Below are 70441 nucleotides of genomic sequence, written 5' to 3' on the forward strand. Positions count from 1 at the left end.
GCCTCGGCCTGCCAAAGTGCTGGGATTACAAGCGTGAGCCACTGTGCCTGGCTGTTGTTATTCTTTATATTCTATGGATGAGTTAAGTGGTGGTTTTAAACATGTCCACAATTCTATGATATTTGTACCATTAAGTGGTGGAAAGTATGTCCTCTGTTCTTGGATCTTTGCAACATTATCAATAGATGGATCAGAATGACTCTTAATGCTAGATCAGAAAATGTTGCACAGATGCTTGCTATTCTTTTTGAAATACTCGCTCAGGAAGCCTTTGAAGTGTAGCTACCCTGAGACTGCCATGTTGGAGAGACCTTGTGGAGAGAGAGAGAATTATTAATATCTGACTGTAACTACCTGAGAGACCCCACACCAGAACCTCCCAGCCAACCCTTTCCTGAATTCCTAACCCACAAAAATTATGAGAGATAAGAAACGGTTCTTGTTTTAAGCTTAAAGTTCTGAGGTGATTTTTCTATACAGAAGTTGATTACTGGAGCATGATCTTGATGGGATATGGAGCATGCTACCCCAAAATGTGGCACCTTGGCCTACTGAGTATTTTAAGCTGAAAGAAACTGAGAAAACTATAGAAACAGGGAGGTCACTCTCTTACGTCCTCTCACCTTTCTCCCTTGAAGCAGGCCGTAAAAGAATTCTGACCTACCTCCTCTGAAAATAGGTCATAAGATCTTCATTCCAGAGAGGTCCTCCCCAACCCTGGAGGCCAAGAAGAATGTGAGCAAGCAGGCCTTGATAAGTCTTCCCCTCCCTCAGTTTATTACCATTAGATTATACCCTTTTGTCTTCTAATCATACTTCTGCATGACTGTACATAAAAGTAGTTTGTCTTTAGTATTTGGATTTTCATTTCCGAAGTCTCCTGTTTTATGTAAAACTTACCATAAATAAATTTGTATGCTTTCTCTTGTTAATCTGTCTTGTTATAGGGGCCTCAGCCATGAAACTCACAATGGGTGAGAAAAAGATACTACTTTTCCTCCCCTACAATTTGTGCCCAGATTTTTCTGACTGCAGAGATCTCCTTCAATAACTATTTATTTATTTATTTATTTATTTATTTATTTATTTATTATTTTTATGTTTTGTGGCAGGGCCTTGCTTGTAGCCTAGGCTGGAGTACGGTGACATAATCACAGCACTGGAGCCTCAACCTCCTGGGCTGGAGTGGTCCTCCCACCTCAACTTCCTGAGTAGTTGGGACTACAGTCATGCGACACCATACCCAGCTGATTTTTGTATTTTTTATAGACACAGGGTTTCGTCATGTTGCCCAGACTGGTCTCAAACTCCTGGGCTCGAGCCATCTGCCCACCTCAGCCTCCCAAAGTACTGGAATTACAGGTGTGAGCCACCATGCCTGGCCAATAACTCCCTATTTCATAAAAAATAAAATGCAGACTCCTCTGCATGGCATTCAAGTCTTGACAATTTGGCCCCAGACTACTTTTTAACCCAAAACCCAGCCATGCCAGCCTGTGATTTCATTGTGAAACGATGGAGGGGAACAAAAAAGCATGAGCTTTGAAGAGAGTGTGGCATTGTAGAGGAGAAAAAGTAGTATATTTTCCTCACCCATTGTTTCATGGATGGCACCCTTATAACAAAAGACAGATTAACAAGAATACAGCATAACACATTTATTTAATTTTTAAAATCAAAGTTTTGCATGACACTGAAACCTTCAGAAATTACACAAATACCCAGGGGAAAACTGCTGTTTTTTTATGCTTAGGTTTGATGAAGAATGGGCTGTAAACCAAAAATAAAATTTGAAGCCTTTCAGCCATCTGAATGGGCACCTCCTCTTGGCCAAGGGCATTCTAAAGTTAACCTGAAAAACTAGTTCAGGTCATGATGGGAGGGAGGAGTCAGACTTGTTACCATTAAAGTCGAAAAGATCTTAAGACTGATAGAACAGACTCTTTAAATCTGGTAAGAAACATTTACAATCTACTCTCTCTGAAGCCTGATACCCGGAGGCTTCATCTGTATGATAACAGCTTGGTCTCCACAACCCCTTATGGTAACCTAGACATTCCTTTCTAATGATTCCAGGTTTTTAGGAAATAACTCAACCAATTGCCAATCAGAAAATCTGAATCCGTCTATCTGGCCCTTCATAATAAAAAAAAAAAAAAAAAAAAGAAAGTCTTCAGCTATTCAAATAGTTGTTGTCCTATAGGTATTGTGTCACTTTTCTCTCCTGCTCTCAACATTTTCTCTTTATCTTTTGCTTTCAGCAGTTTGACTTTGACTTTGATATGCCTAAGTATAGGTTTCTCTGGATCAATCCTATATGGGATTTGCTGACCTTGAATTTGTAAATTCAAGCCTTTCAGAAAATTTGGGAAGTTTTCTATAATTATTTCTTCATATTTTTCCCACTTCATTCTCTTTCCTCTGCTTCTTCACTTCAAGTATCCATATGTTGATGAAAAGAGTCGAACTCTGTAAAATATTTGAAGAGATTTATTCTGAGTCAAATATGAGTGACCATGGCCCATGACACAGCCCTCAGGAAGTCCTGAGAACATGTGTCTAAGGTGGTGGGGAGTAGCTTGGTTTTATACATTTTAGAGAGGCATGAGACATCAATCACATACATTTAAGAAATACATTGGTTTGGTCCAGAAAGGCGGAACCACTCAAAGCGGGGTCGGGCGGCTTTCAGGCCATCGGTGAATGTAAACGTTTTCTGGTTGACAGTTGGTTGAGTTTGTCTAAAGACCTAGGATAGATAGAAAGTGAATGTTCAGGTTAAAATACAGATTGTGGAGACCAAAGTTCTTTTGAAGTCTTATAGCAGCTGCCCTTAGAGACAATAGGTGACAAATGTTTCCTATTCAGATCTTAGTGAATCTGTTTAAGATTGGGAGGTTCTAGAAGAAAAAGATTTAGCTATGTTAATAGAGATGCTTTACAGTACAAAATTTCCCCCACAAAGAAAAGCTTTGAGGGGCCATTTCAAAGTATGGCAAAGTAACATGTTTTGGGGTAAAATATTTTGATTTTCTTCTTTGTCTTGTTATGACACGGTCAGGCTGGAAAGTAAATCATGATATATAGGGTTAAATAAAACCCATCTCATGAGAATTTACCATTTGTAGGGCATGACTCCCTGACTCCCCAGACCGCTTAGATAGGAATTTAGGCAAGATAAAAAAATTAGTCCATACTTAATGCTAGATCTTTTGAAATTATCCCACAGGCCTCTGAGGCTCTGTTCATTCTTTTCTAGTCATTTTTTCTTCTTCTTACTCAGGTTATAAATTTCTACCAACATATCAATTTCACTGACTGTTTCCTCTGTTATCTTCATTCTGCTATTAATGTCATGCAGTGATTTTTTTAAATTTTATATATGTTTTAGTGTTAAAGAGAAGCTTTAGCTCTAAAATTGTTTTTCTGCTGAGATTTTCTACCTTTGCCTTCATTATAAACATATTTTCCATTACCTCACTAGATAGAGTTTGACACTGCTCGAAAGTCCTTGTCTGGTAATGCCATTATCTGGCTCATCTGAGGGTTGGTATCTATTGGGTGTCTCTTCTCTTGAGATTAGGTCACATTTTCCTGTTGAATAATTTTGGATTGTACTTAGACATTGTGAATATTATGTTGTAGAGACTCTTGATTCTGTTAAACTGGTCTGAAGAGTTTTGCTGTTTTTATTTTAGCAGGCTGTTAACTTAGATTGAAACTGCAAACTTTCCTGCCTTTCCTAAGATGACAACTCCAATCTTAGCTCAGTTCTGGAAGTTTTAGCTGCAAGCTGCTTTCATGTTTCCTCAAGTACGTACGGTAGAGTAGTCAGCCAGAAACTTGAACTAAGTTTATATAAAGAATTTGGGATTCCCCCATGCTAATTTTTTCCTTTCTGGGCTTCCTGCTCCCTCTTGAATGGTAACTGTTGCCCCAGGCTCCTTCCCTTTTTTTGAGATCGAGTCTGGCTCTGTCGCCCAGGCTGGAGTGCAGTGGTGCCATGTCGGCTCACTGCAACCTCCACCTCCCGGGTTCAAGAGATTCCTCACAGCAGCTTCCCAAGTAGCTGGGATTACAGGCATGTGCCACCGGGGGTTTCGCTGTTTTGGCCATGCTAGTCTTGAACTCCGGCCTCAAGGGGGCCACACGCCTTAGCCTCCCAAAGTGCTGGGATTACAGGTGTGAACCACGGCACCCAGCCAAAAGCTGGGTAATGGTAATTTCAAGATGGTGATATCTGCTCTGCTTTCATTAAAACCTTTCCTCACATTTTCCTTTTTGTGTCTATCTCTCTCCACCACCATCCACACACACACACGCACACACACACACACACACCTACCCACACATCCCACCAAATAGTCTATTTGCCACCTCTCTAGATCACAAAGTCCCTGTTAGAATCCAACTCTAGGTGGCACCAAGATCAACAGAGTTACCATTTGCTCCTGTTTTCCCAAACCTTATTGTGAAAGCACTACAAGGAAGTATGTCAGGGCTGCACGTGAAGCCATTTGACTTTTTCCTCATTAAAAAAATTCGGCCGGGGGCAGTGGCTTATGCCTGTGATCCTAGCACTTTGGGAGGCCGAGGTGGGCGGATCACGAGGTCAGGAGATCGAGACCACGGTGAAAACCCATCTCTACTGAAAATACAAAAAATTAACTGGGCGTGGTGGCGGGCGCCTGTAGTCCCAGCTACTCGGGAGGGTGAGGCAGGAGAATGGCATGAACCCAGCAGGCAGATGTAGCAGTGAGCCGAGATCGCGGCCCTGCACTCCAGCCTAGATGACAGAGCGACACTCCATCTCAAAAAAAAAAAAAATTCAAGAACTACAATGTTCATAAAGTGCACATAACATAAATGTTGTTTATATTTAATTTTTCTGAGACAGGGTCTCACTTTGTTGCCCAGACTGGTCTTAAACTCCTGGACTCAAGTGATCCTCTTGCCTCAGCCTCCCAAAGTGTTGCGATTACAGGCATGAGCCACTGCACCTGGCCAAATATTCAGTTTAATAATTATAAAGCAGATACACATGTAATATCATTACGAATGGTCGCTGTTAGTATTCCAGAAGCCCCCAGTGTGCCCCTTTCCAATCACAACCATCTCTCTAACCCTTACAGGTAATCAATATCCTGACCTTTGTAATACTTTTTTTGCTTGTAAACTGTAGTTCTGGCTGGGCAGAGCGGCTCACACTTGTAATCCCAGCAGTTTGTGAGGCTGAGGCAGGAGGATTGCTTGAGCCCAGGAGTTCGAGACCAGTCTAAGCAACACAGCAGGACCTCCTCTTTACAAAGATTTAAAAGTTAGCTGGGCATGTTAGCCTGCACCTTGAAGTCTCAGCTACTGGAGAGGCTGAGATGCAAGAATCGCTTGAGCATGGGAGGTCCAGGCTGCAGTGATCCGTGCTTGTACCACTCCAGACCCTGTCTCAAAAATAAATAAAATAAAATGTAGTTTTACCTATTGTGTATTAGTCATAAACAACATACTTTAGTCTTGCCTCCTGGAACATTGTATAAATGAAATCATATTATGCATATTATTTTCTGTATCACTTCTTTCACTCAATAATCTGTTTTTACATTTAAGATGTTGTATGTTGCTGAGGTTGGTGCATTTCAAGGCCTGTGTTGTGCTTCCAATAAGGAGGTCACGATCTACATTTGGCTACTGATAGTGGCTAATTTGACGGAGGAACTGAATCTTCAATTTCATTCATTTTAATTACTTTTAAATTTAAAAGCTGATACTCAATGCAGTTATTAGAAAATGTACGTTTGTGGCCGGGCACGGTGGCTCACACCTGTAATCCCAGCACTTTGGGAGGCCGAGGTGGGTGGACCAGCCTGGCCAACATGGTGAAACTCTATTAAAAATACACAAATTAGCCTGGCATGGTGGCAGGCACCTGTAATCCCAGCTACTTGGGAGGCTGAGGCAGGAGAATCGCTTAAACCTGGGAGGTGGAGGATGCAGTGAGCTGACATTGCACCACTGCACTCCAGCCTGGGCAACAAGAGGGAAACTCCGTCTCAAAAAAAAAAAAAAAAAAAGTATATTTGCAACAACTTGGGTATGTGATGGCTGCTTTTTCAACTGCAACTTTTATGAAATCTAAACATAGATTAAGTTTTTTTTTGTTTGTTTGTTTTTGAGACAAAGTCTGGCTCTGTTGCCCAGGCTGGAGAGCAGTAGCATGACCACAGTGCACTGCAGTCTCAACCTCCCAGGCTCAAGTGATCCTCCCACCTAAGCCTCCTGATTAGCTGGGACTATAAGCACACACCTTCGTGTCCAGCCAATATTTTTAATTTTTTGTAAAGATGAGGTCTCACTGTGTTGCCAGGCTGGTCTTGAACTCCTGGGCTCAAGCAATCCTCCTGCCTAGGGCTCCCAAAATGCTGGGATCACAGGGATGAGTTACCTCCGGCCACATTAAGTATTATTATTATTTATTTTACTATTCTCCCTAGACTGCTCAGCAGAACAAATTAAGTGTTTTTGATAAAAATTTAGCAACCACATTTAGACTTCAAAGAGTTAGTATGGAAAAAAGAATGTAAACTCCCCAATTAATTTTTATACTAATTACATGCAGAAATGATACCACTTTGGATACATTGAAGACTTAGTATGAAAATAGAATATCTCATTAATAACACATATAATAATTACATGTTGAAATGATAATATATTGGATATATGGGTGAAATAAAATATATTAACATGTTTCACCTGTTTCTTTTTTAGTTTTATTTTTTAAGTGACTACCAGAAAAGTTAAGATTATGTATGTGGCTTGCATTGTGTTTCTAATGAGTACTGCTGCTTTAAAGTATTCCATTGTACAATGATTCTGCAATGTATTAATTCACCTACTGTGGATGGATACTGAGATTTTTCTAGTTTTTAATTATTACAAACAATGCTGCTTTGAACATTCTTATACTTGTATCCTGACAACACTTTTGCTTGAGTTTCTCTAGGATATAAGGGTACAAAATTGTTTTCTAAGAAGTTGTGCTATTTCAAGCTGGCCGACTGAGAACATGCTATGTCTCTACCCATCTGATCTCTACCAAATCCCTAAAAATTGTGGAACAGAAATCACTTAAAAACCCACAACCGTAGCTCAAAATGTGGAAGCAGCTCTACAAATTCTCCCCTGTCAGAAATGCCCTGGAATTACCTACAAGTTCTTGGTTGGGACAGGGCATTAGGAGAAGCCAGAGGCACATCAATCCAATATCCTTCTTCCTTGGGCCAGGCAGCAAAAGGTGTCCTCCTCCAGGCAGGAGCAATTGGTGTTAGAAAGGAGGCAGGGTCCTGAAATCCCGGATGAAGGGTGCACACCCCCTTACTAGCCATCTCCCACAACTTCCTTATTCTCAGAAGACTCCGTCCGGAACACAAGCCCCAGAATCCCACCCCTCCTCTAGAGCTGGAAAACAGAACGGTCCGGTTCTAGCTTTTTTTTTTTTTTTTCTTATCAATAAGATATCAGACTCAGGATAGGGTAAAACTCTTTTAAAGTGGTCTTTTTAGATTACTATGATTGTCATGCGTTTTATTTTAAATGGAGAACTCATGTATGACCTGTCTACATAAGTTGAACTAATGATGTGACACACAAACTGTTGTGAAAAATGCCAGTTACTTTGAATGTAAGCATTTTTCCCAAAATCATTTGTCTAAACTAATTCCTTTAATAAATCAATAAGAAAATGATGAAACAATTCAACAGGAACATGAACAAAGGAAATAAAACTCAGAGAAGAAACATAAATGTTCAATAAATATATAAAGATATTTAATTAAATTCATGAGTAATCAGAAAAATGGATATATAGATGGCATCCCTTTTATTCACCCATAACATCAACAAAAAGTTGGAGAATACCCAGTGGTAAAAAGGTGTGGGGAAATGAATGCTGTCATATTCTGTTGAGGACAGAGGAAGTTGGCACAACATTTTTAAGGGCAATTAAAATTTCATATCTACATAGTCTGCAGTGCAACAATTCCATTTCTAGAGATCCATTCTTTTTTCTCTTTTAGATGGAGTCTCGCTCTGTTGCCAGGCTGGAGTGCAGTGATGCAATCTCATTCACTGCAACCTCTGCCTCCTGGGTTCAAGGGATCCTCCTGCCTCAGCCTCCCGAGTAGCTGGGACGATAGGTGTGCACCACCATGCCCGGCTAATTTTTTTGTATTTTTAGTAGAGATGGGGTTTCACCATGTTGGCCAGGATGGTCCCAATCTCTTGACCTCGTGATCTGCCCGCCTTGGCCTCCCAAAGTGCTGGGATTAAAAAAGAAAAGAAGAAGAAGAAGAAAAAGAATATAACCATGTATTACTTGTATAATAAAAAATAAATTTAAATTGCCTCTTATTTTAAAGACAGTGTACCAAATTTAATTTAAAAATAACCATAGGATTGCAATCAACAGAGGTTGATTTGGGGTATGGAGGGCAAATATCTTTTCTCAGAGGTACCAATCTCAAAATTCTGGACCAAAAAGGACCTTACAATGCAGATAGTTTTTTGTCATATTTCGAGAGAATATACTCGCAGTTTCTCAGTCCAACTGTATGTTTCCACACATTTGCATCAATGTAAGAAATATAGTTTCCTTGCAAATGTCTGCGAAGAAACACAATTTATATCCTTAAATAGGTAGGAAAAGAAAAAAACAGGATAAGTAAAAGAATCATGGCAACCTTGTGGGAAATATTTAGATATAGAAAATAACATCTGCTTTCTAATTTCCAGCAGTATAAGTTTCCCAGTTTGCACAATTTTTTTAAAGAAGCAATGTAAACGTTTTAATACAAACAATCCCACAGCATTTATTGCCATCTTGTAATAACATAAAGGTAATCAAAACAATATGAATAAATGTTCATATTGGACGAAGGACATCTAAAAACAAACTGTATCCTTCTCCACAATTTCTCACTTCATTGATCATTTTCAGTTGGAGACACTTTATAGCAGAGTAATATTATCTCCTTTTAGCATGATCCGACCCAGTTGTTTTCTTGACTTTGTTTTAGAATGAATCTCTTCTGCATCATCTAATACAAGGTTCATATACTCATTAAAACCAATGATACAGCCTTCTATCCACATATTCACTTGCTCATAGAGCCACGCCTGAATCCACAATCTATTTTGTAAGTATCTGAAGATGAGGTTGATGGGCTGCACTACAACCTTCTGCATTTTCTGGCCCTGGTCACGGTATGCCATGTTGGAATTTCAAAGAGCACACCTGCACACTGCTTCTGAGAGCAACTTCCCCCAGTTTGCACAATTAATCAAGAAATAATGTGGGGCCACTGGCACAAATGACGAGGCATCTCCCCGAAGCTTAACTTCCTATCTATCCAATCTCTTGGACAGATAATGGCAGTTAATTACTTTGAATGTAAGTATTTTATCCAAAATCATTTATGTGTCTAAACAAACCCCTTCTACAAATCAAGACAAAAACGATAGATAACGCAACAGAAAAATAGGCATAAACTTATTATTATAAACAAACAAGAAGAAAGAAACCCTATGCCAGGTAACACCAAAGCTTGGACTCAGTGCTCTCTGTGAAAACATCCTAGGATTTTTCTTTCCACTCCTATCACAACCGATCTGACTTAACCCCTTCTCACTTTACACCTAGGTTTTGCTAGACCTTTCTATTTTGTTGCCCTGAATTAAGCTTTCCCTTGTAAAGCACTCTACATATGGATTCTGAAATAATCTTCTGCCTGTCTACACTTGAACATAAAGCAAAAAATAAAATAAAATAATCCTCCTGGCCAGGTGCGGTTGCTCACGCCTGTAATCCCAGCACTTTGAGAGGCTGAGGTGGGCAGATTATGAGGTCAGGAGTTTGAGACCAGCCTGGCCAATATGGTGAAACACCATCTCTACTAAAAATACAAAAATTAGCCAGTCGTGGTGCCAAGTGCCTGTAGTCCCAGCTACTCGGGAGGCTGAGGCAGGAGAATCGCTTGAACCTGGGAGGCAGAGGTTGCAGTGAGCCGAGATCACACCATTGCACTCCAGCCTGGGCGACAGAGTGAGACTTTGTCTCAAAAAAAAAAAAAAAAAAAAAAAAAAATCAAAAAATCTCCTGATTTAATAATTTAATCTCTCTGGCTTGGAAACTTTCAATGACTTTCCATATCTCACTGTGTGGCCTTCAAATTCCTATGTCTGATAATAGAGGTTCTACATAATCATATTTTCATTGCTCCCTCAAAAAATTATTTGCAGCCAGATTGGACTACTAAATTCTGATCATACCTGTAGCCATGTCTTTGTCATCTCGTAATGCATTGGAGGTTGACCTGCAACCTCCTTAGGTGGCTCTGGAAGCTGAGCTGGGACCATCTGCTGGCTTGAAGGTTCAACCTCCTCGGGGGGCTCTGGAGCCTGAACTGTGGCCTCCTGTTGGGCTGGAGAAGGTTCTGCCTCCATTTGGGGCACTGGGGTCTGAGCTAGAAACTCCTGCTGAGTTAGAGATGGTTCCACCTCTTCAGGGAACTCTGGTTGTAAAGATGGGGACACCTGCTGAGTCAGAGAGAGTTCTACCAACATAGGGTCCTCTGAAGATTGAGCAGGGCCTGCCTGCTGGACTGGAGAGGATTCTACCTCTTTAGGTGGCTTTAAAATCTGAGTTTGGGCCAGTTGTAGGACTGGAGATGGCTCGACCTTCTCAGGTGGCTCTGATGGCTGAGCTGGTATCTCCAGCTGTGGTGGAAGACTGACCTCTTCAGTGGACTTCAGAAAATGACCTGAGACTTCCTGCTGGGTTTCAGATGGTTCAACGTCTTTAAGGGGGCCTGATGGCTCAGGTGGGGACTCAGGCTGAACTGGAGAAGATTCTACCTCTTTAGGTGGATCTGGGATCTGAGTTGTGGCTGCTTGCTGGGTTGGAGATTTAATCTTTACAGGAGAATCCAGAAGAGGGATCAGGCGGGGTTAGAGAGTCACCCTGCTCAGTGGGAATAGGAGGGCTGTCCTGCTGGACTGGAGAAGGTTCAGCCTCCATAGTGACTGCTGTAGGTATGGTAAGCTCCATATTCACTTTTTTTTTTTTTTTTGAGACAGAGTCTCGCTCTGTCGCCCAGGCTGGAGTGTAGTGGCGCCATCTCGGTTCACTGCAAGCTCTGCCTCCTGCGTTCATGCCATTCTCCTGCCTCAGCCTCCTGAATAGCTGGGACTACAGGTGCCTGTGACAACGACTGGCTAATTTTTTGTATTTTTAGTAGAGACGGGGTTTCACCGTGTTAGCCAGGTTGATCTCGATCTCCTGACCTCGTGATCCACCCGCCTCGGCCTCTCAAATTTCTGGGATTACAGGCGTGAGCGGCCACGCCGGGGCCATATTCACATATTTAACTGTGGTATTAGGCAAAGCTGAACTACTTCTGAATATGGAAGAGAGATCTAGAGGTGAAAATACCGTCTTACAATTAAATGAACTTACAACGTCTGAGGAGAGCTGAGTTGGAGACGGAGTTGTGGGGTCTTGATAGACTTGGCAGAAGTTCATCATTTCCAGGGGTATTTAGCTGCTGAATGATAATCTGTTGCTGGTCTTTCAAATGTTTAAACTGCTCAGGGGATATTAAAGACTGAGCTGGGACCCTGTGTTGAGTTAAAATTTCAACCTGATAGGTGAACTCTGGAGTCATGGTAACCATGTGATCCACAGGCTTAACAATGACATGGTGAAATGTTGGAGGCTGAACTTGATCATGACTTATAGGAGAAACTGTTACCCCATGACGCTCTGGAGGTTGAGCTACAACTTCATTAGGGAGCTCTGAAGGCTGAGCTGGGGCGTCTTTCTGGGTTGGAGAAGACTCGACCTACTCAGGGGTCTGTGGATGCTCACCTGCAGCCTCCTACTGTGTTGGAGAGGGGTTCTCATATTTAGTGGGTTCTGGAGATTCAACCGAAGTCTCCTGTTGAACTGGTAAAGAGCCAGCCTCTTCTAATGACTCTGTAGGCAGAGGCATGCCCCCATGCTGGGTGTTGGAATGTTCTACATCATTAACTGGCCCTGAGAGCTGAGCTGTAGCCTCCTGATGGATTGGAGAAGTTCTCACCTCCACAGTAGGCTCTGTTGCTATGGTGAGCTTCGTAACTGGAGGCTTAACAGTGATACTGGGCAAATCTCAGTGTTGAACTTGATGGTGACCGGGAGGTGGAACTGTTACTTGATGATGTTCTGGAGGCTGAGCTGGGGTCTCCTGCAGGCTGGAGAGGATTCAACTTCCCCAGAAGACTCAGAAGGCAGACCTGGCTGCTCCTGCTCAATGTTCATCCTTCACAGGAGGACCTGGAGGCTCAGTTGTGGCCTCCTGTTGGGTTGCAGAAGGTTACATCTGCTCTGGATGCTGGTTTGGGGCCTCCTGCTGGACTGGAGAAGAGTCAGTGTCCTTGGTAGGCTTGGAAGTTATGCTAATCTCTACATCTGCAGGTTTAACTGTAATGTTTGACAAGTTATAATGAGCTTGATACACAACCTAAGTTTGAACTGTCACCTCATGATTCAGTGGAGTTTGAGCTGCACTCTCTATAGAAGACTCTGGAGGCAGAGCTGGGGTCTCCTCCTGGGTCTGAGAAAATTCCACCTCCCCAGAAAACTCAGAAGGCTGAGCTGGCTGCTTCTGCTCTCTGGAGGAAGGTTCAGCCTCCACAGGAGGACCTGGAGGCTCAGCTGGAGTCCCTTGCTCAGGGCAAAATATTTCATCTCCTCAGGGCACTCTGGTGTCTGAGCTGGGGCCTCTAATTGGGTTGAGGAAGAGTCCACCTCCCCGGGATTCTCTGGAGGCTGAGCTGCAGCCTAGTCTACAAAATTTCGACCATACCTGTAACCATGCCTTTGCCCAGACTGTACTCCCATTTGTTTTCTATTTAACAAATTAGGCCGGGCATGGTGGCTCATGCCTGTAGTCCCAGCACTTTGGGAGGCCGAGTTGGGCGGATCACAAGGTCAGGAGATCAAGACCACGGTGAAACCCCGTCTCTACTAAAAGTACAAAAAATTAGCTGGGCGCAGTGGTGGGTGCCTGTAATCCCAGCTACTCGGGAGGCTGAGGCAGGAGAATGGCGTGAACCCAGGAGGCGGAGCTTGTGGTGAGCCGAGATGGCACCACTGCACTCCAGCCTAGGTGACAGAGCGAGACTCCGTCTCAAAAACAAAACAAAACAAAACAAAAAAACAAATTATAGCTACACTTTAAGCCCCAAGTAAGTTTCAGCTTATTGATGTAGCTTTCCCTGATCTCCACACCTCAAGGATGACAGATTCCGGTGAATTCTAGCACTGATGGTCTGCATTATCTTGTATTACTTCATTATATAATACCTCCTTTTTATGCCTATTCTCTTTCTTCCTTCCTATCATTTTCATGTTCTGAAGACAGTATCATACTTGGGCCAGGGCTGGACACAAAACAACTGCTACATATAGAAAGTCAGGGACGAAGATGAGTTCTGGACATAACTAAAGGACTGAGTAATCATGTTAGCAGCCAACACTCCCACATATGGTAGGCACCGATGTAAGTAATACATGTATTCACTCAAATCTCACAACAATCCTATGAAATGGTAACTAGCATAATCCCCAGTTTAAAGATGAGGAAATTGAGTCACAGAGAATAACTCGTTCAGGGTAACCAAGCTAACAAATGACGGACCTGGGTTCAAACCCAGTAACCTGGCTCCAGAATCCATTCTTAACCACCTAGAGCACTATCACTGACATGGAGAGAGAGACAGAGTTCTGTAAAGAGGGTGAAGTGCAAATAGGAGGACAGCAGCAGTTAAGCAATGATGTGATGAGGATAAAGAAAAATGGAGGCCGGGCACAGTGGCTCAAGCCTGTAATCCCAGCACTTTGGGAGGCCGAGACGGGTGGATCACAAGGTCAGGAGATCGAGACCATCCTGGCTAACACGGTGAAACCCCGTCTCTACGAAAAAAATACAAAAAACTAGCCGGGCAAGGTGGCGGGCGCCTGTAGTCCCAGCTACTCGGGAGGCTGAGGCAGGAGAATGGCATGAACCCGGGAGGCAGAGCTTGCAGTGAGCTGAGATCACGCCACTGCACTCCAGCCTGGGCGACAGAGTGAGACTCCATCTCAAAAAGAAAAATGGATAAGAAAAGGATTAGAGCAATCACAAGTAAAAGACCAGAGAAGGGGCCTAACAGTAAAGGAGAATGAGGAGAAGGAAGAGATGACAGGCAAAAGCAAAAGCAGAAAGTCAGTTGTCCATGTGGTTTGGTGAGATTAAAGAAGGCCCAGGAAGGCCTCCAGGAAAAAGCTGCCATGTCAGGCAGGACACAGAGAACAATTGAGGAAAGGTGATTCTTACAAGATGGTGAAGGTGCCATTGTAGGTGCTGGGTTTTGGCATGGGCACTTGGTGGAACCTCTGCTTTGGGCTGAGATCAATACATGACAGATGAGATCAATACATCTCATCTCTGCAGGTACAGAGCTTACATATGTTGGTGCTTGTGGAGGCCTTCTGCTGCTCTTGTGGAGTTAAAGCCTTATTTTTGAGTGTAACTTTCAGACCGCACCAGTGAATTCTGAGTAGGTTCTAGTTCAGAAGGTGAACGTGTGACTTCAGTCAGGTTTCAATGCTAAGTCTGAACTTGGTCTTGTCATGGAGCTGTAGTCTTGTCCAGGCCTGTAGAATGCTCAGTCTTTGTAGTGGGTTCTGGAGTTAGGGCGAGCCCCAGGTCCGAAAGCTGAGTTGAGGTCTTCTCCATGGTTGGAGAAGTTTTAACCTCTGTAGTAGGTTCTGTAGTTATGGTAAGCTCCAGGTCCAAAGGTTGAACTGTGAATTGAGTCAGGTTTTGATGCTGAGCCTGGTTCTTGTCTGGAGGTGGAAGTGTCACCTCAGGGTGCTTTGGAGGAGGAGCTGTAGTCCTCAGAGCTGTAGAAGGGCAGAGCTTGATCCTGGCTTGGTGTTGGAATGGGTATCTGATAACAATACACAGGTGGTTGAGCTACAGACTCCTTAGGTAGCTCTGGAGGCCGAGTTGGGGTCTTCTGCATGGTTGGAGAAGGTTCAACCTCCATAGAGTTAAGGTAAGTTCCAGACCCAAAGGTTGAACTGTGACTTGACTCAGGTTTGAATGTAAAGTCTGAACCTGGTGTGGATGTGGAAGTGTCACCTCAGGGTGCTTCAGAGGAACTACAGTCTTCTTCAGGGGTATAGAATGTTCAACCTCTGTAGTGGGTTCTGGAGTTATGCTAAGTCCACCAGGTCCAGAGGTTGAACTGTAACGATGGGTGACATTGGATGCTGAGCTTGATCCTGACCCGGTGTTGGAACTGTCACCTCTTGATATACTGGAGGTTGGGGTACAACTTCCTTAGGAGGCTGAGTTGGGGTCTCCTGCATGGTTGGAGAAAGTTCAATTTTTGTAGTGGATTCTGGAGTGATGATAAACCCCAGGTCAAAAGGTTGAAGTGTGACACTGGCCAGTGTTGAATGCTGAGCTTGATCCTGACCTTGTGTTGGAACTGTCACTGCTTAATGAGATGGAAGTTGAGCTCCAACCTCTGTAGGTGGTTCTGGAAGTTGATTTGAGTTCTCCATGGTTGGAGGAAATCCTCTGTAGTATGTTGTGGCGTTGTGGTAAGTTTCAGATCCAAAGGTTAAACTGTGACCTCAGTTAGGTTTGTGTGCTGAGCCTGCACATGGTCTGGAGTTGGAAGCGTCACTTCAGGGTGTTTTGAAGGAATGCAGTTTTCCTCAGGGTTGTCAAATGCTCAGCCTCCTTCGTGGATACTGGAGTTATGGTAAGCCCCAGGTCTAAAGGTTGAAATGTGATACTGGGTGATACTGGATACTGAGCTTCGTACTGCCTTGCTGTTGAAACTGTCATCTCATAACGCATTGGAGGTTGAGCTGCAACCCGCTTAGGTGGCTCTGGAAGCTGACCTGGGACCATCTGCTGGCTTGAAAGTTCTATATTCTTGGGGGGGGGGGGCTCTGAAGTCTGAACTGTGGCCTCCTGCTGGTTTGGAGAAGGCTCTGCCTTCACAGCGGGTATGGAGTCTGAACTGGAAAGTTTTGCTGAGTTAGAGAGGGTTCCACTTGCTGAGGGAGCTGTGGAGGCAAAGATGGGCTATCTGCTGGACTGGAGAGGGTTCTACCACAGTAGAGGGCTCTGAAGACTGAGCAGGGACTGCCTGCTGGACTGGAGAGGATTCTACCTTTTTAAGTGGCTCTAAAAGCTGAATTAGGGCCTGCTGTAGGACTGGAGATAGTTCAACCTTCTCAGGTGGCTCTGATGGCTGAGCTCAGCTGGAAACTCTTGCTGGACTGGAGAAGGATTTACCTCCTTAGGGGGATTTGGAGTCTGAGCTGTAGCCTCTTGCTGGGCTGAAGATTCACTCTCTTCAGGAGACTCCAGAGGTAGGAAAGGGGAATTAGGCTGGGCTAGAGAAAAGTCAGTCTGCTCATTGGAAATAGGAGGGTTGTCCTGCTGGACTGGAGAAGGTTCAATCTCTGTAGTGACTACTGTAGGTATGGTAAACTCTATATTCACATTTTTAACTGTGATTTTAGGCCAAGTTGAATTATTTCTGAATAGTGAAGACAGATCTTCAGGTGAAAAATTCCATCTCATCATTCAGTGGACTTACAATGTCTGAGGAGAGCTGAGCTGGAGACCAAGTTGTGGGCTTTTGAGCAAGAGGAGAAAGTTCATCCTTTTCAGGGGTAGTTAACTGCTGAATGATAATCTCTTGCTCATCTTTCAAATGGTTAAACTTTTCAGGGGACATTAAGGACTGAGCTTGATGGTGACCTGGAGGTGAAACTGTTACCTCATAATGTTTTCAAGGCTGAGCTGGAATCTCCTGCTAGGTTGGAGAAAATTCAACCTCCCAGGAGACTCAGAAGGCTAAGCTGGCTGCTCATGTTCACCGAGAAAAGGATCAGTCTCCACAGGAGAACATGGAGGCTCAGTTGGGGCCTCCTCTTGGGTTGCGGAAGTTTTCACCTCCTCTGGAGGGTAGATTGGGGCCTCCTGCTGGACTGGAGAAGATTCATTATCCTTGGTAGGCTCTGAAGTTATGCTAATCTGTACATCCACAGGTTTAACTGTAATGCTTGGCAAGGTGTAATGAGCTCCATCCTTACCCTGAGGTTAAATTGTCACCCATGATTCAGTGGAGTTTGAGCTGTATTCTTCATAGAAGACTCTGGAGGCTGAACTGGGGTCTCCTGCTGGGTCTGAGAAGGTTCAACCTCCCCAGGAAACTCAGAAGGCTGAGCTGGCTGCTCCTGCTTACTGGAGGAAGGTTCAGCTGCCACAGGAGGACCTGGAGGCTCAGCCAGAGTCCCTTGCTGGGTTGCTGAAGATTTAATCTCCTCAGGGCGCTCTGGTATCTGAGCTGGGGCTTTTAATTGGGTTGAGGAAGAGTCCACCTCCTCGGGGTTCCCTGGAGGCTGAGCTTGGGCCATTCTACTCAACTTCGACCACACCTGTAACCATGCCTTTGCCTAGACTGTACTTCTATTTTTTCTTATTTAACAAATTATAGCTAATCTTTAAGCCCCAGGTAAATTTTTAGTTTATTGATGCAGCTTCCCCGACCTCCATAACTCAAGGATCACAGATTCTGGTGAATTCTAGCACTGATGGTCTGCATTATGTTTTAGTACTTTATTATTTACACCTCCATTTTTATGCTTATTGTCTTCTATAGTTTTCATGTTCTGGAGATAGTGTCATACTTGTCCCTCGGTTGGACACAAAACGGGTGCTACATATAGAAAGTCAGGGACAAAGATGAGTTCTGGACATAACTAAAGAGCTAAGTAATGTTAACAGTCACCACTCCTACATATACTAAGGACTGATGCAAGTATTACAGGTATTCACTCACCTAATCCTATGAAATGGTAACTAGCATAATCCCCAGTTTAAAGATGAGGAAATTGAGTCACAGAGAAGAATAACTTGTTCAGGGTAACCAAGTTAATAAATGACAGACCTGGGTTCAAACCCAGCAACCTGGCTCCAGAATCCACTCTTAACCACCAAGAACACTATCACTGAGACAGGGAGAGAGACAGAGTTCTGTAAAGAGGGTGAAGTGCAAATAGGAGGAGAGCAGCAGTTAAGCAATGATGTGATGGGGATAAAGAAAAATGGATAAGAAAAGGATTAAGAGCAATCACAAGTAAAAGACCAGAGAAGGGGCCTAACAGTAAAGGAGAATGAGGAGAAGGAAGGGCCTAACAGTAAAGGAGAATGAGGAGAAGGAAGAGATGACAAGCAAAAGCGAAAGCAGAAAGTCAGTTGTCCATGTGGTTTGATGAGATTAAAGAAGGCCCAGGAAGGCCTCCAGGAAAAACTGCCATATTAGGCAGCACACAGAGAACAATTGAGGAAAGGTGATTCTTACAAGATGGTGAAGGTGCCATTGTAGGTGCTGGGTTCTGGCTAGGCACTTGGTGGAGCCTCTGCTTTGGGCTGAGATCAATACACGACAGTGTCTCATCTCTGCAGGTACAGAACTCACATATGTTGGTGCTTGTGGAGGCCTTCTGTTCCTCTTGTGCAGTTAAAGCCTTATTTTGGGCGTAACTTTCAGACTGAATCAATGAATCCTGAGTAGGTTCTAGTTCAAAGGTGGACCTCTGACTTTAGTCAGGTTTTGATGCTGAGTCCGAACCTGGTCTGGACGTGGAGCTGTAGTCTTGTCCAGGGCTGTAGAATGCTCAATGTCTATATAGGGCTAGAGTTATGGCAAGCCCCAGGTCTGAAGGCTGAGTTGTGGTCTCCTCTGTGATTGGAAAATGTTCACCCCTGTAGTAGGTTCTATACTTATGGTAAGTTCCAAGTCCAAAAGTTGAACTGTGACTTGGGTCTGGTTTGAGTGCTGAGTATTGACCCTTGTCTCATGGTGGAAGTGTCACCTTAGGGAGCTTTGGCAGAGAAGCTGTAGTCATCATGGCTCTAGAAGGTTCAACCTTTGTAGTGAATTCTGGAGTAATGGTAAGCCTCAGTTCCAAAGGTTGAACTGTGACACTGGCTGATGTTGGATGCTTAGCTTGATCCTGGCCTTGTGTTGGAACAGACATCTCATTATAATACCCAGGAGGGAAAACCACAACCTCCTTAACTAGCTCTGGAGGCTGATTTGGGGTTTTATGCATGGTTGAAGGTTCAACCTCCATAGAGGATTCTGGAGTTAAGGTAAGTTTCGGATCCAAAGGTTGAAATGTGACTTGAGTCAGGTTTGAATGCCAAGTCTGAACCTGGTGTGGATGTGGAAGTGTCACCTCAGGGTGCTTTGGAGGAACTATAGTCTTCTTCAGGGGTGTAGAATGTTCAACCTCTGTAGTGGGTTCTGGAGTTATGGTAAGTCCCAGGTACAGAGTTTTAACTGTAATGCTGGGTGATATTCAATGCTGAGCTTGATCCTGACCTGGTGTTGAAATTGTTACCTCTTGAAATACTGGAGGTTAAGGTATAACTTCCTGAGGATGCTGAGTTGGGGTCTCCTGCATGGCTGGAAAAGTTCAACCTCTATAGTGGATCCTAGAGTGATGATAAGCCCCAGGTCCAAAGGTTGAAGTGTGACACTGGCCAGTGTTGAATGCCAAGCCTGATCCTGACCTTGTACTGGAACTGTCACCTCATAATGAGCTGGAGGTTGAGTTACAACCTCCATAGGTTGCTCTGCAAGCTAGGTTGAATTCTCCATGGTTGGAGAAAATATACCCTCTGTAGTAGGTTGTTGATTCGTGGTAAATTTCAGATCCAAAGGTTGCACTGTGGCCTCAGGTTTGTGCTGAACCTGCACATGGTCTGAAGGTGGAAGGGTCACCTCAGGGTGTTTTGGAGGAGCTGTAGTCATCCTCAGCATTATAGAATGCTCAGCCTCCATAGCGGGTTCTGGAGTTATGGTAAGCTCCATGTGTAAAGGTTGAAATGTGACACTGGGTGATGCTGGATACTGAGCTTGGTCCTGGCTTGCTGTTATAATTGTCGTCTCATAATGCATTAGAGGTTGAACTGCAACTCCCTTAGGGGGCTCTGGAAGCTGAGCTGGGACCATCTACTGACTTGAAGTTTTTGCCTCCTTAGGAGGCTCTGGAGCCTGAACTGTGGCCTTCTGCTGAGCTGGAGAAGGTTCTGTCTCCATAGGGGGCTCTCAAGTCTGAGTTGGACCCTCCTGCTGAGTTAGAGATGGTTCCACCTCCTGAGGGAGATTTGGCGGCAAAGATGCGGCCATCTGCTGTGTCAAAGAAGATTCTACCACCATAGGGCTCTGAAGACTGAGCAGGCACTGCCTACTGGACTGGAGAGGATTGTACCTCTTCAGGTGGCTCTAAAAGCTGAGTTGAGGCCTGCTGTAGGACTGAAGATGGTTTGACCTTCTCAGGTGGCTGATGGCTGAGCTGATATCTTCAGCTATGGTGGACTGACCACTGCAGTGAACTTTGGAGGATGACTTGAGGCTTCCTGCTGGGTTGCAGATGGTTCAACCTGCTTAGGGAGCTCTGGTGCCTCAGCTGGGGACTCTTGCTGGACTGGAGAAAATTCCACCCCTTTAGGGGAATCTGGGGTCTGAGCTGTGGCCTCGTGCTGTGATGGAGATTCAATCTTTTCAGGAGAATCCAGGGGTGGGGAAGGGGTATCATGTTGGGTTGGAGAAAAGTCAGCCTACTCAGTGGGAATAGGATTGTCCTGCTGGACTGGGGAAGGTTCAACCTCCATAGTGACTTCTGTAGGTATGGTGAGGTCCATATCCATATTTTTAACTGTGGTATTAGGGAAAGTTGAATTGTTTCTGAATATTACAGACAGACCTAGAGGCAAAAATACCATCTCATCATTCAATGACCTTACAAAGTCTGAGGAGAGCCGAGTTGGAGACTGAGTTGTGGACTCTTGAGGGACTGGAGGAAGTTCATCATTTTCAGGGGTATTTGGCTGCTGAATAATCATTTCTTGCTGGTCTTTCAAATGCTGAAACTGCTAAGGGGACATTGAGGACTGAGCTGGGGCCCCGTGTTTGGTTAAAATTTCAACCTGTTAGGTGAACTCTGGAGTCATGGTTACCATGTGATGCACATGTTTCACAGTGTCATTGTGCAATGTTGGAGGCCGAACTTGATCATGACTTAGAGAAACTGTTACCTCATGATGCGCTGGAGATTAGCTACAATTTCATTAGGGATCTCTGAAGGCTGAGCTTGGGCCTATTGCTGTGTTGAGAAGACTCAACCTCCTCAGGCATCTGTGGATACTCAGCAGCAGCCTCCTGCTGGGCTGGAGAGAGGTTCTCATCTTTAATAGCTGGAGATTGAACTGAAGTCTCCTGTTGAACTGGTAAAGTCATCTTCTGATTACTATGGAGGCAGAGTTGGGCCCCCGTGCTTGGTAGTGGAAGGTTCCACATAATTAACTGGCCCTGAGAGCTGAGCAGTAACCTCCTGGTGGACTGGAGAAGTTCCCACCTCTGCAGTAGGCTCTGTTGCTATGATGAGCTGCATAACTGGAGGCTTAACAGTGACATTGGGCAAATCTGAATGCTGAGCTCGATAGTGACCTGGAGATGAAATTGTTACTTCGTGATGTTCCAGAGGCTGAGCTGGGGTCTGGTGGGCTGGAGAAGATTCAACCTCCCCAGAAGACTCAGAAGGCTGAACTGGCTGCAAATGCTCACTGGGGGAAGAGTTAGCTTCCACAGGAGGACCTGGAAGTTCAGTTGGGGTCTCCTCCTGGGTTGCAAAGGGTTCCATCTGCTCTGGAGGCTAGGTTGGGGCCTACTACTGGGCTTGAGAAGATTCTGCCTCCTTAACAGGCTCTGGGGTTATGATAATCTCCACATCTACAGGTTTAACTGTAACACTGGGTAAGTTATAACGAGATTGATCCTCAACAGGAGGCTGAAGTGTCACCTCATGATTCAGTGTAGTTTGAGCTGTACTCTCCATAGAGGACTCTGAGGCTCAGCTGGGGTCTCCTGCTGGGTCTAAGAAGGTTCAGCCTCCCCCGAAAACTCTGAAGGCTGAGCTGGCTGCTCCTGCTCACTGGGGGAAGGCTCAGCCTCCACAGGAGGACATGGGAGCTCAGTTGGGGTCTCCTTCTGGGTTGCGGAAGGTTCCACCTCCTCTGGAGGCTGGGTTAGGGCCTCCTGCTGGGCTTGGGAGGATTCTGCCTCCTTGTTAGGCTCTGAAGTTATGGTAATCTTGAAATCGGCAGGTTTACCTGTAATGTTGGGCAAGGTAAAATGAGCTTGATCCTTACCCTGAGGTTGAACTGTCACCTCAAGATGCAGTGGAGTTTGAGCTGCACTCTCCACAGAGACTTGGGAGGCTGCGCTGGGGTCTCCTGCTGAATCTGAGAACCTCCCCTGGAAACTCAGAAGGCTAGGCTGGCTGCTCCTGTTCACCTGGAGAAGATTAAGCCTCCACAGGAGGAACTGGAGGTTCAGCTGGATTTCCTTGCTGGGTTACAGACGTTTTCATCTTCTCAGGGTGGTCTGGTATCTGAGCTGGTGAATTTAATTGGGTTTAGGAAGAGTTCACCTCCTCGGGGTACTCTGGAGGCTGAGCTGTGGCTTGTTCCTGGCTTGATGTAAGTTCCTTACCTGGCTCTTGAATTATCGTAAGCTCCACATCCACAGGTTTAACTGTGACATTGGGCAAGTGTGAGTGCTGAGCTTCGCTCCAACTTTTAATGGAACATTTACCTGATGATGTATTGATGGCTGAGCTACAGTCTCTTCTGAGGCAGGCAGCTGCTGTGCTGGGGCCTCCTGCTGTGTTGAAGAGTGGAGCCCCTTAAGGGATTGTGAAGGCAGAGCTGGGGCCTCCTGCTGGGTTGAAGAAGGTTCTTCCTCCTCAGGGAGCTGTGGAAGCTGCACTGGGGCTTTTTGCTGGAGTGAAGAGGACTGGATCTGTCCTCTGGATTTTGAGTTTCAGGCTCTAGATGGAATTGAGAGCCCAACTTGCTCAGGGGGCCCTGGAGGCTCATCTGAGTTCACCTGGAGTTCTGGAGGCAGGCTGCCCAGATATAGTATATCCATACTTGAACCTAAATACTCATCCTGTAAAGTTTGTTTCTGACGCTGAGGTTTTGATATAAATCGGTGTGGAGTTCCAACAAAAACCTTAGCAAGCCTCCGATGCTTAGCTAGATCTTTCTTCAGGTTTTTGGGCAAAACACTTATCTTCACTGCTTTTGAATTCTGACTATCTAGAGGTGGAACAAGTATTTCATATGCCTGATGATCTGCAGCCTGATCTAGACCTACAGTTTGAACCTTACTTTTGAGGCGAAGAGGCCGAGCTAGCGTCTGGTTCTGATCCCAGTCTGGCATTGGAACCAACTCTGGGAGCCTTTCTTGCAAGTCAGCTTGTCATTCAGATGCTGGTGTACAGCAGCGAACTTCTCTGGCCCCAGGGGCAGCTCTCCAGCTGGATCCGTGTCCAGGAATGGAACCAAAGTCTCAGTCGGTTCCTGAGGCGAGGCTGACATCTGGGTGGAAGTAAAGGACCCCAGGTTATCAAAGCCCCCCGGGTCTGTATGGGGGTGGGGGTGGATAAGCGCATGGGGAGATTCCAGGGGGAGATGGCAGGAGCGCCAAGACCAGGGCTCAGTTGGCCTCAGGGGGTCGGAGGTCAGCTGGAGTGGGCCCTGGACCTGGCTGAGCCTCCTGGACTAGTAGCCACAATAGTTGTCACGTGAAGAGGGGCCGTAGGGACCAGAGACGCAGCCGATATATGACATACGTTGGCGTCCCACACTGAGCTAGAACCATTATAGCAGCCCAGAGATGCTCGCACACCTAGCAATCTCGCGCTCCTAGCAACCACGGCCCCGCCTCCTCCGTTATTTACCATATCTTTATTTAGGCAACCTTTATTAAGTTCCATTCCAGATTTGCTCCTCCTCACCAGGGCGATCTTATCCCACAATCCCTCCCAAGCCTCCCTTCCCTCTCCACCAGAACACCCTTTCCCTCCCCTTCGCCAGGAAAGATTTGGGCGGCCGACCCAGGTGGTCCCAGGACTCCAGCAGCCTACAGTGGTGGGGCGGGGTGGGGTAGCGGCACAGCAGAGCTTCCCAAGGAAGTGAGGTGACCTCGCCTTGGGATATTCAGAAATGCTAGTCAAGTTCTGGGAGCCTGAACTCTTCCTCCTCCAAGCTGAAATCGGAGAGATACTCTTCCTCCTCTTGGCCACACTGCTTCCAGGGAGAGCAATGGACCTGCAAAATGTGCACCAGTTAGGGTGGCAGGCAGAATGCACAGTAGGGTCATTCATTCCAAAATGTTGTCATTTTTGCTAAACTTTTGATATCCTTTGTTGCATGTTTGATAATTCACCACTCTATTAGGTAGGAGCTGCCAGGGAATAAGTGAGGACTCCAAATTTTCTGTAGGAAGGGTTTTGGGAGGTGGGCAATTCAGTCTGGGAGAGAAGTCTGAACTGTCACCCTGCCTTAACACAGCCATTACCCTAGAAATTACAGCGCCACTCTTCAGAGGTCTACCCTGTGTGCACACATGGAGAAGAGGCTTAGGTTGTTAAAGTCAGCATATTAAATAATTTCCTGAAATGTGACTATAACTAGAACCCAGCTGACTTCCTCCACAGCCATTATTACCTATTGTATTTCTCATTGTCTGGCACAATCACCAGCATGCGAACTCTAAGAAGGTGCTTCATCTTATGCCAGTGCCTAGCATAGGCACATGGTGCAGATTAATGGTTTTACAATGAAAGGGATTCCAAGACTCGCCTCATTTAGGGGTGGATCTATTATTATAATCAGATTTCTGAAATCAGTGCTAACTTTGTCTCACATTTCACAGGAAGCTAGACTTCTTAAAGCTTGAAGTTTCCTTGATGGGTTTTATTTAAATTGAATTGAAATAATTATTTTACAGGGAAAAACTTCAAAACAAAACACTTTGCAACTTTGGGGTGAAAGTTAAATAAAACACTCTAGCCCCAAATTAAGTTCCCACTGAAATAAAACACTTTTGCTCCTTTAAAAAGAAAAATTCCATATGTAGTAAATAATGACTGTTTTCTTTCAGAGATTAATTTAGAAACTTAATCCCTATTTAAGAGCTTTCATATACAGTCATGTGTTGCTTGCCATGTGAGGAGAAACCTGAGAAATATGTCATTAGGGGATTTCACCCTTGTGCTAACATCATAGCATATACTTCCACAAACCTAAGTGGTATAGCCTACAGCACACCTAGGCTATATGGTATGGCCTATGGCTCCTCGGCTATAAACCTGTACCGTATGTTACTATACTGAATACCGAAGGCAATTGTAACACAATGGCAGGTATTTATGTATGTAAAATGGAAAACATACAGTAAAAATACTGTTTAAAAGATAAAAAATGGTATAGCTGTATAGGGATAGCTCCATTATACTCTTATGGAATCACCATCATATATGTGGTTTACTGTTGACTGAAACATCATTTTGCAGCACATGATTGTAATTGATTTACAGAAAGATCTTCAACAAAATAGTCTACCCAAGATATAAGGAGATATTGAGATCCAGGTAATAAGCCATATTTGAAAGGCATTATAGTTTTCGAAAGCTGTAGCACGATCATTCTTAAGGCCAGTTACTTTTTCCCCATATCTCTGGGATCCTGTTTGAAGAAAGTTCTAAAAAGGCCTATGTTCAAGCAGCCTGGCATCCCTAAATCCTGGGGGAAGACTAACCCCTCTCCTGTGTCCACAACTGTAATAACACTCTGACAGTCCTCAGTTCTGCTCTCCAAACTTCAAATAACGGGTCAGAGTCAAAGGTCAAGACTTCAGGAAAAGCCCCAGAAATACTCTGCACTCAAAAGTAGTATCAGTTTCACATTTTCCTAAGAATGAAACAAATTGTCCTCCAAATTATGCTGCTTGTTTTGAATTATGGTTACATTGGCTATGTTAACCCCTGAGTTTTTATCTCCACATACTTGAATTAAACCGTGTAGTTCTTCTTCGCATCTGACATCTATGATGTCTTCACTGGGTCTGTACTCCACAGCTATTTTACCACTTTCTGAAATAAAGTTAGTGAGGATCAATTCAGAATCTTTTTCATTCTAAAACATCCTGCATATAATGGTAGCACCCCATGAACATTCTTTTGGTTTCTAAAAGCAGAAAATAAGAACATTTTCCTGGAAGTTTCCTTATCTCCTCATCTCACACTTCAGTTTTTTCTTTCTTTCCTTTTTTTTTTTTTTGGAAGACATGGTCTTACTCTGTCACCCCGGCTGGAGTGCAGTGGCGTTGTCATAGCTCACTGCAGCCTGGAATTCCTGGGATCAAGTGATCCCCCTGGCTCAGCCTCCAGAGTAGCAGGGACTACAGGTACACACCACTGTGCCCACCTAATTTTTTTTTAGAGACACGGTCTTGCTTTGTTGCCCAGGCTGGTCTCGAACTCCTGGCTTTAAGTGATCCTCCTGCCTTGGCCTCCCAAAATACTGAGATTACAGGTGTGAGTCACCATGCTTGGCCTCACACCTCAGTTTTTAACATATATATGAAATATCAACCATATTTTGTACAAAGGACATTATGATCTTACAGATAGGAACTAAGGAATAACATAAGAAATAAAAAATATGGAAACCAAAATGTTCAATCATAATACGATGAAATGGTAAGGTATCAGGTGGGGGTCAAAGCAAGTTCAAATTTGGAGTAGAGACCACTGGGCCAGTAGACACTTCACATTAGAAGCAAGGGCCAGGTGTCTGCACCCTGAGAACCAAAATTCATTCCACCAGATACAATGAACAAAGCTTCTGAGAGAGAGAACATTTGAACATTTTATTGGCAGACACAGGTCCACATATTCTTATAGACAATAGAACTACCTTCAAGGCAAACTAGAGCCGTAAGGCTTTTGGTCTAAGAAGTTTTCAGTGTGTGCAAGAGATACCTTTGTATACTAGGGAGAGGTAAACAACCCACACACTTCGTTTGGTTCTTAAAGGTTGTTACTCAGACTTGACAGCTGATGATCAAGGAAGTAAGACTTTCACTAGAAGGGCTGTTGTCCAGGTTGGAAAGCTGAGAGCAATCAGGGCCACCTCCTACAAGCAAATAAAGGTCTGTGGTAACTTAATTAGGATCTCTCAGTCTCTTAAGCCTTTAGGGCTGTGAAGCAGAAGAGCAACTCTGTTCAGGGACTCTTTGCCAATCATCAGGCTTCCTTTGGGCACAGCCTGTAACATTCGTGCCACTGTAGAACTCAATAGGGAATACAAGCAATGCCATTCAATAGCATGACCAATTCCAAGGCTCACAGCAAAGCAGCTGATTGTTGTATAAGAATCATACTTGCCCAATGTGCCAGTGCCAGAAATGAAAGCTGAAATTGAATTCTCGATTCAGGAAACAAAATCTAATAAACTCCTCGGCACAGAGTTTATTTATTCAGACAGAAATCAACAATGACAATAATAGTTAATATGTCTGCTTATCTTGTAAGTGTAGTTCTGAGCTTTACATTTGTCATCTCATTTACTCTTACAATATCCTTCATAAGGCTGACTGAATTACTAACCCCAGTTTGTAGATGAAGAGACTGCAGCTTAGAGCTATTAAGTATTTTCAAATCTCTCTGGCTATAAGACCTAAAATTGCATTAAAAATCTAAGAGACAGCGTTAGGACTCAAATCCATGTGTCCAAAGCTTATAATCACTATTCTATATGATAGGCAAGCAATTAAAGAAGACCTGGCTTAAACATTTTCTGTGGGAACTGAGGCAAGTCCTTTCACATCTGTAAACTAGGAACAGTATTTGCTGTCGTTTTTTTTTTCCACAAATGTCACACAGAACAAATTTGAGCCTGTTGCTGTGAAATAATTTAGCAAATGAAAGCATACTATAGAGTGCTTTAGATATCAATATTTTTATCCAATTAACTTTTCAAAATGAGTTTATTTGCCCATTGAAACTGAGGTACTTCTAGGACGATCAAGAGAGTCTTACCTAGAACAACAATCAACAGTTTCTGGAATGCGTCTGACAAAGCCTTCTGAATAGCAAGCTTCTGGGCTGTCTTCCTTTTCATAAGGAACGATAACGGTCCTAAATCCAACCAAAACAAATGGATTTAAGATGCCTATCTGAATGATAATTGCTATATGTTTAAAAACTAAAAATGCACCCATGGTTCTTAGCTCATAACCTTTGTGATTAAGGACAGACGGCACAAGGGTATGGTTGAATGGCTCTGTTATAGGTACATCCTGGCAGGGCCCATTTTTACGCCTCCATCTAGTAGGGAAGTTCCTGAAGTACTAGAAGGGAGATAACAGCCAAGAACCTGGCACATGTCTCACATCACCCAGAGATTTCAAATTGATCAGTTAAGGCAACACTCCTACAGACCCTACCCTCCTGTGCATCAAGGGCTGGAATCACTCATCAAAAAAGGTTTGGTTGGCTGGACATGGTGGCCCATGCCTGTAATCCCAGCACTTGGGGAGGCTGAGGCAGGTGGAGGCCAGGAGTTCAAGAACAGCCTGGCGAACATGGTGAAACCCTGTCTCTATTAAAAATGCAAAAATTGGCCGGGCGCGGTGGCTCAAGCCTGTAATCCCAGCACTTTGGGAGGCCGAGACGGGTGGATCACGAGGTCAGGAGATTGAGACCATCCTGGCTAACACGGTGAAACCCCGTCTTTACTAAAAAATATAAAAAACTAGCCGGGCGAGGTGGCGGGCGCCTGTAGTCCCAGCTACTCGGGAGGCTGAGGCAGGAGAATGGCGTAAACCCGGGAGGCGGAGCTCGCAGTGAGCTGAGATCCGGCCACTGCACTCCAGCCTGGGCCACAGAGCGAGACTCTGTCTCAAAAAAAAAAAAACAAAAAAACAAAAATGCAAAAATTAGCCAGGTGTGGTGGCACACACCTGTAATCCCAGCTACCTGGGAGTCTGAGGCTTGAACCAGGAAGCAGAGGTTGCAGTGAGCTGAGATCAGGCCACTGCACTCCAGCCTGGGTGACAGAGTGAGACTCTGTGTCTCAAAAAAAAAGGGCTAGGTCTGGTGGCTCATGCCTGTAATCCCAGCACTTTGGGAGGCCGAGGTGGGCAGATCACTTGAGGTCAGGAGTTTGAGAGCAGCCTGGGCAACATGGTGAAACCCTGTCTCTAATGAAAACACAACAACAAGAAAATAGCCAGGTGTGGTGGTAGGCACCTGTAACCCCAGCTACTTGGGAGGCTGAAATGCTTGAACCTGGGAGGTGGAGGTTGCAGTGAGCCGAGATCACGCCAGTGCACTTCAGCCTAGGCGACTGAGTGAGGCTCCATGTCAAAAAAGAAAAAACTTTGGTACAGATAATTTGGCTCCTCCCTGGGCATCACCCCCGGGAGCCTACTCCACTCCATTAGCCTACAGCCCTGCCTCTGACTTCAAACCCTAAGCCTGATGGTCATGAATACTAAAAAAATACTCAACATTAGTATCAATTGAGTACTCTTTCTAGGTATCTATATTAGACTCTTTTTTGGCTGAAACTCTTTTATGAGTAAAAAAAAAGAACTGAATGTTTACACAAAAGTTTATGTAAATCTTTAGATGATGACCTGGCCTGGTAGCTCATGCCTATAACCCCAGCAACTTGGGATCCTGAGGCAAGAGGATCTCTTGAGGCCAGGAGTTGGAGACCAGGTGGGACAACACAGAAAGACCCCATCTCTAAAAATAATAATAATTAGCCAGGTGTGGTGGTGCATGCCTGTAGTCCTGGCTACTCAGAAGGCTGAGGCAGGAGGATCCCTTGAGCCCAGAAGTTGGAGGTTACAGTGAGCTATGATCATGCTACTGTACTCTAGCCTGGGCAACAGAGCAAGACCCTGCCTCTAAAAAAATAATAAATAGATTTAAAAAAAACCAAAAACTTTAGATGGTTTTGCTGGGATAACCGAGGGCTACAAGAGACACATATTTGAAGAACTATTTTAGCTCGAAGCAAGTTCTTAACCAAAAACTGTAAAAACATTACTTCCTTCTTCCTCCTAAGTTTCTTGGCAGGAAGTCAGCTGTACGATTTTAAATTTAAAGGTTCAATCAGGTATTACCTACAGTAAAATCCTATACTGTAAGACAGAAAAACTCTGCCCAGGACTTCAGTAGCTCAGAGAGGGAAGGGCTTGATATGTATCCGAAAAGATGACTTTCGGAAAGTAAGAAAAAAAGAAAGATCCTTTCCACGCCAAATCCCTACCCTCCTCCACTCCCAATGAAAACAGACCTTCTTCCACCTTATCCACAGGCTCCTCCACCAAGCCAACGCCAGGACTCCTGCAATCATAGGATGGCAACATCACCTCTAAAGCACAGAAGAACTTCAGGCTTTGCTTCGGAAGTGGCACCATGCTATCTTCATTTTCTCTTTCTTCAAGGTCAGAAAGCTCCTGAAGCTGTAAGGATATTTAATGTAAGGTTCTTCCTAGGATCTTAATGTAGGCTTCAAAATGTTTTGTTATTAAAAGTAAAAACTTGGCCGGGCGTGGTGGTTCATGCCTGTAATCCCAGTACTTTGGGAAGCCGAGGTGGGCAGATCACGAGGTCAAGAGATTGAGAGCATCCTGGCCAACATGGTGAAACCCTGTCTCTACTAAAAATGCAAAAATTAGCTGGGCATCGTGGCGGGCGCCTGTAGTCCCAGCTACTCAGGAGGCTGAGGCAGGAGAATCGCTTGTACCCAGGAGGTAGATTTTGCAGTGAGCCGAGATAGCACCACTGCACTCCAGCCTGACGACAGAGTGAGACTCTGTCTCAAAAAAACAAAACAAAACAAAAAACCAGAAAGCAAGCAAACAAACAAAAACAACAAAAAAACAACTAAATTCCAGTCATTCAAGCTAACAGTTGAGGTATGCTATGGCTTCAAAATCAAGTTAGATTTGCAAATGAGTTGCTAGATAGAGACAACCATTTTTTATTATATGCCACAAAAACAGTAGAGAAAATTATGGATACCACCATCCAAGTGACTGAGATTATTAATTCTAGGTAGCAGGCCAGTTCAGAAATGTCCACTTATCCTCAATGGTAGAGGCCTCTCACATCTCCTCCCTACAATCCAGTTCCATACTTCTGTCTAAAATCTAGGATTTCAATGTTGAAAGGAGAGTGTGGTTAGTGAAAAAAAATCTACAAGGTTTACCTTGATGATCCTTTTGGACCACCCATTGAAACCAAAGTAGTAATTCGCCAGTTCTTGGCATCGGGAACTGTTCAGGGCAAGGGCTTGATGTTGAACTGCCTTATGTCTGGTGCCAAGACGAACCTAAAATCATAAGAGATAGACTCATAAATATCACAACCTGCTAGAGATTTTATTATGGATACATCTGAGATTTGTCAATACCAAGTGTGCAAAGAAAAATTGTTTCGGTCTTCCCATTCAGTAGCTCCTGCTTGAGAATATGACCTGAATATAGATAAGATGAACCCACCACCCATCCCCCTCCCCAAGTTACTAACCCCTGTTAAAAGATGAAATACAATCGGGTGCGGTGGCTCACGTTTGTAATCCCAGCACTTTGGGAGGCTGAGGCGGGTGGATCACAAGGTAAGGATATCGAGCCCATCCCGGCTAACATGGTGAAACCCTGTCTCTACTAAAAATACCAAATATTAGCCAGGCATGGTGACATGTGCCTGTAGTCCCAGCTACTCCAGAGGCTGAGGCAGGAGAATGGCTTGAACCTGGGAGGCAGAGCTTGCAGTGAGCCGAGATAGTGCCACTGCACTCTACCTTAGGCAACAGAGTGAGACTCCGTCTCCAAAAAAAAAGAGGAAATACACATACTTCTACAAATTTTACAAGCAACTGAAACAACTAGAGGTTTATATGCATTTATAAGTTTCTTTGAGAATGCAAATATCTACTGTTAATTCTTAAAATATTTTACCCATTTTTGTGGATTTCTTACATCACAAGTTCTTTCCTATATGTCTATTTCATTTTTAACTATATTATATTCATGAAATTCAAATGATACAAAGTCAAATTTATTTGTATTAGAAATTAATAAGAATTAACAGTAAAGTTAATTCTTTTTTTTTTTTTGAGACGGAGTCTTGCTCTGTCGCCCAGGCTAGAGTGCAGTGGCCCGATCTCGGCTCACTGCGAGCTCCGCCTCCTGGGTTCACGCCATTCTCCTGCCTCAGCCTCCCGAGTAGCTGGGACTATGGGTGCTCGCCACCACGCCTGGCTAATTTTTTGTATTTTTAGTAGAGACGGGGTTTCACCATGTTAGCCAGGATGGTCTCAATCTCCTGACCTCGTGATCTGCCTGCCTTCACCTCCCAAAGTGCTGCGATTACAGGCGTGAGCCACCGCGCCTGGCCGAAGTTAATTCTTTATTGATTTGATTATGCACCTTCCTCTATCACTGGTTTACAAGCTCCATAAGTCCCAGACGAAACCATAGCTTTTTTCACTTCCAGAACCAAGCACAGTTCTTGGCATATAATAGAGGACAGATGATCTGTCAATTGAATGAATAAAACAATGAGCAAGTAAAAATTGAAATGACTTTCTCCAACTGAAAAGAAGGAGAAATGCCTGTTGGGAAAGAGAAATGAAGACCAATTTTTAAACATTGAGTGCTACTGGCGAGACCGGCCTGTATCATGAGTCACAGTGGAGTCTTTCTGGACAACCAGGAAGCTTCAGAAAAACTCTGAGCCCCTGGGTGGCACAGACAGTTGTCAGCTTGGATAACCTTGCCACAGTGCTTGGCGGCAACCATTTTCCTTCATTTCACAAAAAAACAAAAACAAAAACAAAAACCCACAAAAAACCCTCTTGGCCAGGCGCAGTGGCTCACGCCTGTAATCCTGGCACTTTGGGAGGCTGAGGCGAGCAGATCACTTGAGGTCAGGAGTTCAAGACCAGCCTGGCCAACATGGAGAAATCTTGTCTCTACCAGAAATACAAAAATTAGCTGGGTGTGGTGGTGCATGCCTGTAATCCCAGCTACTCTGGAGGCGGAGGCAGGAGAATCACTTAAACCTGGGAGGCAGAGGCTGCAGTGAGCTGACATCATGCCATTGCGCTCCAGCCTGGGTGACAGAGCAAGACTCTGTCTCCAAACAAAAGCAAAAACAAAAACCCAAAAAGCAAAAACAAAACCCTCTCAGGTGCCTTAGGCCTTTCCTTGATTTTATTTTAAAACATCATTCTCTTTTCTGTATTTAAAAAGGCAAAAAAAACCAGGAACTAAATGTATGTGCTAAAGTAGAAAAGAACACTTAAACTAGATTACAGTGGGGGGTGAGTAGCAACCCAAGGTTTTGGGTTTAGTAAACAAATAAATCTAGTATGAACGCCCTCTCCTCTCACCTAATCTATTGAGTTGTAGAACATATCCTTCATTACTGTCTCAGTGATGGGCTTTATGCTGTGAAATTCTCAAAACCTAAAGCTTATGAAATGGTCTCAATGTCCAAAGAGCACTAAAAACTCATTACTCACAAAATGATACCAAGTAAATGTTTCATAATCTTAGTTGCACCTTTATAATATTTGAGTGGCTATGTGAAATGGTCACAGGTTAGAAACAGACCATAGTTCAAAAGTTAAATAATATCTCACAGGCAATCATTTCAGTCACAGGAAGTGGAACCAGGATTGAAGAGGGTGTTGAACAGGCTAAGAGGGCATTGAACAGGCTACCGAAGTGGGAGTAGTATATCTGGAGTCATTACTGAGCAGAGTTCTCAGATTTGATCAAGGTTAATTCAATGAGGAATGGAATATAGACAGTAATAGGCAGCAAGATTAGTAGGAAACAGTCAGATCAAGTAGCCAATTAGGAATTGAAATGGTCCTTGAAAAGGGAAAGGTGACTGAATTGAGGCATACAATGAGATATCATTCTGTGGCTCTGGGAAGGTAAAATTGGTTGGCATGTTAATATGGAATAGGGTTTCTACAATGCTGCTTAAAGAATGTTCCCATCCTCTCAGAACTGAAGGGAGTTCCAAATAGGCAGTTTGTGAGCCATGGTGAGCATGATGATGATGATGATGATGATACAGTTTCCTTTATGTAACAGCTGGCAGAAGACTTGGTCACACCCACACATTTTAAATTAACATAAAAGTAAATATATAGGCTGGGCGTGGTGGCTCATGCTTGTAATCCCAGCACTTTGGGAGGCCAAGGTGGGTGAACCACCTAAGTTCAGGAGTTTGAGACCAGCTTGACCAACATGGAGAAACCCCGTCTCTACCAAAAACACAAAATCAGCCAGGCATGGTGGTGCATGCCTGTAATCCCTGCTACTTGGGAGGCTGAGGCAGGAGAATCGCTTGAACCCGGGAGGTGGAGGTTGTGGTGAGCTGAGATCATGTCACTGCACTCCAGCCTGGGCAACAAGAGCAGAATTCCGTCTTAAAAAACAAAAAAAAGTAATATATAATATATGGCTGGGCGTGGTCGCTCACACCTGTAGTCCCAGCACTTTGGGAGGCTGAGGTGGGCGAATCACTTGAGGTCAGGAATTCAAGACCAGACTCACCAACATGGCGAAACCCCATCTCTACTAAAATACAAAAATTAGCCAGGTGTGGTGGCAGGTGCCTGTAGTCCCAGCTACTCAGGAGGTTGAGGCAGGAGAATCGCTTGAACCCGCAAGTCAGAGGTTGCAGTGAGCCAAGATCATGCCACTGCTCTCCAGCCTAGGTGACAAAATAAGACTTCATCTCAAAAAACAAAAATAAAAAATAAATGTAGCTGGGCATGGTGGCTTGTACCTAGCTACTTAAGAGGCTGAGGCAGGAGGACTGCTTGAGGCCGGGATTTAGACCAGCCTGGGCAACACAGGGATACTCTGTCTCTAAAAAAATTAAAAAGTAAATAGAAGCAGAAGTCTTCTGGCGAAGATTTCATTCATTCACTCATTGTTTAGAGATAGGGTTTCACTGTGTGGCCCAGGCAGGAGTGCAGTGATGCAATTATTATGACTCATTGCACCCTCAAACCTCTAGGCTCAAGCGATCCTCCCACCTCAGTCTCCCAAGTAGCTGGGACTACAGGTGTATGCCACCATACCTGGCTGATATTTAATTTTTTATTTTTCTTTCTTTCTTTTCTTTTTTTGAGATGGAGTCTCACTCTGTCACCCGTGCTAGAGTGCAGTGGCACAATCTTGGCTCACTGCAGCCTCCACCTCCTGGGTTCAAGTGATTCTCATGCTTCAGCCTCCTGGGTTCAAGCGATTCTCATGCTTCAGCCTCCCGAGTAGCTGGAACTACAGGCGCATGCCACCATGCCTGGCTAGTTTTTGTATTTTTAGTATAGATGGAGTTTTGCTATGTTGCCCAGGCTGATCTCAAACTGCTGGCCTCAAGTGATCCGCCTGCCTCCATCTTCCAAAGTGCTGGGATTATAGGCATGAGCCACGGTGCCCAGCCTTATCTTTAATTTTTTTTTTTTTATAGAGACAGGGTCTCACTTTGCTGCCCAAGCTGAGATTTCTTAAAAAGGGACAGCATAAAATGACATGAGGTTTAGCTCAGCAGGTTTTAGTTCAACCTCAAGTTTCCATAATTCTTTTCAGGAACCTTAAACAAGTCACTCAACCATCTTGAGTTTGAGTTTCTTCATCTAAAAAACCCAGAGAACTGGAAGATTAGTGTGGCAATGCATCTGAAAATATTCCGTAAACCAGAGAGCTAGACAAATGCTAACCTATTATTGAATTCAGCACTTCATCACAGCGGAGCTAGGAATTCCATATTTGGACCCACCTTGACTGGAGAGTTCTGAAAAAGCTGCTTCCGGTCGCATGCCTTTTGGGCTCTGCGGGCAGCCCTTGCTGAATAAAACTTAATGACGGCATAGAAACCAGGATGGGCCACTGCAGCATTTGGGAAGACCCGGACTGAATACAGAAGGCCAAACTGGGAAAATGCTGTGAACAGAGAATGCTGTGGGGGTGGTCCCACCCCAAGTAAGTACATGAAATCTCACGCCCAGCAAACAAAACCGCACTTGCCCTCATATTCCCCAAAACCCTCTTCGCGAAGGATGCTATTCAAAACACTTCCCACTTAATCAACAGGTTTTCCTCTTAAATTCCTAAACTTTAAGAAGCACTGGAAGGTAAAACGTGCTGTCGGTGGAGAGATACCTCTCTGGGACTCTTAAAAATCTTTTGGGGGTCGTTTGTTGTCAGTTGGGATCCCTTTTAGAATTAAGAGTCCTTCAGCAGAGGCTGAGGCAGGTAAGGGTCTGAGGCAGGGCTCCGGAACTCCCAGTCAGCGGGTGGGCGGCTTTCTCCATCCCTCCCTCCTTTCTGGCCCCGGCTCACATGCAAAGCCTCGGCCGTAGGTCCGGAGCTCAGTTCCCACACTAGCAAGGTTTTGTCACTCTCGATGGGAACCGCAAAAGGAACCAACTCCGCCATCCTCCCTTCACCGCACCTGCGCGGCTCACCTTCGCCCCAGCAATGCGCCTGCGCAAGGCACGCCCGCGCTTTTTTAAAAAGAGGCGCATGCGAGGGGCGGGGCCGGCGCTCGGATCGCTCCCTCGCCCCTCCTGCCTAGGGCCGGCCTCTGAGTCTGTTCCCCTCCTCCAGCCACAGCCCCAAGATCCCTGAGTTCAGAGCTTCCGTTCAAAGCATGTTTAGCGTTCCAAAATGGGCTGACAGGATGGAAGGGTAGGGACATGTTTATAGCAGCCAGCTTCATCTTCACTCCTGAAGGAGATTAGGGTACTAAGTATTAGCACTACCTACTGAGCTTGTGGGAAATAACCATGAAAGATGCAATCTTTTGACTTAAGAGGTTATTTTGTTTTTGTTTTTGTTTTTTTGAGACGGAGTCTCGCTCTGTCGCCCAGGCTGGAGTGCTGTGGCCGGATCTCAGCTCACTGCAAGCTCAGCCTCCCGGGTTCACGCCATTCTCCTGCCTCAGCCTCCCGAGTAGCTGGGACTACAGGCGCCCGCCACCTCGCCCGGCTAGTGTTTTTTGTATTTTTTAGTAGAGACGGGGTTTCACCGTGTTAGCCAGGATGGTCTCGATCTCATGACCTCGTGATCCACCAGCCTCGGCCTCCCAAAGTGCTGGGATTACAGGCGTGAGCCACCGTGCCTGGCCGAAGCTGGTGTTTTTTAAAGGATAATTTGGCAGTCAGGGGGCCAGGGAATGGGAAATGCTGACTGGTTGGGTCAAGGATGAAATCAGAGAGAGTCAGAGCTTGTGTTCTTGTGCTGAGTGAATTCCTGGTTGGGGGGCCACAAGAACAGATGAGCAGGTTTGCCCATCTGAGTGGTGCCAGCTGGTCCGTCAGAATAAAGGGTCTGAAAAATACCTAGAACGCCAATTTTAGGTTTTATAATAGTAATGTTGAAAGGAGTTAGTTAGCTTGCCTTACGGAGAGTGGACACAAAGCAAGGGAAGGTCCCTGGAGAGATCCCGGCCCATAGGGTCAGTGCCTTATCCCCACATAACATAAAAAGCAGCCTGGGAAAAAATTCAAGCTACCAGCACTGATAAGGGAACTAGCATAGGTCATTGTGCCTGGAGACATGCCCACGGCTGCACAGATGGAAAAACCTCTGGCCCATTTGGATAAAAGCTTGCACAAACCTTCAGCTCACTCAGATAAAGGAACGAGGCCTGGCATAGAAATGCCTTTGTCCTTTGTATAGTCAGCGGGCTCCCAGGATGAAGTTGCTTCTCCTTTTGTGGGCATGCGCATAGTGGGCTCCGGTGGGTTCCAGTGGGCACTCTGCTTTCCTTTTTGGACTGTCAGTCCAGCCTCTATGAATCATCACTTCGGCCCCTGATAGGTCTCGGGCCAAGTTAAGAAGCATCTAAGAATCATCATTTCAGCTCCTGACTGGTCCTGGGCCAAGGCTCCTGGCCAAGCTGAGTTCTCCAAGACAGCCGGCGGACTAAGCACATTGCTTCCCCTTTCCAATCCATAAATACCCAGCCTCAGAGGGGACACCCATTCTGGCCCCCACTCTCTGCTGGCAGAGAGCTTTCTTCTTTCGCTTATTAAACTTTCGCTGTAACCCCACCTTTGTGTCCCTGCTCCTTAATCATCTTGGAGGTAGGACAAAGAACTCCGGGAGTTATCTCAGACAACTAGAGACTGTTGTATCTTGGTGCATTGCTGAGACTACAACAATGTTTTGAATAGGGGCAACTGGGGAGGTTAGGAATCTTGTGGCCTCTGGCTACATAATTTCTGAGCCATAATTTCTAATCTTGTGGCTAATTTGTTTGTTTTACAAAGGAGATCTGATTCCCAAGCAGGGACGTGGTTTGTTTCAGGAAAGGACTATTATCTTTGTTTCAAACTTAAACAGTAAAAATTCATCCCATAGTTAGTGTGGCCTGTGCCCAGGAATGAGCACGGGCAGCTTGGAGTTAGAAGCAAAATGGAATCAGTTAGGTCAGATTTGTCATAATTTTTATAAAGTCTGTTTCAGTAACACAAGAAGGAAAGCAATCAGTTCCTACTACTGTTTATTTTAATCCTATAATGTTAGAGCCAGAAGAGACCCTGCAGGACAAGTCTCTTGTGGTTTCTGAATAATGATCCTCAGACCCATGCTGTGATAAAGTTTTCACCCCTACTCTACAAAATGAGGACAATCTGGAAAATATAATCAGGTTTTTTATAATTTCATAAAATAAGATAGATTCCACTCCATTCTTCTACAAGTATGACCTCCCTATAATGTTGATACTAAAAATTGTTTTATGACAAGATGCTAATAGAGGATAGTTGCTTTAATGCTCTTATTTGGACATTAAAATTAAAAATTAGAAATCTCAGCCGGGCCTGGTGGCTCACATCCATAATCCCAGCACTTTGGTAGGCCAAGGCAGGTGGATCACTTGAGGTCAGGAGTTCAAGACCAGCTTGGCCAACAGGTGGGAAAAGCACAAAATAGCTGGGCACGGTGGCTCATGCCTGTAATTCCAGCACTTTGGAAGGCTGAGGTGGGTGGATCACCTGAGGTCAAGAGTTCAAGACCAGCCTGGCCAACATGGTGAAACCCTGTCTCTACTAAAAGTACAAAAATTAGCCGGGTATGGTGGTGGGTGCCTGTAATCCCAGCTACTGGGGAGGTTGAGGCAGGATAATTGCTTGAACCCAGGAGGCAGAGGTTACAGTGAGTGGAGATCATGCCACTGCACTCCAGCCTGGGTGACAGAGTGAGACTCCGTCTCAAAAAAAAAAAAAAAAAAAATTGGCTGGGTGTGGTAGCGCACACTTGTAGTCCCAGCTACTTGGGAGGCTGAAGCAGGAGAATTGCTCGAGCCCAGGAGTTGGAGGTTGCAGTGAGCCAAGATCCTGCCATAGCATTCCAGCCTGGGCTATGCAGTGAGACTTTGTCTCAAAAAAAAAAAAAAAAAAAAAAAAAAAAATTAGAAATCTCAGGTTTAATTATTTTTTACATTTTATCACCTGTGAAATACAAAAGTCTGGGAACCACTGAATAGTCAAATCTCTCCTTTTATAGTAGAAACAGTTAAGGCTCAGTGGTAGAGAAATAAGTGGTCCAAGATAAAACCCCAGTTTGGTCAGAAACTACTGATGGTAGCTATGTGTAGGACATTCCTTCAACTGTCCCTTTTCTGACTTTGCTTTTTCTTTAAGCATGTTCTACTCCACATCAGCACCCTCCAGGCAAACCAGATCCTGTCCAGAAAAGACTTTTTAAATTGTCTAGATCCTAGCCTATTCTCCCAAAGCACCCCAAAATTATTGGCGTCTGCCACTATTTCTCCATCCCATCACTACTTTCTCCACATCAATACCATACCCTTAGCCCCACCCATTGCCTACTTCTGAGCTTTCTCTTTTACTTCAAAAATTATTCTTTGCAGGAATTACTTGGACGCTGATACTGTTTCAAAGCAACAATTACGAATTTTATTATACATTTAATTATCTATTGTAATGTTTGTGGATGTTTCTGCGTCTCCACCTAGATTATGAACACCTAAAGAGCAACAGTTGTGTTTTGTCTTCCTTCTAGTACCTAGTACACTCCCACTGTCTCAGGTACTCAAATATACATAGAATAATGAAAAAATGGATGCCTTCTTTGCAGAGTGAGTGCTTCAATAAATATAGAGATTTCTTTATTGTGGTCCTCAGTTTACAAATGACAGACAGGAACCAGGAGACTGGGTCCAGATGGGAGTAAGGAGGAAGCCAAGAAAATAATTTATTCTTGGGGCTCTGGTCAGTTTTAGTTGTAAATGGGAAGGGAAGAAAATAACATGAAGTTGAGGCATAGGAAGAAGAAATGAAGAATTCCTGAGTAAGGACAGGAGTCTTGGAATGACTCCATGGTGCACCCGCACCCTGTTTCATCCCAGTCGGCATCCTGTCAGCCAGTAGGAGAGTGGCCGGCCTGAACAGTGCAACCTCCATTCTACCCTGTGGAGAAAAAAGACATGGTTCTTGCCTCACGCTCAGTGACTCCTCCACACACATGACCCAGTTCTTGGTGAGTCTCGCATGTGGAGCAATGCCCAGAATCCCCTTCATTGTTATCCTTCTGGTCTGTCCTCCACTGTCCCCTCTGACGAATCCTGTAAAACTCTCTCATCTCTGGTGTTTGCCTGCTTCCCTGGATCAACATTTCCACATTTGAAAATCCTCATCTCTCCCTGAAGGGGTGAGTACTGTTTCACAGGGCTGAGACTTACTTATTACAAAAAAAAAAAAAAAAAAAAAAAAAAGTCTCGGGTGCACCCATTGCTTCTCCCTCCAGAAAGGGTCGGCATAATCATTGCTATCAATTCTTTTCTGTGGTGTTTTGAGTATGCAAGGGATTTGACTCCTTCCACAGTCGCCTATAGAGGCGGCCATTTGTGTTACTTATATATCTAGTTTGAAGCTCAGAAAAGGTGACTATCTGAATGTCCACCGTTGGTGAGCTCCCAGCTTTGTGGGTGTCTGCCTAGCTGATGAGCGCCACATTTTTTTTGTTGTTGTTGTCGTTTTTTGTTTTTTGTTTGTTTGTTGTTGTTTTTGAGGCAGTTCTTGCTCTGCCGTCCAGGCTGGAGTGCAGTGGTGCGATCTCGGCTCACTGCAACCTCTGGCTCCCGGGTTCAAGCGATTCTCCTACCTCAGCCTCCCAAGTAGCTTGCCTTAAGGAGCATGGACACAAAGCAAGGGAAGGGTCCCCAGAGAGATCCCGGCCCACAGGGTGAGTGCCTCATCCCCATATAACATAAAAAGCAGCCTGGGACGGAAGCACCTCAGCCTGGCTAATTTTTGTATTTTTTAGTAGAGACAAGGTTTCACCATACTGGCCAGGCTGGTCTCAAACTCTTGACTTTGTGATCCACCCACCTCAGCCTCCCAAAGTGCTAGGATTACAGGAGTGAGCCACCGCGTCCGGCCACCACATTTTTTTTTTTTTTTTTTTAAACAAGACTCTCACTGTGCAGCCCAGGCTGGAGTGCAGTGGTGTGATGTTGGCTCACTGCAGCGCACCTCAATCTCTCCCAGGTTCAGCGTTCTTCTGCACCAAGCCTCCCCGGTAACCTGGGACTACAGGTAAGCCACCATGACCAGCTAATTTTTGTATTCAATAGAGATGGGGTTTCACCATATTAACCGGATGGTCTCAAACTCTGGCCTGGTGATCCACCGCCTCAGCTTCCCCAAGTGTTGGGAGGAATACAGGCTTGAGCCTGCCACGCCCGATCAGCACCCACAAATTAAAAAAAAAGGTAAATTATGGCCCACAGGGCCCCGCGCTTGGCCGTAGGTGTATTGCTTAACTCACTCCCATCCTACAGTTGATTGGACCAGGGGCACCGTGGTGCAAGTGGAACCAATCAGATTCTCTATCCCAGGAAATTGGACTGGGGCTGAGCCTAGCCAGTCCCCTATGGTTTGCTTAGGACTTTGTATTAACTTTGCAGCACCCTTTGTCCTTTAGACTGTGGAGCAGAGAAAGTCTGCAGAGAGAGTTGTGAAGCAAATGCACCAAGAGAAGCTGAAACCTGCCATGGAAAGCTTGCTGACAATTTCCAGCCCTGGTTCCATGGTCTTTCTGGGGCCCAGCTGCAGCCCTTGAGTGGGCTCAGTGAGACATCTGGTCCTCTCAGAATAAATTTTCCCCAGCTAGCTCAAGTTGTTTTCTGTTACCGCAACCAGAAGAGTTTTGTTTAATACAATATCATGGAAGAACCAGATCCCAGGTCTTCTAACTCAGAGTTCCAAGCCCATCGCTATCCCACATCTTTCTAGACACTGCAAGGGCGTGCCCGTGAGTCCTTGTCTACCGCCCTTTTCTCTGTCACGCCCTCCTTCGTGGGGCTCTGCCCGCTTAGTCCCACGGTGTCCTCACCAGTTGTTCATCCCCCGTGCTCCGGATACAATCCTTTTTGCACAGTGGATGCCTGCGAGAAGGTTGGGATTGAGCAGATCTGAAAGGAAGGAAGAGAAAACCTGTGAGGGCACAGAAGACAGTCCCTAAGATGGAGGCAGACACCAGCCCTCCCTAGACAGGCTTATGCCACCTCGAGGTTTCCAGCTGAGGCAAAGGCTCTCTCCCAGGGGCCCATTTAGACATCCCTACAATGGCTGCTAGAGGTTGGAGGTGAAAGGGGGTGTGGGCAGAAGGGGCAAGAGGCCTGAGATTTGGGCCTGTTCACTACTATTCTTCCTAACCAGAGTAGATGGTGGTTCACTCAAAGTTTGTGGGAGGTTTCTAGGGAGAGGAAATGCCAAAACACCACAGAGGTATATCCCGCCTAGTGAGCGGGGGTCTTCAGGTGAGGAGCCCAGGGGCATCAGTCAGTGTGCGAAGGCAGCGGTGAGGGGCAGAGTCATGGGCCCTGTCGAGCCTCCTGGATCAGCTCTGAGCTAGGGAATTTGCACTTGGCCTTTGGTCAGATCGTTAGCTGAAGATGGTACTCCGGAATGGTTAAGAGCCTGTCAGGTCTGGCATTCAATGCTGGTTCTCTTTTTGAGCCTCACTTTGCTGTTTTGTAAAGTGGGGATCATAAATGGTTTCTACTGCATGAAAGTTGGATGAAATAATCTAAGTATGTAAAGTGCTTAGTGTATAATATTCTCTCAATAAACATTGGCTGCTGCAACTGTTCTACTACTACCAGCTGTACACAGAGCCTTTCTGCATCCTATTCAGGGACTCTATAGAATCTCCTAACTGGATGGGCATTAGGGACACTACTCCAGCCCTCTGCTCAGTAAAGGGATTCCCTGATTTTTTGAACTATATCTCTGGGGCCATTCCCAGGCTGTGGGTGGAAAGAGAAGTCTGTGAGCAGAGCCTGGTTTCCACTCTCATCTCTCCCACCATGGGGCCCTGGCCAGACCTTGACAGTCCACCTGGCAAAGGTTTTCCGAGTGACTCCTATAATCGTTGCACCAGTAGTGGCCGTTGATCTGGAAGAGGCCATAGTCAAAGCTTCCATCTGCGTTTTCATTTATCTTTGATATGTTGAATTTGCTTTCCACAAAAGCCAGGCACAGCCCTTAGAGTAGGGAGAAGGTCAGGATTTAGAGGGGACCAAGCTGAGTGAGAAGGGAGATGGAGGAGAAAGGGAGGCAAGGAATCAGACAAAAGGAACAAGGCCTGGGAGGCAAGATAGGACTAGAGGGCTGGAAACCTCCATTGACCTGCCCTCTCATCCTTTGGTCCATCCACCCACTGATAAGTACAACCATTCATCTGTCCATCTATTCATGTGTCTTGCACTTAGCACCTACTGTGTGCCAGGAACTGTGCAAAGCCCAGTGATGGACGTTTCAATTGGGTCAAACACAGATGCTGCCTTCAAGGGGCCTATATTAAAAGCATAAAAATATATACCTAAGGCTGGGCACAGTGGCTCACGCCTGTAATCCCAGCACTTTGGGAGGCTAAGGTGGGCGGATCACGAAGTCAGGAGATCGAGACCATCCTGGCTAACATGGTGACACCCCGTCTCTACTAAAAATACAAAAAATTAGCTGGGTATGGTGGTGGGCGCCTGTAGTCCCAGCTACTAGGGAGGATAAGCCAGGAGAACAGCGTGAACCCAGGAGGCGGAGCTTGCAGTGAGCCGAGATTGTGCCACTGCACTCCAGCCTAGGTGACAGAGTGAGACTCCGTCTCAAAAAGAAAAAAAGTACCTAAAAAACCCACAAAGCAAGATAAAAGGACAAGTGTTGCAAGACAGGTGCACACAAATCCTAGGCAAAAGGGAGATATCCCTTCTATGCAGGAGGATAAAGCGTTTGTACTAGCTGTCCCCTCTGCTTGGAGTGTTCGTCCCCTAGACATTTGGGTGACCAGGTCCTTCACTTAATTCGGTGCTGCTCAATGTCACCTTCTCAGAGAGGCCTTCCCTGACTTCCCCATCTAAACAGTGTCACCATCGCTCCCCCTGCTTTATTCTTCTTCATAGCATTGATCACTACCAGGCAGTACTTTATGAGTTTGTTGCTGCTCTCTTCCCCTAGGATGTGAACACTACAAGGGAAGGGAATTTGTTTATCTCTACATCCCCAGCATCTAAAACAGTTCTTCGTACGTAATAAGTGCTTGGATAATAATGTGGATGAATACGGCGTGTTGGAAAAAGCTTTTTGAAGGGGGCTGCTTTTTGAACTTGGCTTTGAAAGATGAACAGGAGAGAAAGAAGCTGGCCATGTAGGACATGACCATGACAGGGAGAGAAGGAGAAATGACAGGGGAGGGGCCGATGGCACTCACAGTCACTCAGGGAGTAACCCTCAAACCCATCCAAGTCCTCCAGCTGCAGCACCTGGGCCAAGTCACAGCGACTGATGAGGCTGGCCTGATTTAGGGCAAGAAAGCTGCTGACCAAGTAGATGAGTAGCACCTTTGTCATCCTTGGAGGGGAGGAGGTGCAGCTGAGGGCTGACGATTCTTAGGGTCTTGCAGACTTTCTGCTGATCTTCTCTGAGAGCCTGGGGAATCTGGAGAGGGCAGCCAGATTTCCTTACTCACTCACTGCTCCAAACTAGCTGTTTCCTATCTCTTTTCTCTCATTTACTATTTTATAGATTTTTTTTTTATCATGGAAAATTAAACAGTTACAAAAGGAGAGAGAATAGTATCATGAACCTCCATATACCAACTTCTGAGCTTCAACATTAAAAAACCAACGCTGATCTTTCTTGGTTGTTGTTTGTTTTTTAGTTTTTTATTTTTTAGAGATGGGGGTCTCACTATGTTGACCAGGCTGGTCTTGAACTCCTGGCCTCAAGTGATCCTCCCATCTCAGCCTCCCAAAGTGCTGGGATTATAGGTGTGAGCCACCACACCTGGCCAATCTCATTTCATCAATAGGTCCTCTTATATGGGCACCCAGCTATGGGTAGTATTTGGGTATTGGGATGGTAAGTGAGGTTGGCAAAGGAGATTACTGAAGACTATCTTCACCGCATATGTGTGTGTGTATCTGAGGATGTGCTTTTAGAAGGAGGGCCAGGATACTGGGTGCTCATCTCCCCACAACCCCACTCCCTAAGACATATGACACATGATTTTTCCCAGGGGCCATACCCTGCCTGGTACAATTCTTGGTGGGCTGGCTGTAGACATAACCTTCACTTTCACATTGTGTGTGTGTGTGTGGAACAGCAAGGGCCCTAGATTCACACTGCCTGCTTTCAAATCTTGGGCTGTTATGTGATTTTTGGCAACATACTCAACCTTTCTGGGCCTCATTTGTAAAATGAAGATATGCTAATACCTACCTAAAAGGGTTGTTTTGATGATTAAATGAAATAATGCCCAGATCTTGGTTCACATTCCACACAAAAGGGAACCGGGACTCCAGGAAATATGGCTGATTCCCAGGCTGGAGCAGGAAAGGGTTATGAGATATCTGGATTATCTTGCTGTACCAGAAATTTAAAAAGTGCTAAAAATATGGATTGGGGCATGTCAGATTGACACAAGAGCTAGCTCAAAGGGGCACCGATTGGCCAGATCTGGAACGATATGTTTTGGTAACGGCATTATTGAGATATATAATTCACGTATCAAACAATTAATTCAGTTAAAGTGTACAATTCAGTGGTTTTCAGTATATTTGCAGAGTTGTACAACTACTATCTCACTTGATTTTAGAATATTTTCATCAATCCAAAACAAAACCCTGTACCTATTTAGCAGTCACTGCCCATCCCCCTCCTCCCAACCTCTGGCAACCACTAATCTACTCTCTGTCTCTATGGATTTGCCTCTTCTGGACATTTCATACACATGGAGTTACATAAAATGTGGCATTTTGTATCTGGCTTCTTTCACTTAGCATAATGTTTTCAAGGTTCATTCAGGTTGGAGCACATAATGATACTTCATTCCTTTCTATGGTTGAATAATATTCCATTGTATGAATAGACCATACTTTGTCTATCCATTCATTAGTTGATGAACATTTGGGTTGTTTCTGGTTTTGGCTATCATGAATAATGCTGCTATGAACATTCACGTACTAGTTTTTGTGTGGATATACATTTTTATTTCTTTGGAGTAGAGTTGCTGGGTCATGGGGTAACCCTAGGCTTAAGCTTATCAGACCTACCAGATTTCCAAAGTGGCTGCACCATTTTGCATTCCCATCAGCAGTGTATAAAGATTCCAATTTCTCTACATCCTCACCAACACCTATTATCTGTCTACAAAAGGTTTCCTCATGGATATGAACTGGTATCACCCTGTTGTTTTAATTTCCGTTTCCCAGATGGCTACGGATGTTGATCATGTCTTTTTTTTTTTTTGAGACGGAGTCTTGCTCAGTCACCCAGGCTGGAGTGTGGTGGCGCGATCTCTGCTCACTGCAAGCTCCGCCTCCCGGGTTCACACCATTCTCCTGCCTCAGCCTCCCGAGTAGCTGGGACTACAGGCTCCCGCCACCATGCCCGGCTAATTTTTTTGTATTTTCAGTAGAGACGGGGTTTCACCGTGTTAGCCAGGGTGGTCTTGATCTCCTGACCTCGTGATCTGCCCATCTCGGCCTCCCAAAGTGCTGGGATTACAAGCGTGAGCCACCGCACCCGGCCGAACATCTTTTTATGTGCTTATCGGCCATTGTATATCTTTGGGAAAATGTCTGTTCAGAACCTCTGCCCAGTTTCAAATTGAGTTGTCTTTTTATTACCGAGTGGGAAGAGTTCTTTATATATTCTGGATACTAGATCAGCATCAGATATATGGCAGATATTTTTTCCCATTCTGTGGGTTGCCTTTCACTTTCTTGGTGGTATTCTTTGAAGCCCCAAAGTTCTTAATTTTGAAGATGTGCAATGTATCTATTTTTCCTTTTGTTGCATGTGCTTTTGGTGTCATATCTAAGAAATCATTGCATAATGGTTTCCAAGGTAATCTGGGACAATTAGACCATCAAAATAAATGACAGTAACAGATTATACATTAATATAATTAATGTATCCATGAGCCCATAATAATAATAAATTGACAAAAAGATACATAGTGTGGAGCTGAAGCAGAGACCCTCTTCCTGACAATAAAAGGCCAACCGATAAATGTGGAGGAAGTCATGGAGTTGAAAAATAATCACCATTTTGCAACCATCATAGATTGGTTTGAGAAAGAATCATCATTGCATGCTAAATCTGAGGTTGTGGGAAGACTGCTGAATGACTGGATATATTATCCATGATCTTATAGGGTCTCCCCACAGATTGCTTATTAGTTGCACAGAAAGAAAAAACAAAACAGATACAGTGGAGGATAACCAGACAGTATTTTGAACTTGCAATCAAAATGAACATCTCCAGTGAGGGACAGAGGGACATTGTGTGCCTCCAGGTGTGATTCCCAAGGAGGACACATCACTTATGCAGTATTCCATCCTGGGATGCATAGCCTGTATTTAATCCTGAGGAAACATCGAAGCCAAACTCACTGAAAATCTGTAAGATAACTGGCCTGTATTCTTCAAAATGGCCAATGCCGTGAAAACTGAAAGACTGGCCAGGCATGGTGGCTCAAGCCTGTAATCCAAGCACTTTGGGGGGCTGAGGTGAGACGATTGCTTAGGCCAGGAGTTTGAGACCAACCTGGGAAACAGCAAGACCTCATCTCCACACTACAAAGAAGCAATACTTCCAATAAATCTGAAAACCTGCGACTATTTCTGTCACTGGTCTGGTGTGTTTTTCCCCTTAAACTAGGTGTGTTGGTGAGGGGGCAGAAGCCTGAGTTCTTCCATCCGCCGCCTTCCAGTGTCAGGCGGCTTCTGCTTGGACAAGATGGCTATCCTGGTGGGCTTGTTTCTTCTCCGGTCTTGTTGTAGGAGGCAGAAAGAAATTACTGGCCGGGTGCGGTGGCTCAAGCCTGTAATCCCAGCACACTTTGGGAGGCCCGAGGCCAGTGAATCACGAGGTCAGGAGATTAAGACCATCCCACAAGCCAGGTGAAACCCCGTCTCTACTAAAAAGAAATACAAAAAACTAGCGAGTGAGGTGGCAGGAGAATGGCGTAAACCCGGAGGCCGAGGGCTTACAGTGAGAGCTGAGATCCGGCCACTGCAGCTCCCAGCCAGGCGACAAGGAGTGAGACTCAGTCTCAAAAAAAAAAAGTACTTAGGTAGACAGAGAGATTAAGGAAATTAAGATCAGCAGAAAACTTTCCCTTTTTAACAAAAGAAGCAGCTCAAAGATAGGCTCCCTTCTAGCAAGCCTCCATGACTCAAGGAAATAGCTTTTCTTCCCAACAACAAAGCAGCACAGAAGAGCAAACAGTGGAAACAAGATAAAGACAGCTCAGGTAAGAAGGATCCGGGAAGTCTCTTGGGTAATCCGCAAACTTCACCACTTATACAATGGGCACCCAGTAAAATGGCGGGCCTTACTAACCCACATTCCTTTCTCTTTAGGATTAAGCTAAGATAGGAAGCTAAAAGCAGAATCGAGGGATATGCCACAGCTGCAAGATGTGTATGAGACAGACACAGAAACTCTTCCTCCCAGATAAACAGGAACAAAAGAGACACAGACTAAAAGTTGGCTATGTGCTCGGGAATGGGGTGAGAGCCTATTAAAAACTCTGCTCTATACAGATAGCACACCTGGTCCCAACTGAACCATCGGGCCCTAGGAGGATAAGACATCCCCTCCTCACAAGCCTTGCTCCCTCACTTCGCCCATTTAGAAAACTCCCCGAGCATTTCCACTACCACCTGGCAACCTGCTGGGGACCTCTGTCTATGACAGCTGTTCACTCCTTTTGCCTATTAAACTCCTGCTCCAAACTCACTCTGTGTGCGTGTGTGTCTGCGTCCTTAAACATGAGAACATGAACCGTGGTGTTACCCCAGACAACAAGGCTGGGCACTTCTGTGTCTCTTGTTCTGGACTCATTCCACACCAGCCTGAGCTTGGGGCCATTTTACTACTTCTCCCACCTTCCACCCCCAGAGCTGACAGGTTGCTTGAATAATTTTCTTTTTTTTTTTTTTTTTTGAGACGGAGTCTTTCTCTGTCGCCCAGGCTGGAGTGCAGTGGCGGATCTCAGCTCACTGCAAGCTCAGCCTCCTGGGTTCACGCCATTCTCCTGCCTCAGCCTCCCCGGTAGCTGGGACTACAGGCACCCGCCACCTCGCCACAGCTAGTTTTTTTTTTTTGTATTTTTAGTAGAGACGGCGTTTCACTGTGTTATGGGATGGTCGACCTCCTAACCTGCATTGATCCATGCGTCTGACCTCTAAAGAATGCTGGGATTACAGGCTTGAGCCACGGCGCCCGGTAGCCGAATAAAATTTACAAGATGCCCTGTTAATTAAATTCCAGACGAAACAACAGCCTACTCCCGCACTGACTCAGGAGGGTCCCTCAGAGATAGACGTCACCGAGCCTCGGGAAGCAGGAAGCTCCATCCCTGCCCATTCAGCCCCCTCTCAGGGTCCCCTCAAGGAAGACAGTGGTTCCAGAAGGTATGTTCCCACCTTCCACAACACCTCTCCCATCCCTCTCTGACTCAGGTTCCAGCTGGCCCGGGTATTTCTGGGAGGACCCATAGCCAGAAAAGGCCGTCTACAGTAGGAGCCTCTTCTTCCTCTCCACGTATGCTTCAGCCCTGCCCAACTAACAGCTCTCCATGTTCTAAAGAAGGAGGGAGTGCTGGGCCATCCCAGCCTTCTGGAACTCCAGTTCTGTGACGTCATCCATCTCCTGGAAATACACTGGTTTTAACCAGGCAAATTGGCCAAGCGTCAGGCAGAATTAGCAGCTGGGCCTGGGAGGACAGGTGACATCTGTGAGGAAAATGGCCAGGTGGGACAGGGTGGAGAGCACTGGCTGTTTCCTTCCTTTTTGGGAACAGCACCACCTTTGGGGGAGCTCCTTCCCTCATGGGGTTTTAGTGGGCTGCCAGTCCTAGGGCCCTGCCCCCAACATCCCAAGTAAAGCATGGGAATGCTTGTGTGCCAGTCACTGTATTTAGCCAAGCAGAGTGGTGGACCTGCTCAACACCAGCCAAGCCCGTGTGTGCAGGGCCGGGGACATAGCCCATCTAAGGCGCTAAGCCTCCATAAAGAGGGAGTGGAATCTGGACGGGATTCCAGCCCCAGGGTACACCCTTTCTGGGACCCAAACACACCCTTCCCCTTCCTTCAATTCTGAGACTCAGTAAGTATACTCTACTTGTAGAACAAGTTCACAGGTTGAGTTTCTGTCACTTGCAGCCAAAAGAGCCAGTCTGCAGTGGAAGCATCCCGGGTCAGCCATCTGTGAAATGGTGACCTGACACCCCTGTCCCCTTCCTGTAGAGGCCACAACATCCAAACACCATTAGTCACAGGCAGAAGTCCAGGAGAAATTTCTACCAACTGTAGCAAAAGAGACGCAAGGGAGAAAACATTTTGTTACTGACAGTGCACACTTCCCTCTGAAACAGGGAGGCAGGATCTGACAGAAAAAAAAGGACGAGAGTGGCGGCCGAGGTAGCTCGCATGTAATCCCAGCACTTTGGGTGGCCAAAGGCGGGCAGATCACGAGGTCAGGAGATCAGAGACCATCCTGATTAACATGGTGAAACCCGTCTCTACTAAAAAAAGTGGTTAGGCGTGGTGGTGGTTGCCTGTAGTCCCAGCTACTTGGGAGGCTGAGGCAGGAGAATGGCGTGAACCCAGGAGGCGGAGCTTGCAGTGAGCAGAGATCGTGCCACTGCACTCCAGCCTGGGCAACAGAGCAAGACTCCGTCTCAAAAAAAAAAAAAGAATAAAAAAACAAGGGGCTTCTAAGTGGGCAGTGTTGGCCCGTGCCCCTCCAGACTTTGCTTCCCAGCAGGGCAGCAGTGCATGGCACCCTGGTGTAGGAGGCCTGCAGGGGCAGAGGGGAGGCTGAACATGCTGGGGGCACCACTGTATGAGAAACCATTTGTGGCGAAAAATCTACATGGGCTTCAGATGACCTGAGTGAATTCGTCTCTGTAGAGTGAGAGTCCTGGGCAGAAGGAAAGGTTTCCATAGCCCAGGACCACATACTTGGAAATTTGGTCTCTGAAAGTTAAGATCTGAGAGAGGATGGTCTTTGCGGCATTCCAGCGTCCTAGCTGTGGCAAATATGAACCCTGAGTAGATTCCCACCCATTCAAACAGCTGGAAAACCCAGGCTGGGGCCCATGAGTCAAGTCAGCTCAGGGCAAGAGGACAGATGGACACCATAGGCCATCTGTCTCAATATTTGCAAGTTATAAATTAAACTAACAGACTGTTAAAGTATTTCCTATCCTCATCCTCTGACAAATATTCCTTTAAAAGGACAAAATTTTTAAATGTGTATGAAGTTATGATTTGAATTTTTTTTTTTTAAAGAGACGGAATCTCACTCTGGAGTGATCTCGGCTCACTGCAACCTTTGCCACCTGGGTTTAAGCAATTCTGCCTCAGCCTCCCAAGTAGGTGGGACTACAGGTGCATGCCGCCATGCCTGGCTAATTTTTTTTGTATTTTAGTACAGACGGGGTTTCACCTTGTTGCCCAGGCTGGTCTCAAACTCCTGAGCTCAGGCAATCTGCCTGCCTTGGCCTCCCAAAGTGCTAGGATTACAGGCGTGAGCCACCACGCCCAGCCGATTATGTTATGTTATGTATGTTAAAGTATGTCCTATCCTTATCCTCTGACAAATATGCCTTTAAAAGGATAAAATTTTAAAATAGGTATGAAGCTGTGATTTGTATATGACAGAAACTTAGCAAAATGTCAAAGATCATGAAATTTCATGTTTATTGCACATGTCTGGGTGCTCTGTTGATGGGCTGACAATATTGGAATGAGTAATAAAATATGTGTAATTTATAAATTACTGAAACTATTCTGTGAAATTTATTTTTCTTATCTTTCTTTCAGCAAAATCAGTAATTATATTATTATCAAGATTTGAAAATACGTGTAAGGATTAAAACAATAATTTAAAGTACAAATATCTTAATATTTTCATCAAAATTATGTTTATGTAAACAAATTTAATTTTATCAGAAATGTTTTCCCAAAAGTTAGTTTTCTTTTCAAATATTGAAAAGTATCTATTAAACCAAAAGGCAACACACAAATTAGAATTAGTCAAATTTGTACATCAAAATGATTGAAATAAATCCATTTTATTTTGATTTTTGAAAACTTGATTAATTTTTGTTAAATTTAAATTCATAATTCTAGCATTCAGTGACCACCTCGTTGCCAATGTAAAGAATAGGCATCACAGTTTGTCTGAGAGCTAGACATAGATACAAATATTAATGTGTAACGTGATTTATTTAACCCTTTTTCTGTTTGCCCAGAGAATACTCACTGGTGGCTTGCTGCAGTGCTTACCCCAAGATAACTTTGCCATGAAATATTTAACACAAGGTATAAATGCTTGAGGGGATGGATACCCCCTTCTCCATGATGTGATTATTATGGATTGTAGGCCTATACGAAAACATCTCAGGTGCTCCATAAATATATACACTTACTATGTACCCACAACAACTACAATTACAATTTTAAAAAGTAATGAACTATTGCCACACAAAACAACAGGGATAAATCTCAGAATAATTATACCGAGTGAAAGAAGCTTGACAAAAAACAGTACACACTGTATGATTCCATTTCTAGACAGCACTAGAAAATATAGACTAACCTATGATGATTGAAAGCAGATCAGGGCAGGGTGCGGTGGCTCACACCTGTAATCCCAGCACTTTAGGAGGCTGAGGTGGGCGAATCACTTGAGGTTAGGAGTTTGAGACCAGCCTTGTCAACAGAGTGAAACCCTGTCTCTGCTAAAAATAGAAAAATTAGCTAGGCCTGTTCGCACACAGCTGTAATCCCAGCTACTAGGGAGGCTGAGGCACAAAAATCACTTGAACCCAGGAACGGGGTGCAGTGAGCCAAGATCCACCACTGCACTCCAGCCTGGGGAGACAAGGCAAGGAGCTCCATCTAAAAATAAATAAATAAAAAATAAATAATAAATAAATAAAAAGAAAAAAGGAAGCAGATCAGTAGTTGCTTAGGTGTGGGGAAGTAGAAAGAGCAGGAAGCAGGATCACCAACGGCAACAAGGAAACTTTTTGGAGGGATCTATCTTGATTGTGATAATGATTTCAGTTGTATACCAAAGGGTCAGATATTTACAGAGTATGTCTATACACAGTTTATTATATGTCAATACCCCAATAAATCTGTCTAAAATATTTAAAAATTACAGTAATTACGCAAAATATATTTTATGAAAAGGAAGTTATGGGTGGGCATGGTTGAGAACTCCAGCATCAGGTAGATTCAGAAGTGGGGAAAAGCATCTCCCACTTTCCCTTCTTCAGGCCAGCGTGCTGTGCAATTTATCCAGTGGCCACTAGAGGACAGCCGCGACTCAGGCAGAGGAAGCGGGCGTTTCAGGGCTTGAATACTTAGAATTCCCTGCTCTGTGCTCCCTATCCTGGGCGGTGGGCGTTAAGACCCCCGTAATACTCAGTTAGAGCTGGGACTTGGTCCCTGATCTCTGGCTCCTGATACCACCTTGTTGGTCTCCCAACGCTAGGAGAGCTCCCTGTGTCCCAGACTTTTTTAGAGATGTGGAGTTTAAGCTCTTGCCCAGGCTGGAGTGCATTGGTGCACCAGCCTGCACCCATAACTCCTGCCCCAGGTTCAGCAATTCTCCTGCCTCAGCCTCCCAAAAATTAGCTGCAGTGCACAGGCACATGCACCACCACGCCCAGCCCAGTGCAGTGTTTTTAGTAGAGACAGGGTTTCTCCATGTTGGTCGGGAGGCTGGTCGAACTCCCAACCTCGGTTTTTCTGCCCTCCTTGGCCTCCCAAAAGTGCTGGGATTGGCGTGAGCCATGGCTTGGTGCTCCCCATTTCTTTTAAAGGATGTCCTGACTCAGTGAGGCAGCAGCCATAGTTCCATGTCTGTGTTATCTGCAGGGCTGATGGAGGATTGCAGATGTCCTGAAAGTTGTGGTTCTCAGGCCGGGCGCAGTGGCTTACGCCTGTAATCCCAGCATTTTGGGATTCCCAGGCAGGCTGGTCCATGAGTCTGGGAGTTTAGGGATCAGCCACAGCCCAACTGGCAAAACCCATCTTTCCTAAAAAATATACAAAAAGTAGCTGGGTGTGGTGGCACCGCCTGTAGTCCCAGCTACTCAGGAGGCTAAAGGCGAGGAGATTGCTTGAGCCGGGGAGGTGAAGGTTTCCAGTGAGCTGAGATTGCACCACTGCACTCCAGCCTGGGTGACAAGAGTGAAAAAAGTTATGGTTCTCAACTCCCAGCTTGCCTGAAATCCACGATTATAAAGCCGTCAAAGTTGCATCATCAGACTCTGCAACATCACAGGTTAGCAAGTCATTGAAAGCGACACACTGAAGGTCGTTTTATAGGCCGAGGAAAGGAGAGAAAGGTTCAATTGAGGGGCAGGGAACATGATGGTGGAGCCCCTTAGGGTGCTGCAATGGGAAGTTCCCAAAAAGCAATGGGCTGGGCACTGTGGCTCAGGCCTGTAATCCCAGCACTTTGGGAGGCTGGGGGCAGGTGGATCACTTGAGCTCAGGGAGTTCGAGACCAGGCCAGTGGCATGCGTGAGCCGTCCTACTAAAAATACAAGTGGCTGGGTGTGGTGGCATGTGCCTGTAATCCCAGCTACTTGGGAGGCTGAGGCAGGAGAATCACTTAAACCTGGGAGACGGAGGTTGCAGTGAGCCGAGATCATGCCACTGCACTCCAGCCTGGGTGACAGAGTGAAACTCCGTCTCAAAGAAAAAAAAAAAAAGAAAAAGAAAAAGCAATTATGAACATACATTGAGCCATCCCAGTGTGTGAGGCATGATGCCGAACACTCTAGGCAGGGAGTCATCTCATCTTCACAGCACTCACACTAAATAAACTGCAGAGAGGTTAAGAAATGCCTAAAGGGCCAGGAGCGGCTCATGTCTGTAATCCCAACACTTTGGGAGGCCAAGGTGGGTGGATCACTTGAGCCCAGGAATTCAAGACCAGCCTGCGCAACATGACGAGGCCCCGTCTCTACAAAAAAAATTACAAAAATTAGCCAGGTGTGGTGTCCTGTAGTCGCAGCTACTCCTGAGGTTGAGGCAAGGGGATCCTTGAGGCTGGGAGTTTGAGGCTGCAGTGAGCTATGATTGCACTATAGCCTGGGTGTGAGAGTGCACATAGTCTCAAAAAAAAAAAAAAAAAAAAAAGAAAAGAAAAGAAAAGCCATTGTGGACACACATTGAGCCCTCCCAGTGGGTGAGGCACGATGCCAAACAAACACTGTCTGAAGGAAATAATCTCATCTTCACAGCATTCTTACTGAATAAGCTGCAGAGAAGTTAAGAAACGCCTAAAGTCACAGAGCTGATAGGAGGCAGTGCAGGATTTGAATTCAGATTTGACACTAATGTGTGGATCTAGCTACTGCTCTGTAGTACCCACTTAAATGGAAGTGTTTTTCTTTCTAGGTTATTTAGTTCATGTGTTAAACTGGTTGGTGTTGGTAGCAGATGGTAAGTATTGTAGTTCAGGCTTCTGGAGAAAGCTTGTCAGGCTTCAAGAGAATGTTAAGCATCTGTGATGGTCCAGCAGGCAGGTTCCCCTCTCCACCCCTTCACTGCTTTACATGGAGCACTTACAATGTGAGGTTCTGTGTTAAGGATGATACTTTCATGATGACCGTATCTGAAGGGTAGGTGGGCAGAGGCCAGCAACGAGGAATTGAAGGGCCAGTGATGTAGCAATCCAGTGACATTGTTCATTTGCACACACATGGGTCTGTCACATGCAGCCCAACTCAACTCGAGTCCTGAGAAAGTAACCAGACCAGGATGGAGGCCCAGGGAACTCACCAGAAGTCCTTAGGCATCAGAACAAGGTCAAAGCATCCTGGTGAGCAGATAACACATGCCCACGGTTTGTGAGAGGAAGTCGTCCAGCAGTTTCTCTCCTTCCCGTTGGCTCTGACCCGGCTCACCTGGGATCATGCAGTTGATTCTTCAGGCCAGGTGCCTCAGGGAGGTGACCCTTCCTGTTCTGGGTTCTGTAGAAGCCAACAGCGCTGGGCTTGTGCTCATCAAGCACTCTTCTGCCCATTTTACACTCTCATGGACGCATGGTGGTGTTGATACAGGCCCTGAGTTAAAGGCTCCATGGCTGCCCATGACAGGACAAAGCAAAAGAAAGTCAGAGTTAAACAGGCCCCTTGGGTCCCCTCCTTCATTTCATAGATGGGAAAACCAAGGTCTGGGCAGGGAAAGGGACTCAGCCAAGGCCACAGTGCACTGAGGGCCGAGCCAGGGTTAGGATTCCCAGCACAGTCTGTTTCTCTTATACTCCACAGCCTTCTCTAATAATAGATTTTGCTGTTGGGTTCTTCTTTATCAAGCGTTGGTCACACATTATCTCTCTCTCTCTTTCTTAAAACAATTGTTCTTTAATATCATTATACATTCAGTCAGTGTTCAAATTTTCAACTGTTTTATGTCAAAGGGCATTTTCTAACATGTTGATTAAACCAAGATTGAAATCAGATGCACACATTATGATTAGTTGATGTCTTTTAAATCTCTTTTTAATCCATGGATTGCTCTTTCCTCTTTCTCTTTTTCCCTTTATTCTTGAATAAGCCACATCCTGCATAAACACTTGAAATCATTCTCATTAAACAGAAAAAAATCAAACCCCACAGGAAATGTTACTACATATATAAAGCTGAAGACAGGAATTGCTTGTGAGTGAAGCAATGAAGTCTGAGCACAATGTGGAAACTGGAAATCAGAGATTGTATTTTGAAAATCTCCACTCTCTTCTTTAGATAGATTGGTGATTATTTTACCTATTTCATTTTACCGATCTTAAACACAATGTAAGGAGCTTAAAGAGAAAACTTGTCAGCAATTGATCTGTCTTTTCAATTAACAGTGAATGCCAGTGGATATGTCCACATGGGTACAAATCTCCACTTGCTAAAAAGCAAACAGCGAACCTCTAACTCAACGTAAACTTTCAGCATGTTTCACTTCAATTGATTCCACGTGTTGAGGCTAAGCACAGCTGAGCAAATCAGCTGTAAAATCCTAAAGAAGATATCATTTTAAAGATAACAATTGTGATATTTAGACAAATAATTCTTTTACTGATTTCATTTAAAAAACCATCTGTGCTCTTGGTTGAATACTGTGTGAATTTGATCCTGTCATCATGATGCTAGCTGATTATTCGGCACACTAGTTGATGCAGTTTCTTCATAGTGTCACTGGTCTTTATATTTTGGTGTGTTTTTGCAGTGGCTGGTACTGGTTTTTCCTTTCCATATTTGGTGTTTCATTCAGGAGCTCTTGCAAGGCAGGCCTTGTGGTGATGAAATCCCTTAGCATTTGCTTGTTGGGAAAGGATTTTATCCCTCCTTTGCTTATGAAGCTTAGCTGGGATGGATATGAAAATCTGGGTTGAAAATTCTTTTCTTTAATTTTTTTTTTTGTTTGTTTGAGATTGAGTCTCACTCTGTCACCCAGCCTTGAGTCCAGTGGCGCTATGTTGGCTCACTGCAATGTCTGCCTCTTGGGTTCAAGCGATTTTCGTGTTTCAGCCTCCCAAGTAGCTGGGACTACAGGCACGAGTCACCATGCCTGGCTGGTTTTTTGTATTTTTAGTAGAGACAGGGTTTCACCATGTTGACCAGGCTGGTCTTGAACTCCTGACCTCAAGTTATCCCAAAGTGCTGGGATTACAGGCGTGAGCCACCATGCCTGGCCTCTTTAAGAATGTTGAATATTGGCCCCCACTCTCTTCTGGCTTGTAGGGTTTCTGCTGAGAGATCACTGTCAGTCTCATGAGCTTGCCTTTGTAGGTGACCTGACCTTTCTCTCTCGCTGCCCTTAACAGTTTTTCCTTCATTTCAACCTTGGAGAATCTGCTGATTTTGTGTCTTGGGGTTGCTCTTCTCAAGGAGTATATTTGTGGTGTTCTCTGTATTTCCTGAATTTGAATGTTGGCCTGTCTTTCTAGGTTGGGGAAGGTCTCCTGGATAATATCCTGAAGTGTGTTTTCCAACTTGGTTCCATTCTCCTCGTCACTTTCAGGTACACCAATCAATCATAGGTTTGGTCTTTTCACATATTCCCATACTTCTTGGAGGTTTTGTTCATTCCTTTTCACTGTTTTCTCTAATCTTATCTGCTTGCCTTATTTCAGCAAGATGGTCTTCAATCTCTGATATCCTTTCTTCTGCTTGATCACTTTGGCTATTGATACTTGCATATGCTTCACGAAGTTCTCGTGCTGTGTTTTTCAGCTCCATCAGGTCATTTTTGTTCCTCTCTAAGCTGGCTATTCTAGTTGGCAGTTCCTGTAACCTTTTATCAAGGTTCTTAGCTTCCTTGCATTGGGTTAGAACATGCTCCTTTGACTCAGAGGAGTTTGTTATTACCCACCTTCTGAAGCCTACTTTTGTCAATTCATCAATCTCATTCTCCATCCAGTTTTGTGCCCTTGCTGGAGAGGAGTTGCAATCATTTGGAGGAGAAGAGGCATTCTGGTTTTTGGAATTTTCAGCGTTTTTGCAGTGGTTTTTCCTCATCTTCATGGATGTATTATCTTTGAGGCTGATGACCTTTGGATGGGGTTTTGTTGCGGGGTCATTTTTGTTGATGTTGTTGTTGCTTTCTCTCTGTTAGTTTTTCTTCTAACAGTCAAGTCTCTCTTCTTCAGGTCTGCTGCAGTTTGCTGGAGGTCCACACTCCAGACCGTGTTCACCTGGGTATCACCAGTGGAGGCTACAGAACAGCAAAGATTGCTGCCTGCTCCTTCCTCTGGAAGCTTTGTCCCAGAGGGGCACCGGCCTGATACCAGCCGGAGCTCTCCTGTATGAGGTGTCTGTCGATCCCTCTTTGGAGGCCTCTCCCAGTAAGGAGGCACAGGGGTCAGGGACTCACTTGAGGAGTCAGTCTGTCCCTTAGCAGAGCTGGTGTGCTGTCCTGGGAGAATCCCCCTTATCAGGATCAACCACTCTCTTTAGAGCTGTCAGGCAGGAAAGATTAAGTCCACTGAAGCTGTGACAACAGCCGCCCCTTCCCCCAGGTGCTCCGTCCCAGGGAGATGAGAATTTTATCTGTAAGCCCCTGACTGGAGCTGCCGCATTTCCTGCAGAGAGGCCCTGCCCAATGAGGAGGAATCTGGAGCAGTCTGGCCACAGCCGCTGCACTGTGCTGTGGTGAATTCCGCCCAGTCCTAACCTCCCAGTCTCCTTAGCACCGTCAGGTGAAAACTGCCTACTAAGTTTAGTTAGTTTGCATTTCTTTAGTTATAAGTGAGTGTGAACATGTTTTCAAAATGTTTCAGGGCCATTTTAATCCCTTTTTTGGGAATTGTCTGTTTCTTTCTTTCCCATCATGTTTTGGTCCATTTTTTCCTCAGTTTTTAAGAGTTCTTTAGGCTGGGTGTGGTGGCTCACACCTGTAATCCCAGCAATTTTGGAGGCTGAGGTGGGTGGATCACCTGAGGTCAGGAGTTCAAGACCAGCCTGACCAATATGGTGAAACCCCATCTCTACTAAAAATACCAAAATTAGCTGGGTGGGGTAGTGTGTACCTGTAGTCCCAGATACTCGGGAGGCTGAGACAGGAGAATTGCTTGAACCCAGTAGGCAGAGGTTGCAGTGAGTGGAGATCGTGTCACTGCACTCCAGCCTGGGCGACAGAGTGAGACTCCGTCTCAAAAAAAAAAAAAAAGTTCTTTAAATATAAAATATATTAACCTTTTATCTGTAGTATATGCTATAAATTTTTTCCTTCAAATCTTTGATTCATTGAAAAAAATAAACCTATTACATGCTGACATCTAAGAATATATCTTATGAAAAGAACTATTGTTCAAAGCAAACATTTCAGAAAGTGGCACTGTTTTACACTTTTGCAATAGACTCCCAAATTTGCCTCTGCATTCAGTATGTTGCAAGAAACTGTCATGGATTCGAGTATATGAGGAAAGCCTAGCCATCTGTTGGAGAAGGGAAGGTGGATACTTTTCTTTTACACTATGCTAAAAGTTGACAAGTGGTAGATTTTTAAATTATTATGTTTGATTGACTAATCATAATTGTGTGCATTTATGGTGTACTTTGTCATGTTTTGATATATCTATACAATGTGGAATGATTAAATCAAGCTAATTAACACATATCGCCTCCCTAACCTATCATTTTTTATGGTGAAACATTTAAAAGTTAGTTATTTTGAAATATATATTATTATTGTAGTTACCTACTCTGCTGTGTAATGGATCTCAAAACTTATTCCTTCTCTCTATCTAAAAATTTGTACCCTTTGATCAACAATTTCTCTTCATTTCTTCTTTCTTCACACTCCCAGTCTCTGGTAACTATCTTTCTACTGTCTATTTCTATGAGTTTAAGTTTTTTAGATTCCACATATAAGAAAGATCATGCAGTATTGGTCTTTCTGTTTCTAGCTTATTAACTTACCATAATGTCCTCCAGTTTTATCCATGTTCTTGCAAATGACAAGATTTCTTTCTTTTTAAAGGCTAAGTATATTCCATTATACAAAGGCACACACACAATGGAATACACACACACACACACACACATACATATCTATACACATATCACATTTTAAAATTCTGTTTATTTTTTCTTCCAACTTTTATTTTAGGTTAAGGGAGTACACGGGCAGGTTTGTTACATGGGTAAATTGTGTGGGGTTTGGTGTACAAATGACTGTCATCCACGTAGTGAGCATAGTACGTGACGGGCAGTTTCTTTTTTCTTTCTTTCTTTTTTTTTTTTTTGAGACGGAGTCTTGCTCTGTCGCCCAGGCTGGAGTGCAGTGGCACGATCTCTACTCACTGCAAGCTCTGCTTCCCCGGTTCATGTCATTCTCCTGCCTCAGCCTCCGGTGTAGCTGGGACTACAGGCGCCCACCACCTCGCTCGGCTAGATTTTTTTTGTATTTTTAGTAGAGACGGTGTTTCACCGTGTTAGCCAGGATGGTCCCGATCTCCTGACCTTGTGATCCGCCCGTCTCAGCCTCCCAAAGTGCTGGGATTACAGGCTTGAGCCACCGGCCTTTTTTTTTTTTTTGAGATGGAATCTCGCCCTGTCCCCCAGGCTGGAGTGCAATGGCGCCATCTTGGCTCACTGCAACCTCTGCCTCCCGGGTTCAAGAGATTCTCCTGCCTCAACCTCCCGACTAGCTGGGATTACAGGCACCCACCATCATGCCCAGCTAATTTTTATATTTTTAGTAGAGATGGAGTTTCATCATGCAGGCCAGGCTGGTCTCAAACTCCTGACGTCAGATGATCCACTCACCTCGGCCTCCCAAAGTGCTGGGATTACAGGCGTGAGCCACTGAGCCCAGCCCCTGATAGGTAGTTTCTTGATCCTCACCCTGTTCCTACTCTCCACCCTCAAGTGAGCCCCAGTGTCTGTTGTTCTCTTCCTTGTGTCCATGTGTACTCTATGTTTAACCCCCATTTATTGGTGAGAACATGCAGTATTTGGTTTTCTGTTCCTGTCTTACTTTGCTAAGGATGATGGCCTCCAGCTGCATCCATGTTGCTGCGAAGGACATGAATGATTTCATTCCTTTTCTATGGCTGCACAGTATTCTATAGTGTATGTATATCACATTTTCTTTATCCAGGCCACCACTGTTGGGCATCTAGGTTGATTCCATGGCTTTGCTGTTGTGAAAAGTGCTGCAATGAACAAACGCACACATGTATTTATGGTAGAACAAGTTATATTCCTTTGGGTGTATACCCAGTAATGGGATTGCTGGGTTGAATGCTAGCTCTGTTTTAAGTTCTTTGAGAACTTTTCAAACTGCTTTGTGAAAAATAACACATTTTAAAAATCCATTCAGCTTGGTTGGTTCACGTTGGTTCCGTATCTTGGCTACTGTGAATAATGCTGCAACGAACATGGGAGTACAGGTATCCCTTTGACATTGATTCCCGTTTCTTTGGATATATACTTAGAAGCAGGATTACTGGATTTTTCAGTTTTTTGAGGAACCTCCATGCTGTTTTCCATAATGCTTGTACTAATTTACATTCCCACCAACAAAGTAGAGTTACCTTTTCTCCACATTCTTGCCAACACTTATCTTTCATCTTTTTTGGTAAAAGCCATTCTAATTGGTGTGAGATTAGCATTCGTTGTGGTGTTAATTTGCATTTCCCTAACGATTAGTTATGCTGAGCATTTTTTCATGTACCCATTGGCCATTTGTATGCCTTCTTTTGAGAAATGTCTGTTTAAGACCTTTGCCCATTTTTAAAATCAAGTTGTTTTCTTACTGTTGAATTGTTTGAGTTCCTTTTACATTTTGGATATTAACTCCTTATCAGATGTATGGTTTGCAAATATTTTCTCCCATTGGGTGGATTGTCTCCTCACTTTGTTAATTGTTTGGTTTGCAAATATTTTCTCCCATTCGATGGATTGTCTCCTCACTTTGTTAATTGTTTCCTTTGCTGTGCAGAAAGTTTTTAGCTTAGATGTTATCCCATTTGTCTATATTTCCTTTTGTTGCCTGTACTTTTGAGGTTTTTTGTCAATATTTTATCTCAGTTTATCAGTTGTCTTTGTCTTTTGACTTTGTTTATGGTTTTTTTTTTTTTGGTCCTGCAACATTAAAAGTTTTATTTTTTATTTTTTTGACACAGAATCTCACTCTGTTACCCAGGCTGGAGTGTAGTGGCATGATCTTGGCTCATTGGAGCCCCGACTTCTTGGGCTCAAACGATCTTTCCACCTCAGCCTCTCTAGTAGCTGGGACTATAGGCACGCGCCATTACACTTGGCTAATTTTTTTTTTTTTTTGTACAAACAGGATCTTACTAGTGGTTCAGGCTGGTAAAATTTTTTTCATGTGGCCAAATTTGTCAATCTTTTCTTCTATTCCTCTAGATTTAGATCTTAGAAAGTCTTTCTCTTCACCAAGGTTAAAGAAAAAGTTACTAAGTTTTCTTCCATTAGTTGCATTGTTTTATTTTTAGATATTTAGATCCTTTAGATCTTTAATCCATTTGTGTATTCTTGTACATGGTGTGAGATACGAGTTATCTATATGGTTATTTAGTCATCTCAGCCCATTTAATTAAAAAGTCCACCTTTATCCCAGGGATCTGAAATGCCACCTTTTTCATACACTAAGTGTCGCATGTCCTTGGGTCTAATTCTGAACTTTTTGCTCTATTCAACTTGTCTATTGTCTATTTGTGTACTAGTAACACACTGTTTTGATTTAGGCTTTATAGTAAGCTTCAGTGGGTGGTAGTAAAAGCCCTGTTGTTTAATTAACTGTAGCAGAGTTCAAGGTAATGCTTATCTTTGTTATAATTCTAGATCTAAATAGCTATATCCTATAGATTGTTACTATTCGATTATAGATTACTGATTACTTGAGCCAAAGGCGGTGAGGGCCAATACCAAATACAAATTTGAAAGAAAAGTGGCTAATTTATTTAGTTCATCTGGAATTCCTAGAGAAGCAGATCTGGCACAATATAAACAGTCTAAGTACATTCAATCCCCCGTGAAACTCTGTCTCAGAGGATTGGTGGAATTCCAGATTCTCTAACAAGATTCACTCCTGGAGCACATGAATCTGATTCTAATTTGACCTTATAAATTGGTCGAGAACCACTATTATGTATAAGCATCCAGCTGAATGCTCCAAGATTTCCTAATGGAAAATACTGGCATTTTCACTCATTTACAAATATTAATTGAACATTGTATGCCAGGCATTGTGTTAGCTTCTGGAGCTATAATAATGAGTAATATAGTTATGACCCCTGTCTGCCCTCCACAGTTTAGCAGGAAACAGAGGCAATTAAATAAGTAATAATAATAGTGAAATAAGTACTAGGAGAGAGGAAATACAGTGTGCTGGGGCAAAACACAGCTGGGGCACCTTAAGGTAATTTAGGAGAGTCAGAAAAGGCTTCTTAGAAGAAGCAATATTTTTTATTTATTTTTATTTTATTATACTTTAAGTTCTAGGGTACATGTGCACAACATGCAGGTTTATTACGTATGTATACATGTGCCATGTTGGTGTGCTGCACCCATTAACTCATCACTTACATTAGGTATATCTCCTAATGCTATCCGTCCCCACCTCCCACAATAGGACTTGGTGTGTGATGATCACCTTCCTGTGTCCAAGTGATCTAATTGTTCAATTCCCACCTATGAATGAGAACATGTGGTATTTGGGTTTCTGTTCTTGTGATAGTTTGCTGAGAATGATGGTTTCCAGCTGCATCCATGTCCCTACAAAGGACATGAACTCATCCTTTTTTATGGCTGCATGGTATTCCATGGTGTATATGTGCCACATTTTCTTAATCCAGTCTGTCACTGATGGATATTTGGGTTGATTCCAAGTCTTTGCTATTGTGAATAGTGCTGCAATAAACATACGTGTGCATGTGTCTTTATAGCAGCATGCATTATAATCCTTTGGGTATATCCCCAGTAATGGGATGGCTGGGTCAAATGGTATTTCTACTTCTAGATCCTTGAGGAATCGCCACACTGTTTTCCACAATGGTTGAACTAGTTTACATTCCCACCAACAGTGTAAAAGTATTCCTATTTCTCCACATCCTCTCCAGCACCTGTTGTTTCCTGATTTTTTAATGATCACCATTCTAACTGGTGTGAGATGGTATCTCATGGTGGTTTTGATTTGCATTTCTCTGATGGCCAGTGATGATGAGCATTTTTTCATGTGTCTGTTGGCTGTATGAATGTCTTCTTTTGAGAAATGTCTGTTCATATCCTTTGCTCACTTTTTGATGGGGTTGCTTGTTTTTTTCTTGTAAATTTGATTGAGTTCTTTATAGGTTCTGGATATTAGCCCTTTGTCAGATGAGTAGATTGCAAAAATTTTCTCCCATTCTGTAGGTTGCATGTTCACTCTGATGGTAGTTTCTTTTGCTGTGCAGAAGCTCTTTAGTTTAATTAGATCCCATTTGTCAATTTTGGCTTTTGTTGTCATTGCTTTTGGTGTTTTAGACACGAAGTCCTTGTCCACGCTATGTCCTGAATGGTATTACCTAGGTTTCCTTCTAGGGTTTTTATGGTTTTAGGTCTAACATTTAAGTCTCTAATCCATCTTGAACTAATTTTTGTATAAGGAGTAAGGAAAGGATCCAGTTTCAGCGTTCTACTTATGGCTAGCCAATTTTCCCAGTACCATTTATTAAATAGGGAATCCTTTCCCCATTTCTTGTTTTTGTCAGGTTTGTCAAAGATCAGATGGCTGTAGATGTGTGGTATTATTTCTGAGGGCTCTGTTCTGTTCCATTGGTCTATATCTCTGTTTAGGTACCAGTCCCATGCTGTTTTGGTTACTGTAGCCTTGTAGTATAGTTTGAAGTCAGCTGAAGAGCGTGATGCCTCCAGCTTTGTTCTTTTGGCTTAGGATTGTCTTGGCAATGGTTTTTGTCAGGTTTGTCAAAGATCAGATGGCTGTAGATGTGTGATATTATTTTGAGCCTATGTGTGTCTCTGCATGTGAGATGGGTCTCCTGAATACAGCACACTGATGGGTCTTGACTCTTTATCCAATTTGCCAGTCTGTGTCTTTTAATTGGACCATTTAGTCCATTTACATTTAAGGTTAATATTGTTATGTGTGAACTTAATCCTGTCATTATGATATTAGCTGGTTATTTTGCTCGCTAGTTGATGCAGTTTCTTCCTAGCATCGATGGACTTTACATTTTGACATGTTTTTGCAATGGCTGGTACCTGTTGTTCCTTTCCATGTTTAGTGCTTCCTTCAGGATCTCTTGTAGAGCAGGCCTGGTGGTGACAAAATCTCTAAGCATTTGCTTGTCTGTAAAGGATTTTATTTCTCCTTCACTTATGAAACTTAGTTTGGCTGGATATGAAATTCTGGGTTGAAAATTCTTTTCTTTAAGAATGTTGAATATTGGCCCCCACTCTCTTCTGGCTTGGAGAGTTTCTGCCGAGAGATCTGCTGTTAGTCTGATGGGCTTCCCTTTGTGGGTAACCCGACCTTTCTCTCTGGCTGCCCTTAAGATTTTTTCCTTTGTTTCAACTTTGGTTAATCTGACAATTATGTGTCTTGGAGTTGCTCTTCTCAAGGAGTATCTTTGTGGCGTTCTCTGTATTTCCTGAATTTGAATGTTGGCCTGCCTTACTAGGTTGGGGAAGTTCTCCTGGATGACATCCTGCAGAGTGTTTTCCAACTCGGTTCCATTTTCCCCGTCACTTTCAGGCACACCAGTCAGACATAGATTTGGTCTTTTTACATAATCCCATATTTCTTGGAGGCTTTGTTCATTTCTTTTTACTCTTTTTTCTCTACACTTCTCTTCTTGCTTCATTTCATTCATTTGATCTTCAATCGCTGATACTCTTTCTTCCAGTTGATTGAGTCGGTTACTGAAGCTTGTGCATTTGTCACGTAGTTCTCATGTTATGGTATTCATCTCTATCAGTTCTTTTAAGGTCTTCTCTGCATTGATTATTCTAGTTATCCATTCATCCATTCTTTTTTCAAGGTTTTTAGTTTCTTTGCGCTGGTTACATAGTTCCTCCTTTAGCTCTGAGAAGTTTGATCGACTGAAGACTTCTTCTCTCAAGTCGTCAAAGTCATTCTCCGTCCAGCTTTGTTCCATTGCTGGTGATGAGCTGCGTTCCTTTGGAGGGGGAGATGCGCTCTGATTTTTTGAATTTCCAGCTTTTCTGCACTGCTTTTCCCCCATCTTTGGCCTTTGATGATGGTGACGTACTGATGGGGTTTCGGTGTGGGTGTCCTTTCTGTTTGTTAGTTTTCCTTCTAACAGTTAGGACCCTCAGCTGTAGTTCTGCTGGAGTTTGCTTGAGGTTCACTCCAGACCCTGTTTCCCTGGGTATCAGCAGCGGAGGCTGCAGAAGATAGAATATTGCTGAACAGTGAGTGTTGCTGTCTGATTCTTGCTCTGGAAGCTTCGTCTCGGGTGTACCCCGCCGTGTGAGGTGTGAGGTGTGAGGTGTCAGTCTGCACCTAGTGGGGAATGTCTCCCAGTTAGGTTACCCAGGGATCAGGGACCCACTTGAGCAGGCAGTCTGTCCATTCTCAGATCTCAGCCTCCATGCTGGGAGATCCACTGCTCTCTTCAAAGCTGTCAGACAGGGACATTTACTTCTGCTGAGGTTTCTGCTGCTTTTTGTTTAGCTATGCCCTGTCCCCAGAGAAGAAGTCTACAGAGGCAGGCCAGCCTCTTTCAGCTGTGGTGGGCTCCACCCAATTCGAGCTTCCTGGCGGCTTTGTTTACCTACTTAAGCCTCAGCAATGGCAGGCGCCCCTCCCCCAGCCTCGCTGCCACCTTGCAGTTAGATCTCAGACTGCTGTGCTAGCAATGAGGGAGTCTCCGTGGGCATGGGACCCTCTGGGCCAGGTGTGGGATATAATCTCCTGGTGTGCTGTTTGCCCTTAGTAAAGCGCAATATTAGGGTGGGAGTTACCCGATTTTCCAGGTGTTGTGTGTCTCAATTTCCTTTGACTAGGAAAAGGAATTCCCTTCCCCCTTGCGCTTCCCAGGTGAGGCGATGCCTTGCCCTGCTTCAGCTCTCGCTAGTTGGGCTGCACCCACAGACCAGCACCAACTATCCGACACGCTCCAGTGAGATGAACCCGGTACCTCAGTTGAAAATGCAGAAATCACCCGTCTTCTGTGTCGCTCACGCTGGGAACTGGAGGCTGGAGCTGTTCCTATTTGGCCATCTTGGGCACGCCTGAAGAAGCAATATTTAAGCTGAGACATGAAAGAGGACAAGGAGTGAACCAAAGTGTGGTAGTTTTCCAGGCAGAGGAAAACAGTGTGTGCAAAGGCCCTAAGGCAAGACATAGCTTTTTACTTTCAAGGAACTAAAATCAATTTCAGTGTGGTGATGGTATAAGTGAGTGGGGAATGGTGGGAGATAGGGCATGGTAGGGGTCTTCCACTGGCAGTGGTTTTGCTCCCCAGGAAACATTTGGCAATTTCTGGAGACATTTCTTGTTGTCTTAACTAGGGGTTGAGAGAGTGCTACTGGTAGTAGACAGAAGCCAAGGATAGTTCTTCTAAATATCCTACAGTAGACAGGACAACATCCACCTTGCCCCTGCCCTTCTTGCCCCCTGCCCCACACAAAGAATTATGTGGTCTAAAATATCTGGTCCTGGGAAGAGCAAAAGTCCTTTCATTATAATTCATATGATAGTTTAAGAAGAGAGTTTATATTTCATTCAAGGGCAAGAGGAGCTATTTGCTGGCTTCAAGTAGCAAAAGCAAATGTTTCAGAAAGATTACTCTGTACAGAGAAGTGACTAGAGTTTCTTCATTCAAATATTTATGAGCCACGCATTGTGTAGGAGCTGGGGATACAGTGGTGAACATTTAATCACTGACCCATTCTAGTGGAAGAGGTAGAAAGTAAAAACAACACGGAAATTAACAATAAACAACAAGTCCGTTTTCCCATATTCAGTTTCCCAAGTGTAGATGAAATCCAGGTCTGAAAATAAAACCTCAGTGTTAATTTTTAGAGAAAAACCCTAGACAAATTTTATAAAACATCATCTATGGGGCACTTATTGTTTAGTCTGGATCTCATTTCTCCTAAATGTAAATATTAAAAAAAAAAAATTGTGGGGAAAAGAAAGAGAGATCAGACTGTTACTGTGTCTATATAGAAAGAAGTAGACATAAGAGACTCCATTTTGTTCTGTATTTGAGATGCTGTTAATCTGTGACCCTACCCCCAACCTTGTCCTTGCAAGAGACATGTGCTGTGGTGACTCAAGGTTTAAGGGATTTTGGGCCGTGCAGGGTGTACTTTGTTAAACAAGTGCCTGAAGGCAGTGTGCTTGTGAAAAGTCATCACCATTCTCTTACTCTCAAGTACCTAGGGACACTACACTGCCAAAGGTCGCAGGGACCTCTGCCTAGGAAAGCTAGGTATTGTCCAAGGTTGCTCCCCATGTGATAGTCTGAAATATGACCTCGTGGGAAGGGAAAGACCTGATCGTCCCCCAACCTGACACCCGTGAAGGGTCTGTGCTGAGGAGGACCAGTACAAGAGGAAAGAAGGCCTCTTGGCCGTTGTTGGCAGTTGAGATAGAGAAAAGAATCTGTCTGCTCCCCATCCCTGGGCAATGGAACATCTCGGTGTAAAACCCGATTGCATGTTCTGTTTACTGAGAAAGGAGAAAACCGTGCTAGGGCTGAAGGTGGGACTTGCTAGCACAATGCTGCTCTTTATGCACTAAAAAGGCTTATGGAGATGTTTACATATGCATATCAAGGCAGAGCACTTTTCCTTAAACTTATGTCTTTATTCATATGCCTTACTGCTGACCTTCTCCCTATGATGATCGATGATCCTGTTATCCTGCCAATTCCCTTTTTCTAAGATGGTAAAGATAATGATCAATAACACTCCAGCCCGGGCGATACAGCAAGACTCCGTCTCAAAAAAAAAAAAAAAAAAGATAACGATCAATAAATATTGAGGGAACTCAGAGACCGGTGCCAGCGTGGGTCCTCTGTATGCTGAGTGCCGGTCCCCTGGGCCCACTTTTTCTTTCTCTATACTTTGTCTCTGTGTCTCATTTCTTTTCTCAAGTCTCTCGTTCCACCTAATGAGAAACGCCCACAGGTGTGGAGGGGCAGGCCACCCCTTCAAATAATCACCACGTCACAAATAAAATCTTGTTCTTCATTATTGTTCTTCATTTTCTGTGTATGTATGTGTGTGTTTCTGGCTTACACTTCCACATTATGTTCAAAATGCTCAATATTATAGGATTACTGAAATGATGACTTCT

At 44.5% G+C, this 70441-nt stretch overlaps 3 protein-coding genes and 2 pseudogenes across 7 annotated transcripts; all 5 read right to left on the reverse strand.

Annotated features, from left to right (window-relative positions):
• Positions 1–8838: 8838 nt before the first annotated feature.
• Positions 8839–9892, reverse strand: LOC108582626 (annotated as a pseudogene). Its single transcript, XR_004179396.1, has one exon. The product of XR_004179396.1 is annotated as a small nuclear ribonucleoprotein E pseudogene (transcript).
• Positions 9893–11470: 1578 nt separating this feature from the next.
• On the reverse strand, positions 11471–19471 carry LOC103878738 (annotated as a pseudogene).
• On the reverse strand, positions 19469–23829 carry LOC101026164 (leucine-rich repeat-containing protein 37B-like). Its single transcript, XM_031657482.1, is given in 4 exon segments — positions 19469–22985; positions 22988–23025; positions 23027–23432; positions 23435–23829. Coding segments are annotated over 4 exon segments (873 nt in total). The 5' UTR covers positions 23562–23829; the 3' UTR covers positions 19469–22683.
• Positions 23830–23915: 86 nt separating this feature from the next.
• RDM1 (RAD52 motif containing 1) lies at positions 23916–36585 on the reverse strand. 4 transcript variants are annotated; one of them, XM_003912637.4, is made up of 7 exons: positions 36418–36580; positions 35855–36034; positions 31257–31379; positions 30339–30507; positions 28070–28168; positions 26034–26119; positions 23916–24293 (listed from the first exon to the last, which is right to left on the reverse strand). In XM_003912637.4, the coding sequence occupies exons 1-7, from the start codon at positions 36511–36513 to the stop codon at positions 24192–24194; spliced, it is 855 nt and encodes a 284-aa protein (XP_003912686.1). In that variant the 5' UTR covers positions 36514–36580; the 3' UTR covers positions 23916–24191. The 4 variants fall into 4 exon arrangements, 3 of the variants coding, with proteins under 3 accessions (XP_003912686.1, XP_017806008.1, XP_009188407.1); XR_002518062.2 differs by lacking the exon at positions 23916–24293 and adding an exon at positions 27011–27164 and having other exon boundaries at positions 36418–36585; XM_017950519.3 differs by lacking the exon at positions 28070–28168 and having other exon boundaries at positions 36418–36583.
• Positions 36586–40175: 3590 nt separating this feature from the next.
• On the reverse strand, positions 40176–45101 carry LYZL6 (lysozyme like 6). Its single transcript, XM_031657483.1, has 4 exons — positions 44818–45101; positions 43436–43594; positions 42442–42520; positions 40176–40514 (listed from the first exon to the last, which is right to left on the reverse strand). The coding sequence occupies exons 1-4, from the start codon at positions 44954–44956 to the stop codon at positions 40445–40447; spliced, it is 447 nt and encodes a 148-aa protein (XP_031513343.1). The 5' UTR covers positions 44957–45101; the 3' UTR covers positions 40176–40444.
• Between the last annotated feature and the right edge of the window lie 25340 nt (positions 45102–70441).

The sequence above is a fragment of the Papio anubis genome, chromosome 17 (assembly GCF_008728515.1).
Source record: "Papio anubis isolate 15944 chromosome 17, Panubis1.0, whole genome shotgun sequence".
Lineage (NCBI taxonomy): Eukaryota > Metazoa > Chordata > Mammalia > Primates > Cercopithecidae > Papio > Papio anubis.

What these genes read in the sequence shown, in the direction of transcription:
- RDM1 (XM_003912637.4), bottom strand. Translation starts at nt 36,513, where the DNA reads ATGGCGGAGTTGGTTCCTTTTGCGGTTCCCATCGAGAGTGACAAAACC. An exon ending in ACTGTTGATTGTTGTTCTAG is followed by an intron (nt 26,120 to 28,069) that starts GTAAGACTCTCT and finishes ACTTTATTTCAG; the next exon opens with AAAGTGGTAAAATAGCTGTG. An exon ending in AACTACACGGTTTAATTCAA is followed by an intron (nt 24,294 to 26,033) that starts GTATGTGGAGAT and finishes CACATTTTGCAG; the next exon opens with GTCCATTGCTCTCCCTGGAA.
- LYZL6 (XM_031657483.1), bottom strand. Translation starts at nt 44,956, where the DNA reads ATGACAAAGGTGCTACTCATCTACTTGGTCAGCAGCTTTCTTGCCCTA. An exon ending in GGGTTACTCCCTGAGTGACT is followed by an intron (nt 43,595 to 44,817) that starts GTGAGTGCCATC and finishes CCCTACTCTAAG; the next exon opens with GGCTGTGCCTGGCTTTTGTG. An exon ending in GCACGGGGGATGAACAACTG is followed by an intron (nt 40,515 to 42,441) that starts GTGAGGACACCG and finishes TTTTCTCCACAG; the next exon opens with GGTAGAATGGAGGTTGCACT.